Here is a 69245-nt window from a genome sequence, read left to right on the forward strand (position 1 = left end):
AAAGCTTGTGGGTGAAGAGCTGAAATCACTGGGGCTGGGAAAGGGGATTTGTAGGGCGGGTGCTCTAATCACTGCAGGGCTGGGAAAGGGGGCTGCACACTCCATAGGATCCGAAGGGCTGGCACAGGGACTGTGGGGTTCTTGCTGCCACATCCTTTTATGCCTGTGACATGGATGCTGGGGCTGGGCTTGTGACTGAAACTAGAACAGGATGTGTAGTGTGCACGTGGGGGCTCTAATATTGCGCCTGAAAATCCCGGCAATGCAGTGATATGTTCTCGGTCTGCGACGGCACCTGTGGGGCTGGGGGCAAAGTCACTGTGGGGCTGGCAAATGGACTGTGGGGCTGGGATTGTGTCTGAAAATTGTAAAAGAACTCTATTGCTGAGAGCGGGGTTCTGGGCTTTGAATTGAAATAATACAGGCTAGGCACAGTGGCTGGGCATTTTTGGGTAGGAGCTGAAATCACTGCAGGACTGGGATATTGATTCTGGGGTGGGCTTAGACACCCTGGGGCACGAGCTGAAGTGTTGCAGAGCTGCAGCCAAGGCCAAGATCCTGCACGCTGAAGATGGAGAAAGGCACAGCTGGAGCTAACGAAGAGAGCTGGCAGTTAAATAAAGCTTGTGGGTGAAGAGCTGAAATCACTGGGGCTGGGAAAGGGGATTTGTAGGGTGGCTGCTGTAATCACTGCAGGGCTGCGAAAGGGGGCTGCACACTCCATAGGATCCGAAGGGCTGGCACAGGGACTGTGGGGTTCTTGCTGCCACATCCCTTTTATGCCTGTGACATGGATGCTGGGGCTGGGCTTGTGACTGAAACTAGAACAGGATGTGTAGTGTGCACGTGGGGGCTCTAATATTGCGCCTGAAAATCCCGGCAATGCAGTGATATGTTCTCGGTCTGCGACGGCACCTGTGGGGCTGGGGGCAAAGTCACTGTGGGGCTGGCAAATGGACTGTGGGGCTGGGATTGTGTCTGAAAATTGTAAAAGAACTCTATTGCTGAGAGCGGGGTTCTGGGCTTTGAATTGAAATAATACAGGCTAGGCACAGTGGCTGGGCACTTTTGGGTAGGAGCTGAAATCACTGCAGGACTGGGATATTGATGGTGGGGTGGGCTTAGACACCCTGGGGCACGAGCTGAAGTGTTGCAGAGCTGCAGCCAAGGCCAAGATCCTGCACGCTGAAGATGGAGAAAGGCACAGCTGGAGCTAACGAAGAGAGCTGGCAGTTAAATAAAGCTTGTGGGTGAAGAGCTGAAATCACTGGGGCTGGGAAAGGGGATTTGTAGGGTGGCTGCTGTAATCACTGCAGGGCTGGGAAAGGGGGCTGCACACTCCATAGGATCCGAAGGGCTGGCACAGGGACTGTGGGGTTCTTGCTGCCACATCCCTTTTATGCCTCTGACATGGATGCTGGGGCTGGGCTTGTGACTGAAACTAGAACAGGATGTGTAGTGCGCACGTGGGGGCTCTAAGATTGCGCCTGAAAATCCTGGCAATGCAGTGATATGTTCTCGGTCTGCGACGGCACCTGAGGGGCTGGCAAATGGACTGTGGGGCTGGGATTGTGTCTGAAAATTGTAAAAGAACTCTATTGCTGAGAGCGGGGTTCTGGGCTTTGAATTGAAATAATACAGGCTAGGCACAGTGGCTGGGCATTTTTGGGTAGGAGCTGAAATCACTGCAGGACTGGGATATTGATGGTGGGGTGGGCTTAGACACCCTGGGGCACGAGCTGAAGTGTTGCAGAGCTGCAGCCAAGGCCAAGATCCTGCACGCTGAAGATGGAGAAAGGCACAGCTGGAGCTAACGAAGAGAGCTGGCAGTTAAATAAAGCTTGTGGGTGAAGAGCTGAAATCACTGGGGCTGGGAAAGGGGATTTGTAGGGTGGCTGCTGTAATCACTGCAGGGCTGGGAAAGGGGGCTGCACACTCCATAGGATCCGAAGGGCTGGCACAGGGACTGTGGGGTTCTTGCTGCCACATCCCTTTATGCCTGTGACATGGATGCTGGGGCTGGGCTTGTGACTGAAACTAGAACAGGATGTGTAGTGCGCACGTGGGGGCTCTAACATTGCGCCTGAAAATCCCGGCAATGCAGTGATATGTTCTCGGTCTGCGACGGCACCTGTGGGGCTGGGGGCAAAGTCACTGTGGGGCTGGGATTGTGTCTGAAAATGGAAAAAGAATTCTATTGCTGAGAGCGGGGTTCTGGGCTTTGAATTGAAATAATACAGCGTAGGCACAGTGGGTGGGCATTGGTGGGTGGCAGCTGAAATCACTTCAGAACTGGGATATTGATTCTGGGGTGGGCTTAGACACCCTGGGGCACGAGCTGAAGTGTTGCAGAGCTGCAGCCAAGGCCAAGATCCTGCACGCTGAAGATGGAGAAAGGCACAGCTGGAGCTAACGAAGAGAGCTGGCAGTTAAATAAAGCTTGTGGGTGAAGAGCTGAAATCACTGGGGCTGGGAAAGGGGATTTGTAGGGTGGCTGCTGTAATCACTGCAGGGCTGGGAAAGGGGGCTGCACACTCCATAGGATCCGAAGGGCTGGCACAGGGACTGTGGGGTTCTTGCTGCCACATCCCTTTATGCCTGTGACATGGATGCTGGGGCTGGGCTTGTGACTGAAACTAGAAAAGGATGTGTAGTGCGCACGTGGGGGCTCTAAGATTGCGCCTGAAAATCCCGGCAATGCAGTGATATGTTCTCGGTCTGCGACGGCACCTGTGGGGCTGGGGGCAAAGTCACTGTGGGGCTGGGATTGTGTCTGAAAATGGAAAAAGAATTCTATTGCTGAGAGCGGGATTCTGGGCTTTGAATTGAAATAATACAGCGTGGGCACAGTGGCTGGGCATTTTTGGGTAGGAGCTGAAATCACTGCAGGACTGGGATATTGATTCTGGGGTGGGCTTAGACACCCTGGGGCACGAGCTGAAGTGTTGCAGAGCTGCAGCCAAGGCCAAGATCCTGCACGCTGAAGATGGAGAAAGGCACAGCTGGAGCTAACGAAGAGAGCTGGCAGTTAAATAAAGCTTGTGGGTGAAGAGCTGAAATCACTGGGGCTGGGAAAGGGGATTTGTAGGGTGGCTGCTGTAATCACTGCAGGGCTGGGAAAGGGGGCTGCACACTCCATAGGATCCGAAGGGCTGGCACAGGGACTGTGGGGTTCTTGCTGCCACATCCCTTTTATGCCTCTGACATGGATGCTGGGGCTGGGCTTGTGACTGAAACTAGAACAGGATGTGTAGTGCGCACGTGGGGGCTCTAAGATTGCGCCTGAAAATCCTGGCAATGCAGTGATATGTTCTCGGTCTGCGACGGCACCTGAGGGGCTGGCAAATGGACTGTGGGGCTGGGATTGTGTCTGAAAATTGTAAAAGAACTCTATTGCTGAGAGCGGGGTTCTGGGCTTTGAATTGAAATAATACAGGCTAGGCACAGTGGCTGGGCATTTTTGGGTAGGAGCTGAAATCACTGCAGGACTGGGATATTGATGGTGGGGTGGGCTTAGACACCCTGGGGCACGAGCTGAAGTGTTGCAGAGCTGCAGCCAAGGCCAAGATCCTGCACGCTGAAGATGGAGAAAGGCACAGCTGGAGCTAACGAAGAGAGCTGGCAGTTAAATAAAGCTTGTGGGTGAAGAGCTGAAATCACTGGGGCTGGGAAAGGGGATTTGTAGGGTGGCTGCTGTAATCACTGCAGGGCTGGGAAAGGGGGCTGCACACTCCATAGGATCCGAAGGGCTGGCACAGGGACTGTGGGGTTCTTGCTGCCACATCCCTTTATGCCTGTGACATGGATGCTGGGGCTGGGCTTGTGACTGAAACTAGAACAGGATGTGTAGTGCGCACGTGGGGGCTCTAACATTGCGCCTGAAAATCCTGGCAATGCAGTGATATGTTCTCGGTCTGCGACGGCACCTGTGGGGCTGGGGGCAAAGTCACTGTGGGGCTGGGATTGTGTCTGAAAATGGAAAAAGAATTCTATTGCTGAGAGCGGGGTTCTGGGCTTTGAATTGAAATAATACAGCGTAGGCACAGTGGGTGGGCATTGGTGGGTGGCAGCTGAAATCACTTCAGAACTGGGATATTGATTCTGGGGTGGGCTTAGACACCCTGGGGCACGAGCTGAAGTGTTGCAGAGCTGCAGCCAAGGCCAAGATCCTGCACGCTGAAGATGGAGAAAGGCACAGCTGGAGCTAACGAAGAGAGCTGGCAGTTAAATAAAGCTTGTGGGTGAAGAGCTGAAATCACTGGGGCTGGGAAAGGGGATTTGTAGGGTGGCTGCTGTAATCACTGCAGGGCTGGGAAAGGGGGCTGCACACTCCATAGGATCCGAAGGGCTGGCACAGGGACTGTGGGGTTCTTGCTGCCACATCCCTTTATGCCTGTGACATGGATGCTGGGGCTGGGCTTGTGACTGAAACTAGAAAAGGATGTGTAGTGCGCACGTGGGGGCTCTAACATTGCGCCTGAAAATCCCGGCAATGCAGTGATATGTTCTCGGTCTGCGACGGCACCTGTGGGGCTGGGGGCAAAGTCACTGTGGGGCTGGGATTGTGTCTGAAAATGGAAAAAGAACTCTATTGCTGAGAGCGGGGTTCTGGGCTTTGAATTGAAATAATACAGGCTAGGCACAGTGGCTGGGCATTTTTGGGTAGGAGCTGAAATCACTGCAGGACTGGGATATTGATGGTGGGGTGGGCTTAGACACCCTGGGGCACGAGCTGAAGTGTTGCAGAGCTGCAGCCAAGGCCAAGATCCTGCACGCTGAAGATGGAGAAAGGCACAGCTGGAGCTAACGAAGAGAGCTGGCAGTTAAATAAAGCTTGTGGGTGAAGAGCTGAAATCACTGGGGCTGGGAAAGGGGATTTGTAGGGCGGGTGCTCTAATCACTGCAGGGCTGCGAAAGGGGGCTGCACACTCCATAGGATCCGAAGGGCTGGCACAGGGACTGTGGGGTTCTTGCTGCCACATCCCTTTTATGCCTCTGACATGGATGCTGGGGCTGGGCTTGTGACTGAAACTAGAACAGGATGTGTAGTGCGCACGTGGGGGCTCTAACATTGCGCCTGAAAATCCTGGCAATGCAGTGATATGTTCTCGGTCTGCGACGGCACCTATGGGGCTGGGGGCAAAGTCACTGTGGGGCTGGGATTGTGTCTGAAAATGGAAAAAGAATTCTATTGCTGAGAGCGGGGTTCTGGGCTTTGAATTGAAATAATACAGCGTAGGCACAGTGGGTGGGCATTGGTGGGTGGCAGCTGAAATCACTTCAGAACTGGGATATTGATTCTGGGGTGGGCTTAGACACCCTGGGGCACGAGCTGAAGTGTTGCAGAGCTGCAGCCAAGGCCAAGATCCTGCACGCTGAAGATGGAGAAAGGCACAGCTGGAGCTAATGAAGAGAGCTGGCAGTTAAATAAAGCTTGTGGGTGAAGAGCTGAAATCACTGGGGCTGGGAAAGGGGATTTGTAGGGCGGGTGCTCTAATCACTGCAGGGCTGGGAAAGGGGGCTGCACACTCCATAGGATCCGAAGGGCTGGCACAGGGACTGTGGGGTTCTTGCTGCCACATCCTTTTATGCCTGTGACATGGATGCTGGGGCTGGGCTTGTGACTGAAACTAGAACAGGATGTGTAGTGTGCACGTGGGGGCTCTAATATTGCGCCTGAAAATCCCGGCAATGCAGTGATATGTTCTCGGTCTGCGACGGCACCTGTGGGGCTGGGGGCAAAGTCACTGTGGGGCTGGCAAATGGACTGTGGGGCTGGGATTGTGTCTGAAAATTGTAAAAGAACTCTATTGCTGAGAGCGGGGTTCTGGGCTTTGAATTGAAATAATACAGGCTAGGCACAGTGGCTGGGCATTTTTGGGTAGGAGCTGAAATCACTGCAGGACTGGGATATTGATTCTGGGGTGGGCTTAGACACCCTGGGGCACGAGCTGAAGTGTTGCAGAGCTGCAGCCAAGGCCAAGATCCTGCACGCTGAAGATGGAGAAAGGCACAGCTGGAGCTAACGAAGAGAGCTGGCAGTTAAATAAAGCTTGTGGGTGAAGAGCTGAAATCACTGGGGCTGGGAAAGGGGATTTGTAGGGTGGCTGCTGTAATCACTGCAGGGCTGCGAAAGGGGGCTGCACACTCCATAGGATCCGAAGGGCTGGCACAGGGACTGTGGGGTTCTTGCTGCCACATCCCTTTTATGCCTCTGACATGGATGCTGGGGCTGGGCTTGTGACTGAAACTAGAACAGGATGTGTAGTCCGCACGTGGGGGCTCTAAGATTGCGCCTGAAAATCCTGGCAATGCAGTGATATGTTCTCGGTCTGCGACGGCACCTGAGGGGCTGGCAAATGGACTGTGGGGCTGGGATTGTGTCTGAAAATTGTAAAAGAACTCTATTGCTGAGAGCGGGGTTCTGGGCTTTGAATTGAAATAATACAGGCTAGGCACAGTGGCTGGGCATTTTTGGGTAGGAGCTGAAATCACTGCAGGACTGGGATATTGATGGTGGGGTGGGCTTAGACACCCTGGGGCACGAGCTGAAGTGTTGCAGAGCTGCAGCCAAGGCCAAGATCCTGCACGCTGAAGATGGAGAAAGGCACAGCTGGAGCTAACGAAGAGAGCTGGCAGTTAAATAAAGCTTGTGGGTGAAGAGCTGAAATCACTGGGGCTGGGAAAGGGGATTTGTAGGGTGGCTGCTGTAATCACTGCAGGGCTGGGAAAGGGGGCTGCACACTCCATAGGATCCGAAGGGCTGGCACAGGGACTGTGGGGTTCTTGCTGCCACATCCCTTTATGCCTGTGACATGGATGCTGGGGCTGGGCTTGTGACTGAAACTAGAACAGAATGTGTAGTGCGCACGTGGGGGCTCTAACATTGCGCCTGAAAATCCCGGCAATGCAGTGATATGTTCTCGGTCTGCGACGGCACCTGTGGGGCTGGGGGCAAAGTCACTGTGGGGCTGGGATTGTGTCTGAAAATTGTAAAAGAATTCTATTGCTGAGAGCGGGGTTCTGGGCTTTGAATTGAAATAATACAGGGTAGGCACAGTGGGTGGGCATTGGTGGGTAGGAGCTGAAATCACTGCAGGACTGGGATATTGATGGTGGGGTGGGCTTAGACACCCTGGGGCACGAGCTGAAGTGTTGCAGAGCTGCAGCCAAGGCCAAGATCCTGCACGCTGAAGATGGAGAAAGGCACAGCTGGAGCTAACGAAGAGAGCTGGCAGTTAAATAAAGCTTGTGGGTGAAGAGCTGAAATCACTGGGGCTGGGAAAGGGGATTTGTAGGGTGGCTGCTGTAATCACTGCAGGGCTGCGAAAGGGGGCTGCACACTCCATAGGATCCGAAGGGCTGGCACAGGGACTGTGGGGTTCTTGCTGCCACATCCCTTTATGCCTGTGACATGGATGCTGGGGCTGGGCTTGTGACTGAAACTAGAACAGGATGTGTAGTGCGCACGTGGGGGCTCTAAGATTGCGCCTGAAAATCCCGGCAATGCAGTGATATGTTCTCGGTCTGCGACGGCACCTGTGGGGCTGGGGGCAAAGTCACTGTGGGGCTGGGATTGTGTCTGAAAATGGAAAAAGAATTCTATTGCTGAGAGCGGGGTTCTGGGCTTTGAATTGAAATAATACAGCGTAGGCACAGTGGGTGGGCATTGGTGGGTGGCAGCTGAAATCACTTCAGAACTGGGATATTGATTCTGGGGTGGGCTTAGACACCCTGGGGCACGAGCTGAAGTGTTGCAGAGCTGCAGCCAAGGCCAAGATCCTGCACGCTGAAGATGGAGAAAGGCACAGCTGGAGCTAATGAAGAGAGCTGGCAGTTAAATAAAGCTTGTGGGTGAAGAGCTGAAATCACTGGGGCTGGGAAAGGGGATTTGTAGGGCGGGTGCTCTAATCACTGCAGGGCTGGGAAAGGGGGCTGCACACTCCATAGGATCCGAAGGGCTGGCACAGGGACTGTGGGGTTCTTGCTGCCACATCCTTTTATGCCTGTGACATGGATGCTGGGGCTGGGCTTGTGACTGAAACTAGAACAGGATGTGTAGTGTGCACGTGGGGGCTCTAATATTGCGCCTGAAAATCCCGGCAATGCAGTGATATGTTCTCGGTCTGCGACGGCACCTGTGGGGCTGGGGGCAAAGTCACTGTGGGGCTGGCAAATGGACTGTGGGGCTGGGATTGTGTCTGAAAATTGTAAAAGAACTCTATTGCTGAGAGCGGGGTTCTGGGCTTTGAATTGAAATAATACAGGCTAGGCACAGTGGCTGGGCATTTTTGGGTAGGAGCTGAAATCACTGCAGGACTGGGATATTGATTCTGGGGTGGGCTTAGACACCCTGGGGCACGAGCTGAAGTGTTGCAGAGCTGCAGCCAAGGCCAAGATCCTGCACGCTGAAGATGGAGAAAGGCACAGCTGGAGCTAACGAAGAGAGCTGGCAGTTAAATAAAGCTTGTGGGTGAAGAGCTGAAATCACTGGGGCTGGGAAAGGGGATTTGTAGGGTGGCTGCTGTAATCACTGCAGGGCTGCGAAAGGGGGCTGCACACTCCATAGGATCCGAAGGGCTGGCACAGGGACTGTGGGGTTCTTGCTGCCACATCCCTTTTATGCCTCTGACATGGATGCTGGGGCTGGGCTTGTGACTGAAACTAGAACAGGATGTGTAGTCCGCACGTGGGGGCTCTAAGATTGCGCCTGAAAATCCTGGCAATGCAGTGATATGTTCTCGGTCTGCGACGGCACCTGAGGGGCTGGCAAATGGACTGTGGGGCTGGGATTGTGTCTGAAAATTGTAAAAGAACTCTATTGCTGAGAGCGGGGTTCTGGGCTTTGAATTGAAATAATACAGGCTAGGCACAGTGGCTGGGCATTTTTGGGTAGGAGCTGAAATCACTGCAGGACTGGGATATTGATGGTGGGGTGGGCTTAGACACCCTGGGGCACGAGCTGAAGTGTTGCAGAGCTGCAGCCAAGGCCAAGATCCTGCACGCTGAAGATGGAGAAAGGCACAGCTGGAGCTAACGAAGAGAGCTGGCAGTTAAATAAAGCTTGTGGGTGAAGAGCTGAAATCACTGGGGCTGGGAAAGGGGATTTGTAGGGTGGCTGCTGTAATCACTGCAGGGCTGGGAAAGGGGGCTGCACACTCCATAGGATCCGAAGGGCTGGCACAGGGACTGTGGGGTTCTTGCTGCCACATCCCTTTATGCCTGTGACATGGATGCTGGGGCTGGGCTTGTGACTGAAACTAGAACAGGATGTGTAGTGCGCACGTGGGGGCTCTAACATTGCGCCTGAAAATCCCGGCAATGCAGTGATATGTTCTCGGTCTGCGACGGCACCTGTGGGGCTGGGGGCAAAGTCACTGTGGGGCTGGGATTGTGTCTGAAAATTGTAAAAGAATTCTATTGCTGAGAGCGGGGTTCTGGGCTTTGAATTGAAATAATACAGGGTAGGCACAGTGGGTGGGCATTGGTGGGTAGGAGCTGAAATCACTGCAGGACTGGGATATTGATGGTGGGGTGGGCTTAGACACCCTGGGGCACGAGCTGAAGTGTTGCAGAGCTGCAGCCAAGGCCAAGATCCTGCACGCTGAAGATGGAGAAAGGCACAGCTGGAGCTAACGAAGAGAGCTGGCAGTTAAATAAAGCTTGTGGGTGAAGAGCTGAAATCACTGGGGCTGGGAAAGGGGATTTGTAGGGTGGCTGCTGTAATCACTGCAGGGCTGCGAAAGGGGGCTGCACACTCCATAGGATCCGAAGGGCTGGCACAGGGACTGTGGGGTTCTTGCTGCCACATCCCTTTATGCCTGTGACATGGATGCTGGGGCTGGGCTTGTGACTGAAACTAGAACAGGATGTGTAGTGCGCACGTGGGGGCTCTAAGATTGCGCCTGAAAATCCCGGCAATGCAGTGATATGTTCTCGGTCTGCGACGGCACCTGTGGGGCTGGGGGCAAAGTCACTGTGGGGCTGGGATTGTGTCTGAAAATGGAAAAAGAATTCTATTGCTGAGAGCGGGGTTCTGGGCTTTGAATTGAAATAATACAGCGTAGGCACAGTGGGTGGGCATTGGTGGGTGGCAGCTGAAATCACTTCAGAACTGGGATATTGATTCTGGGGTGGGCTTAGACACCCTGGGGCACGAGCTGAAGTGTTGCAGAGCTGCAGCCAAGGCCAAGATCCTGCACGCTGAAGATGGAGAAAGGCACAGCTGGAGCTAACGAAGATAGCTGGCAGTTAAATAAAGCTTGTGGGTGAAGAGCTGAAATCACTGGGGCTGGGAAAGGGGATTTGTAGGGTGGCTGCTCTAATCACTGCAGGGCTGGGAAAGGGGGCTGCACACTCCATAGGATCCGAAGGGCTGGCACAGGGACTGTGGGGTTCTTGCTGCCACATCCCTTTTATGCCTCTGACATGGATGCTGGGGCTGGGCTTGTGACTGAAACTAGAACAGGATGTGTAGTGCGCACGTGGGGGCTCTAACATTGCGCCTGAAAATCCCGGCAATGCAGTGATATGTTCTCGGTCTGCGACGGCACCTGTGGGGCTGGGGGCAAAGTCACTGTGGGGCTGGGATTGTGTCTGAAAATTGTAAAAGAACTCTATTGCTGAGAGCGGGATTCTGGGCTTTGAATTGAAATAATACAGGGTAGGCACAGTGGCTGGGCATTTTTGGGTAGGAGCTGAAATCACTGCAGGACTGGGATATTGATTCTGGGGTGGGCTTAGACACCCTGGGGCACGAGCTGAAGTGTTGCAGAGCTGCAGCCAAGGCCAAGATCCTGCACGCTGAAGATGGAGAAAGGCACAGCTGGAGCTAACGAAGAGAGCTGGCAGTTAAATAAAGCTTGTGGGTGAAGAGCTGAAATCACTGGGGCTGGGAAAGGGGATTTGTAGGGTGGCTGCTGTAATCACTGCAGGGCTGGGAAAGGGGGCTGCACACTCCATAGGATCCGAAGGGCTGGCACAGGGACTGTGGGGTTCTTGCTGCCACATCCCTTTTATGCCTCTGACATGGATGCTGGGGCTGGGCTTGTGACTGAAACTAGAACAGGATGTGTAGTGCGCACGTGGGGGCTCTAACATTGCGCCTGAAAATCCCGGCAATGCAGTGATATGTTCTCGGTCTGCGACGGCACCTGTGGGGCTGGGGGCAAAGTCACTGTGAGGCTGGGATTGTGTCTGAAAATGGAAAAAGAATTCTATTGCTGAGAGCGGGATTCTGGGCTTTGAATTGAAATAATACAGCGTAGGCACAGTGGCTGGGCATTTTTGGGTAGGAGCTGAAATCACTGAAGGACTGGGATATTGATGGTGGGGTGGGCTTAGACACCCTGGGGCACGAGCTGAAGTGTTGCAGAGCTGCAGCCAAGGCCAAGATCCTGCACGCTGAAGATGGAGAAAGGCACAGCTGGAGCTAACGAAGAGAGCTGGCAGTTAAATAAAGCTTGTGGGTGAAGAGCTGAAATCACTGGGGCTGGGAAAGGGGATTTGTAGGGTGGCTGCTGTAATCACTGCAGGGCTGGGAAAGGGGGCTGCACACTCCATAGGATCCGAAGGGCTGGCACAGGGACTGTGGGGTTCTTGCCGCCACATCCCTTTTATGCCTCTGACATGGATGCTGGGGTTGGGCTTGTGACTGAAACTAGAACAGGATGTGTAGTGCGCACGTGGGGGCTCTAACATTGCGCCTGAAAATCCTGGCAATGCAGTGATATGTTCTCGGTCTGTGACGGCACCTATGGGCCTGGGGGCAAAGTCACTGTGAGGCTGGGATTGTGTCTGAAAATGGAAAAAGAATTCTATTGCTGAGAGCGGGGTTCTGGGCTTTGAATTGAAATAATACAGCGTAGGCACAGTGGGTGGGCATTGGTGGGTAGGAGCTGAAATCACTGCAGGACTGGGATATTGATGGTGGGGTGGGCTTAGACACCCTGGGGCACGAGCTGAAGTGTTGCAGAGCTGCAGCCAAGGCCAAGATCCTGCACGCTGAAGATGGAGAAAGGCACAGCTGGAGCTAACGAAGAGAGCTGGCAGTTAAATAAAGCTTGTGGGTGAAGAGCTGAAATCACTGGGGCTGGGAAAGGGGATTTGTAGGGTGGCTGCTGTAATCACTGCAGGGCTGCGAAAGGGGGCTGCACACTCCATAGGATCCGAAGGGCTGGCACAGGGACTGTGGGGTTCTTGCTGCCACATCCCTTTATGCCTGTGACATGGATGCTGGGGCTGGGCTTGTGACTGAAACTAGAACAGGATGTGTAGTGCGCACGTGGGGGCTCTAAGATTGCGCCTGAAAATCCCGGCAATGCAGTGATATGTTCTCGGTCTGCGACGGCACCTGTGGGGCTGGGGGCAAAGTCACTGTGGGGCTGGGATTGTGTCTGAAAATGGAAAAAGAATTCTATTGCTGAGAGCGGGGTTCTGGGCTTTGAATTGAAATAATACAGCGTAGGCACAGTGGGTGGGCATTGGTGGGTGGCAGCTGAAATCACTTCAGAACTGGGATATTGATTCTGGGGTGGGCTTAGACACCCTGGGGCACGAGCTGAAGTGTTGCAGAGCTGCAGCCAAGGCCAAGATCCTGCACGCTGAAGATGGAGAAAGGCACAGCTGGAGCTAACGAAGATAGCTGGCAGTTAAATAAAGCTTGTGGGTGAAGAGCTGAAATCACTGGGGCTGGGAAAGGGGATTTGTAGGGCGGGTGCTCTAATCACTGCAGGGCTGGGAAAGGGGGCTGCACACTCCATAGGATCCGAAGGGCTGGCACAGGGACTCTGGGGTTCTTGCTGCCACATCCCTTTTATGCCTCTGACATGGATGCTGGGGCTGGGCTTGTGACTGAAACTAGAACAGGATGTGTAGTGCGCACGTGGGGGCTCTAGATTGCGCCTGAAAATCCCGGCAATGCAGTGATATGTTCTCGGTCTGCGACGGCACCTGTGGGGCTGGGGGCAAAGTCACTGTGAGGCTGGGATTGTGTCTGAAAATGGAAAAAGAACTCTATTGCTGAGAGCGGGGTTCTGGGCTTTGAATTGAAATAATACAGGGTAGGCACAGTGGGTGGGCATTGGTGGGTGGCAGCTGAAATCACTTCAGAACTGGGATATTGATTCTGGGGTGGGCTTAGACACCCTGGGGCACGAGCTGAAGTGTTGCAGAGCTGCAGCCAAGGCCAAGATCCTGCACGCTGAAGATGGAGAAAGGCACAGCTGGAGCTAACGAAGAGAGCTGGCAGTTAAATAAAGCTTGTGGGTGAAGAGCTGAAATCACTGGGGCTGGGAAAGGGGATTTGTAGGGCGGGTGCTCTAATCACTGCAGGGCTGGGAAAGGGGGCTGCACACTCCATAGGATCCGAAGGGCTGGCACAGGAACTGTGGGGTTCTTGCCGCCACATCCCTTTTATGCCTCTGACATGGATGCTGGGGCTGGGCTTGTGACTGAAACTAGAACAGGATGTGTAGTGCGCACGTGGGGGCTCTAAGATTGCGCCTGAAAATCCCGGCAATGCAGTGATATGTTCTCGGTCTGCGACGGCACCTGTGGGGCTGGGGGCAAAGTCACTGTGGGGCTGGGATTGTGTCTGAAAATGGAAAAAGAATTCTATTGCTGAGAGCGGGGTTCTGGGCTTTGAATTGAAATAATACAGCGTAGGCACAGTGGGTGGGCATTGGTGGGTGGCAGCTGAAATCACTTCAGAACTGGGATATTGATTCTGGGGTGGGCTTAGACACCCTGGGGCACGAGCTGAAGTGTTGCAGAGCTGCAGCCAAGGCCAAGATCCTGCACGCTGAAGATGGAGAAAGGCACAGCTGGAGCTAACGAAGAGAGCTGGCAGTTAAATAAAGCTTGTGGGTGAAGAGCTGAAATCACTGGGGCTGGGAAAGGGGATTTGTAGGGTGGCTGCTGTAATCACTGCAGGGCTGGGAAAGGGGGCTGCACACTCCATAGGATCCGAAGGGCTGGCACAGGGACTGTGGGGTTCTTGCTGCCACATCCCTTTATGCCTGTGACATGGATGCTGGGGCTGGGCTTGTGACTGAAACTAGAAAAGGATGTGTAGTGCGCACGTGGGGGCTCTAACATTGCGCCTGAAAATCCCGGCAATGCAGTGATATGTTCTCGGTCTGCGACGGCACCTGTGGGGCTGGGGGCAAAGTCACTGTGGGGCTGGGATTGTGTCTGAAAATGGAAAAAGAACTCTATTGCTGAGAGCGGGGTTCTGGGCTTTGAATTGAAATAATACAGGCTAGGCACAGTGGCTGGGCATTTTTGGGTAGGAGCTGAAATCACTGCAGGACTGGGATATTGATTCTGGGGTGGGCTTAGACACCCTGGGGCACGAGCTGAAGTGTTGCAGAGCTGCAGCCAAGGCCAAGATCCTGCACGCTGAAGATGGAGAAAGGCACAGCTGGAGCTAACGAAGAGAGCTGGCAGTTAAATAAAGCTTGTGGGTGAAGAGCTGAAATCACTGGGGCTGGGAAAGGGGATTTGTAGGGCGGCTGCTGTAATCACTGCAGGGCTGGGAAAGGGGGCTGCACACTCCATAGGATCCGAAGGGCTGGCACAGGGACTGTGGGGTTCTTGCTGCCACATCCCTTTTATGCCTCTGACATGGATGCTGGGGCTGGGCTTGTGACTGAAACTAGAACAGGATGTGTAGTGCGCACGTGGGGGCTCTAACATTGCGCCTGAAAATCCTGGCAATGCAGTGATATGTTCTCGGTCTGCGACGGCACCTATGGGGCTGGGGGCAAAGTCACTGTGGGGCTGGGATTGTGTCTGAAAATGGAAAAAGAATTCTATTGCTGAGAGCGGGATTCTGGGCTTTGAATTGAAATAATACAGCGTAGGCACAGTGGCTGGGCATTTTTGGGTAGGAGCTGAAATCACTGAAGGACTGGGATATTGATTCTGGGGTGGGCTTAGACACCCTGGGGCACGAGCTGAAGTGTTGCAGAGCTGCAGCCAAGGCCAAGATCCTGCACGCTGAAGATGGAGAAAGGCACAGCTGGAGCTAACGAAGAGAGCTGGCAGTTAAATAAAGCTTGTGGGTGAAGAGCTGAAATCACTGGGGCTGGGAAAGGGGATTTGTAGGGTGGCTGCTGTAATCACTGCAGGGCTGGGAAAGGGGGCTGCACACTCCATAGGATCCGAAGGGCTGGCACAGGGACTGTGGGGTTCTTGCTGCCACATCCCTTTTATGCCTCTGACATGGATGCTGGGGCTGGGCTTGTGACTGAAACTAGAACAGGATGTGTAGTGCGCACGTGGGGGCTCTAACATTGCGCCTGAAAATCCTGGCAATGCAGTGATATGTTCTCGGTCTGCGACGGCACCTGAGGGGCTGGCAAATGGACTGTGGGGCTGGGATTTTGTCTGAAAATTGTAAAAGAACTCTATTGCTGAGAGCGGGGTTCTGGGCTTTGAATTGAAATAATACAGGCTAGGCACAGTGGCTGGGCATTTTTGGGTAGGAGCTGAAATCACTGCAGGACTGGGATATTGATTCTGGGGTGGGCTTAGACACCCTGGGGCACGAGCTGAAGTGTTGCAGAGCTGCAGCCAAGGCCAAGATCCTGCACGCTGAAGATGGAGAAAGGCACAGCTGGAGCTAACGAAGAGAGCTGGCAGTTAAATAAAGCTTGTGGGTGAAGAGCTGAAATCACTGGGGCTGGGAAAGGGGATTTGTAGGGCGGGTGCTCTAATCACTGCAGGGCTGGGAAAGGGGGCTGCACACTCCATAGGATCCGAAGGGCTGGCACAGGGACTGTGGGGTTCTTGCCGCCACATCCCTTTTATGCCTCTGACATGGATGCTGGGGTTGGGCTTGTGACTGAAACTAGAACAGGATGTGTAGTGCGCACGTGGGGGCTCTAACATTGCGCCTGAAAATCCTGGCAATGCAGTGATATGTTCTCGGTCTGTGACGGCACCTATGGGCCTGGGGGCAAAGTCACTGTGAGGCTGGGATTGTGTCTGAAAATGGAAAAAGAATTCTATTGCTGAGAGCGGGGTTCTGGGCTTTGAATTGAAATAATACAGGGTAGGCACAGTGGGTGGGCATTGGTGGGTAGGAGCTGAAATCACTGCAGGACTGGGATATTGATTCTGGGGTGGGCTTAGACACCCTGGGGCACGAGCTGAAGTGTTGCAGAGCTGCAGCCAAGGCCAAGATCCTGCACGCTGAAGATGGAGAAAGGCACAGCTGGAGCTAACGAAGAGAGCTGGCAGTTAAATAAAGCTTGTGGGTGAAGAGCTGAAATCACTGGGGCTGGGAAAGGGGATTTGTAGGGTGGCTGCTGTAATCACTGCAGGGCTGGGAAAGGGGGCTGCACACTCCATAGGATCCGAAGGGCTGGCACAGGGACTGTGGGGTTCTTGCTGCCACATCCCTTTATGCCTGTGACATGGATGCTGGGGCTGGGCTTGTGACTGAAACTAGAACAGGATGTGTAGTGCGCACGTGGGGGCTCTAACATTGCGCCTGAAAATCCCGGCAATGCAGTGATATGTTCTCGGTCTGCGACGGCACCTGTGGGGCTGGGGGCAAAGTCACTGTGGGGCTGGGATTGTGTCTGAAAATGGAAAAAGAATTCTATTGCTGAGAGCGGGGTTCTGGGCTTTGAATTGAAATAATACAGCGTAGGCACAGTGGGTGGGCATTGGTGGGTGGCAGCTGAAATCACTTCAGAACTGGGATATTGATTCTGGGGTGGGCTTAGACACCCTGGGGCACGAGCTGAAGTGTTGCAGAGCTGCAGCCAAGGCCAAGATCCTGCACGCTGAAGATGGAGAAAGGTACAGCTGGAGCTAACGAAGAGAGCTGGCAGTTAAATAAAGCTTGTGGATGAAGAGCTGAAATCACTGGGGCTGGGAAAGGGGATTTGTAGGGCGGGTGCTCTAATCACTGCAGGGCTGGGAAAGGGGGCTGCACACTCCATAGGATCCGAAGGGCTGGCACAGGGACTGTGGGATCCTTGCTGCCATATCCCTTTTATGCCTCTGACATGGATGCTGGGGCTGGGCTTGTGACTGAAACTAGAACAGGATGTGTAGTGCGCACGTGGGGGCTCTAACATTGCGCCTGAAAATCCCGGCAATGCAGTGATATGTTCTCGGTCTGCGACGGCACCTGTGGGGCTGGGGGCAAAGTCACTGTGGGGCTGGGATTGTGTCTGAAAATGGAAAAAGAATTCTATTGCTGAGAGCGGGATTCTGGGCTTTGAATTGAAATAATACAGGGTAGGCACAGTGGCTGAGCATTTTTGGGTAGGAGCTGAAATCACTGCAGGACTGGTATATTGATTCTGGGGTGGGCTTAGACACCCTGGGGCACGAGCTGAAGTGTTGCAGAGCTGCAGCCAAGGCCAAGATCCTGCACGCTGAAGATGGAGAAAGGCACAGCTGGAGCTAACGAAGAGAGCTGGCAGTTAAATAAAGCTTGTGGGTGAAGAGCTGAAATCACTGGGGCTGGGAAAGGGGATTTGTAGGGCGGCTGCTGTAATCACTGCAGGGCTGGGAAAGGGGGCTGCACACTCCATAGGATCCGAAGGGCTGGCACAGGGACTGTGGAGTTCTTGCCGCCACATCCCTTTTATGCCTCTGACATGGATGCTGGGGCTGGGCTTGTGACTGAAACTAGAACAGGATGTGTAGTGCGCACGTGGGGGCTCTAACATTGCGCCTGAAAATCCTGGCAATGCAGTGATATGTTCTCGGTCTGTGACGGCACCTATGGGCCTGGGGGCAAAGTCACTGTGAGGCTGGGATTGTGTCTGAAAATGGAAAAAGAATTCTATTGCTGAGAGCGGGGTTCTGGGCTTTGAATTGAAATAATACAGCGTAGGCACAGTGGGTGGGCATTGGTGGGTGGCAGCTGAAATCACTTCAGAACTGGGATATTGATTCTGGGGTGGGCTTAGACACTCTGGGGCACGAGCTGAAGTGTTGCAGAGCTGGAGCCAAGGCCAAGATCCTGCACGCTGAAGATGGAGAAAGGCACAGCTGGAGCTAACGAAGATAGCTGGCAGTTAAATAAAGCTTGTGGGTGAAGAGCTGAAATCACTGGGGCTGGGAAAGGGGATTTGTAGGGCGGGTGCTCTAATCACTGCAGGGCTGGGAAAGGGGGCTGCACACTCCATAGGATCCGAAGGGCTGGCACAGGGACTGTGGGGTTCTTGCTGCCACATCCCTTTTATGCCTCTGACATGGATGCTGGGGCTGGGCTTGTGACTGAAACTAGAACAGGATGTGTAGTGCGCACGTGGGGGCTCTAAGATTGCGCCTGAAAATCCCGGCAATGCAGTGATATGTTCTCGGTCTGCGACGGCACCTGTGGGGCTGGGGGCAAAGTCACTGTGAGGCTGGGATTGTGTCTGAAAATGGAAAAAGAACTCTATTGCTGAGAGCGGGGTTCTGGGCTTTGAATTGAAATAATACAGGGTAGGCACAGTGGGTGGGCATTGGTGGGTAGGAGCTGAAATCACTGCAGGACTGGGATATTGATTCTGGGGTGGGCTTAGACACCCTGGGGCACGAGCTGAAGTGTTGCAGAGCTGCAGCCAAGGCCAAGATCCTGCACGCTGAAGATGGAGAAAGGCACAGCTGGAGCTAACGAAGAGAGCTGGCAGTTAAATAAAGCTTGTGGGTGAAGAGCTGAAATCACTGGGACTGGGAAAGGGGATTTGTAGGGCGGGTGCTCTAATCACTGCAGGGCTGGGAAAGGGGGCTGCACACTCCATAGGATCCGAAGGGCTGGCACAGGGACTGTGGGGTTCTTGCCGCCACATCCCTTTTATGCCTCTGACATGGATGCTGGGGCTGGGCTTGTGACTGAAACTAGAACAGGATGTGTAGTGCGCACGTGGGGGCTCTAACATTGCGCCTGAAAATCCCGGCAATGCAGTGATATGTTCTCGGTCTGCGACGGCACCTGTGGGGCTGGGGGCAAAGTCACTGTGGGGCTGGGATTGTGTCTGAAAATGGAAAAAGAATTCTATTGCTGAGAGCGGGGTTCTGGGCTTTGAATTGAAATAATACAGCGTAGGCACAGTGGGTGGGCATTGGTGGGTGGCAGCTGAAATCACTTCAGAACTGGGATATTGATTCTGGGGTGGGCTTAGACACCCTGGGGCACGAGCTGAAGTGTTGCAGAGCTGCAGCCAAGGCCAAGATCCTGCACGCTGAAGATGGAGAAAGGCACAGCTGGAGCTAACGAAGAGAGCTGGCAGTTAAATAAAGCTTGTGGGTGAAGAGCTGAAATCACTGGGGCTGGGAAAGGGGATTTGTAGGGTGGCTGCTGTAATCACTGCAGGGCTGGGAAAGGGGGCTGCACACTCCATAGGATCCGAAGGGCTGGCACAGGGACTGTGGGGTTCTTGCTGCCACATCCCTTTATGCCTGTGACATGGATGCTGGGGCTGGGCTTGTGACTGAAACTAGAAAAGGATGTGTAGTGCGCACGTGGGGGCTCTAACATTGCGCCTGAAAATCCCGGCAATGCAGTGATATGTTCTCGGTCTGCGACGGCACCTATGGGGCTGGGGGCAAAGTCACTGTGGGGCTGGGATTGTGTCTGAAAATGGAAAAAGAATTCTATTGCTGAGAGCGGGATTCTGGGCTTTGAATTGAAATAATACAGCGTAGGCACAGTGGCTGGGCATTTTTGGGTAGGAGCTGAAATCACTGAAGGACTGGGATATTGATTCTGGGGTGGGCTTAGACACCCTGGGGCACGAGCTGAAGTGTTGCAGAGCTGCAGCCAAGGCCAAGATCCTGCACGCTGAAGATGGAGAAAGGCACAGCTGGAGCTAACGAAGAGAGCTGGCAGTTAAATAAAGCTTGTGGGTGAAGAGCTGAAATCACTGGGGCTGGGAAAGGGGATTTGTAGGGTGGCTGCTGTAATCACTGCAGGGCTGGGAAAGGGGGCTGCACACTCCATAGGATCCGAAGGGCTGGCACAGGGACTGTGGGGTTCTTGCTGCCACATCCCTTTTATGCCTCTGACATGGATGCTGGGGCTGGGCTTGTGACTGAAACTAGAACAGGATGTGTAGTGCGCACGTGGGGGCTCTAAGATTGCGCCTGAAAATCCTGGCAATGCAGTGATATGTTCTCGGTCTGCGACGGCACCTGAGGGGCTGGCAAATGGACTGTGGGGCTGGGATTGTGTCTGAAAATTGTAAAAGAACTCTATTGCTGAGAGCGGGGTTCTGGGCTTTGAATTGAAATAATACAGGCTAGGCACAGTGGCTGGGCATTTTTGGGTAGGAGCTGAAATCACTGCAGGACTGGGATATTGATGGTGGGGTGGGCTTAGACACCCTGGGGCACGAGCTGAAGTGTTGCAGAGCTGCAGCCAAGGCCAAGATCCTGCACGCTGAAGATGGAGAAAGGCACAGCTGGAGCTAACGAAGAGAGCTGGCAGTTAAATAAAGCTTGTGGGTGAAGAGCTGAAATCACTGGGGCTGGGAAAGGGGATTTGTAGGGCGGCTGCTGTAATCACTGCAGGGCTGGGAAAGGGGGCTGCACACTCCATAGGATCCGAAGGGCTGGCACAGGGACTGTGGAGTTCTTGCCGCCACATCCCTTTTATGCCTCTGACATGGATGCTGGGGCTGGGCTTGTGACTGAAACTAGAACAGGATGTGTAGTGCGCACGTGGGGGCTCTAACATTGCGCCTGAAAATCCTGGCAATGCAGTGATATGTTCTCGGTCTGTGACGGCACCTATGGGCCTGGGGGCAAAGTCACTGTGAGGCTGGGATTGTGTCTGAAAATGGAAAAAGAATTCTATTGCTGAGAGCGGGGTTCTGGGCTTTGAATTGAAATAATACAGCGTAGGCACAGTGGGTGGGCATTGGTGGGTGGCAGCTGAAATCACTTCAGAACTGGGATATTGATTCTGGGGTGGGCTTAGACACTCTGGGGCACGAGCTGAAGTGTTGCAGAGCTGGAGCCAAGGCCAAGATCCTGCACGCTGAAGATGGAGAAAGGCACAGCTGGAGCTAACGAAGATAGCTGGCAGTTAAATAAAGCTTGTGGGTGAAGAGCTGAAATCACTGGGGCTGGGAAAGGGGATTTGTAGGGCGGGTGCTCTAATCACTGCAGGGCTGGGAAAGGGGGCTGCACACTCCATAGGATCCGAAGGGCTGGCACAGGGACTGTGGGGTTCTTGCTGCCACATCCCTTTTATGCCTCTGACATGGATGCTGGGGCTGGGCTTGTGACTGAAACTAGAACAGGATGTGTAGTGCGCACGTGGGGGCTCTAAGATTGCGCCTGAAAATCCCGGCAATGCAGTGATATGTTCTCGGTCTGCGACGGCACCTGTGGGGCTGGGGGCAAAGTCACTGTGAGGCTGGGATTGTGTCTGAAAATGGAAAAAGAACTCTATTGCTGAGAGCGGGGTTCTGGGCTTTGAATTGAAATAATACAGGGTAGGCACAGTGGGTGGGCATTGGTGGGTAGGAGCTGAAATCACTGCAGGACTGGGATATTGATGGTGGGGTGGGCTTAGACACCCTGGGGCACGAGCTGAAGTGTTGCAGAGCTGCAGCCAAGGCCAAGATCCTGCACGCTGAAGATGGAGAAAGGCACAGCTGGAGCTAACGAAGAGAGCTGGCAGTTAAATAAAGCTTGTGGGTGAAGAGCTGAAATCACTGGGGCTGGGAAAGGGGATTTGTAGGGCGGGTGCTCTAATCACTGCAGGGCTGGGAAAGGGGGCTGCACACTCCATAGGATCCGAAGGGCTGGCACAGGGACTGTGGGGTTCTTGCCGCCACATCCCTTTTATGCCTCTGACATGGATGCTGGGGCTGGGCTTGTGACTGAAACTAGAACAGGATGTGTAGTGCGCACGTGGGGGCTCTAACATTGCGCCTGAAAATCCCGGCAATGCAGTGATATGTTCTCGGTCTGCGACGGCACCTGTGGGGCTGGGGGCAAAGTCACTGTGGGGCTGGCAAATGGACTGTGGGGCTGGGATTGTGTCTGAAAATTGTAAAAGAACTCTATTGCTGAGAGTGGGGTTCTGGGCTTTGAATTGAAATAATACAGGCTAGGCACAGTGGCTGGGCATTTTTGGGTAGGAGCTGAAATCACTGCAGGACTGGGATATTGATTCTGGGGTGGGCTTAGACACCCTGGGGCACGAGCTGAAGTGTTGCAGAGCTGCAGCCAAGGCCAAGATCCTGCACGCTGAAGATGGAGAAAGGCACAGCTGGAGCTAACGAAGAGAGCTGGCAGTTAAATAAAGCTTGTGGGTGAAGAGCTGAAATCACTGGGGCTGGGAAAGGGGATTTGTAGGGTGGCTGCTGTAATCACTGCAGGGCTGGGAAAGGGGGCTGCACACTCCATAGGATCCGAAGGGCTGGCACAGGGACTGTGGGGTTCTTGCTGCCACATCCCTTTTATGCCTCTGACATGGATGCTGGGGCTGGGCTTGTGACTGAAACTAGAACAGGATGTGTAGTGCGCACGTGGGGGCTCTAACATTGCGCCTGAAAATCCCGGCAATGCAGTGATATGTTCTCGGTCTGCGACGGCACCTGTGGGGCTGGGGGCAAAGTCACTGTGGGGCTGGGATTGTGTCTGAAAATGGAAAAAGAATTCTATTGCTGAGAGCGAGGTTCTGGGCTTTGAATTGAAATAATACAGCGTAGGCACAGTGGGTGGGCATTGGTGGGTGGCAGCTGAAATCACTTCAGAACTGGGATATTGATTCTGGGGTGGGCTTAGACACCCTGGGGCACGAGCTGAAGTGTTGCAGAGCTGCAGCCAAGGCCAAGATCCTGCACGCTGAAGATGGAGAAAGGCACAGCTGGAGCTAACGAAGAGAGCTGGCAGTTAAATAAAGCTTGTGGGTGAAGAGCTGAAATCACTGGGGCTGGGAAAGGGGATTTGTAGGGCGGCTGCTGTAATCACTGCAGGGCTGGGAAAGGGGGCTGCACACTCCATAGGATCCGAAGGGCTGGCACAGGGACTGTGGGGTTCTTGCTGCCACATCCCTTTTATGCCTCTGACATGGATGCTGGGGCTGGGCTTGTTACTGAAACTGGATCAGGATGTTTGGTGTATATGTTTTTTAATTGTGTAATCAGATGGATTAAGAAAAGCAGACACCCATAGCAGAATTCTGTTGGATCTGTGTTTGTGAGAATTGGGATGCGTGCTGGAGATGGAGAGACGCTGTTGGAGAGTGGCAACAGCGGCAGGTGTGAGCTGTTAGGATGATGAGGGCTCTGAGCAGCCCCAGGTGTGAGCTGTGAGGATGATGAGGAGGGGGCAGCTCCTTCGGTGGCTGATTTAGGGGGTTTTCCTCACATCTCTTTTGCACGGAGCTGCTGGAGGAGAGGGGTTTTTGGGGGTTCCCGTGGCTGTCTCCTGGAAGGACGGTGAGCGCTTCGGACAGGGTCCGGGGGATCACCTGGATCCCCACCTGGATACGTGGAGCATTGCTCAAAGGAGGGGCCGAGGGACAAATCTTTGTGTCGAGAAGCAGCAGCCAAGGAGGTGAGCCGGTGCGCCTTTGTAGCGGGGACTTTTCCCCTTTCCCTTTGAGATTTTGTCATCCTAAGGTTGAATTGGAGGGGGCAGTCCTCTGGTCCCGCCTTTTAAGGTGTTTGGATTGAGGTAAGAAGCCCCCTTTTGCCATCATTTGAGGCAAGCCGCTTCTTTTCTTCTCTTCTAGGGGACGCGATTGAAGGGAAGCCTACATTTCTTTTCCCTTGTTGGGGTGAGGTGAGCGCCGGAGCGTGGCGTCAGAGTCGGGGCTGCAGAGGAAGGGAGCTGCAGCCGTGGCAGCGCTGGCAGGGCGGGGATTGGGCTGTGCCTCTGCATTCGGGGCGCTTCTTCTGCCCCCGGCCCGGCAGCGAAGGGTCCGGCGCGGAGCCCTGCCGGCAGTGCCGGGGCTGGCCGGGGCGGAAGGGGAGCTGGGCGCGGCTGGGCTGCCGCGGGCCCGCCGGAGCCGCGCCGGTGCGAGCCGTGCGGAGCCGAGCGGAGCTTTGGCCGGGCCGGCGGGCGGGGGAGGCGGCGCGGGCGGGGCCGGTGCCGGCCGGTGCCGCCGCTCCGTCCGCTCCGGGCGCGGGGCTCGGGCGCCGCCGGGGCCCCCCGGGCCCGGTGCCGGCCCCGCCGGGCCGGGGGCAGCGGGCGGGGGTCTGCCGGCGCGGCGCCGCCTCTGCCTGCCGGAGGAGCCGCTTTCCTGCCGGAGCCGCGCTGCGCCCGGGGCCGGGAGCGCGGCTCCGCATCTTCCAGCCTCCCTCGCTGCGCTGCTTTTGAGGCGCTCCTGAGGAGCTCCTGGGATCGGTGGCTTTTGATCGGCGTCGCTGTAGGAGAAGGGCCCCGGGCGCTTCTTGGTTGTTACGGTTCTTGCTTCGGGTGCTCGAGACAAGGTTTTTTTTTGGGTTGAGTGTTGTTGGATTTCTTTTTGATCGGTTCTTATGTTTTTAAAGGATGTGTTTCTAAAGGTTTACACTGTTTTTTCTGGGTCGTAGCATGAAGTAGAGGGTCGTTTTTTAATTCGGTTGTGGAGGCTTTTATTAGCGCGAGTGCATAGTGTTTGTTTTGGTGGGCTTGAGGGAGTGTCCTGGAGTTAATCGGTGAGGTTTTTTTTTAATATTGATGAGTGCATTCTTATTTATTATATTATAGGGGTTTCATTCATTTGGCTTATTTGATTGCCGTGTATGTTTCATTGTTGCAGAGAACTTGGGAGATATTGTTTGTGGTTACGTTTCTCTTTTGGCGACGTGTTTTTTTCTAGGTGGTATTTGTGTTTTGATGGTTTTAGGCAATATTTGTTTCTTGAGTTAGGAATACTTATTTTGTTGTTGTTAATATAATTTTTTTTTTTTTTTTTGTAGCTTGATGTATTTGGTTGTTGTTTTTTTATTAGTTTTATTTTTGGGAACATGGGCATTTCCATGGTGGATCTCTTTAGGTATTTATTTTATTTGGGTGGTGATTTTTTTGTTTCTTCGTGGTTCCGATTTTTTAATAGCTGTAATTATTTGGTGGGGCTTTTTAGTTAATTTTATGGAGCACTGTGTTCTCTTTATGAGTTAGTGTAGTGATAGAGTTTTGGTTATTATTTTTTTTAGAAACGTTGGGGGTCTCTTGTATGGGTTGGAGTACGGTAAGTTAGTTGGCTTTTTTTTTTTTTTTTTTTTTTTTTAGTGGTTTTTGTGATTTGCTGTGTGGGTTTCTATCGGTCTTTTTTAAAACGGTTGTTTCGTTTTTGTGACGTGATAAGAGCTGCTAGTGAAAGGAGTGTAGTGCGGGTATTTTTGCTGGTAGTTGGTTGGCTGGTGGAGCCTTTCTGAATTTTTTGGACGGTATTGGTGGGAATTTGATGCTGTTTGTTTTGGCATTTTATTTTTAGGAATTAGATTATAACTGCAGTGTTTTAACTATAACTCTAATGAAACAAAACAAATGCATAAATATGAAAATGGGAATATAAAACTTCAATTTTAAATATAAACGGAAAACAAATTAAACATGTAACATAAATAATGCTATCCATTACTATTAGGTATTATATTGTTTGATGTAGAGTATTTTATATGTTTATATACATATAAATATCGATTATATACATAAATATCCATATAGAAATGTATAATTAATATATGTGGATATATGAATATTATAAAACAATAGGAATTAATACAGTACATAATGCACATTTTACTGTATGTGTCTTATTATAACACATTACATGTCATAAATATTATATATCGAAATATAGTACCTCAATATGTTGTGATAGAATAGATAAATACTTGTAAAAATCAAAAGTAGAAATATAGAAATATTTAAATATAGCTTAAAATAAAGGGGATTTTTCTTTTCTATTTGGTAGTAGGTAGGGATCTTATTATAAAAATTATGAATAGAAATAAAATGAAATTAGAAATCTTTGTATAGAAATATATTCTAAATACGTTAAGATCTATATAAAAATTCAAAGGTAAGTAAATATAAGTATTAGCGGTATGTACGAAATAGATAAATTATTATTAAAATTCTATCTTGCTACCTTATTATATATATGATATATATTTATAAATCAATATAAAGTAAAAATTCAACTGTGACTATAATGATGAAAAAAAAATATAAATATTCAAGCATCTTTTATAGAAAGGGCTTTTTTGTTTTTATTTGTTTAGAGGCAGGGTTTTAATGGAAAAAATATTAATATGCATTTTATTTTGTTATCATTCTAAATATGGAAATATATAATCAATGTATACTGGTGTGTATATAAAAATATAAAATAGAATTAAAAATAAGTATTAGGAAGAGATAGACTATAAATAACACCATACATCAATCTACATTTAAAATATAAATTTGAATATAAATGCGAAAAATAGAGATACATCTAAATGGAGCTTAAATAAAGGGTTTTTAAAAAAGTTTTTTACTTGGATCGAGGCAGGGGTTTATTTTAAGCAATATGAACCTTTTAGATATAGAAATCTAACTATAGAAATATGTAAGCAATGTATAAAAATATAAAATGTAACAAAATGGAACACGAATAAATGTCAGAAATCATAAAAAAAAAATTTCCATCAATATCCATTACAAATCCGAATGTGAATGTAAATATGAAAAATATAAAAATAAAATCGATTGAAATGCAGTTTAAGAGGAAAGGCTTTTTCTTTCGGTTCCTATCGGGTCAGAGGCAGGGTTTTTTTTGTTGGCGTTCTTGTCCACGCGGGATGTTTCGGGGCATTCGCTGCCGAGGCTTTTCCGGAGGGGACGGTGCAGTGCTGCCGCCGTGTGGGCAGAGAGCGGTACTGCAGCCCGCCGCCCGCGGCCGCCATCTTGGGAGTGGCTTGGCGCGGACTCGCTTGACCTTCTCGAGAGGGCGCGAAAAGGAGGACATTGAAATTCGAGGACCCGTGTCTGTTTTCTACACTGCCTGAATTGCCCGCACCGCCGGCGCCCCCCGACGGGATTTTCCGCGGCGGTTCCGATGCCGTGCATATGGGCTGTGGGGTCAGCAGCACCGCGACCGTGCGGGTTTTTGGCGGGAGCCGACAGGCACCGGCAAAACGCCTCTCTCCGTCAAGGTCCCCACGGCCCGGCTTCTTGCGAACGCCTTGGCGCGGGCTCGCTTGACCTTCTCGAGAGGGCGCAAAGAAAAGGATGCGAACATCCGGGAGCCGTGTCTGTCGACTGCTCTGCTTGAACACCACCCTGACGCCGGCGTGGCCCGGCGGGATTTTCCGCGGCCGTTCCACTGCCGTGCACACGGGCTGTGGGCTCAGTGGCTCCGCGGGCGGTCGGATTTCGAGCAGGCGCCGACCGGCATCGGCAGATTCGCCTCTCTCTGCCCGGCTCCTGCAGCGGCCGCCATCCTGGGCGCGGCCCCTGCCTCTGCCATGCCGCGCGGGGCGCCCGTCCCGTCCCCTCCCGTGCTGTCCCACCGCCTCCCTGCCGTAAAGCTAGAAATAAACAAAACCAACGTGGAAATATGTATAGGTTTAAAAGAAAGGGCTTTTGGGGCGGAGGGGGCGTTATTTGGTTCGAGGCAGGGTCTTTTAATTTCTGTGCGGGGTTTTTTGGGCCATTTATTTCTAAGGATTTTTTTTCCAAGGGGCTCGATCGCCGCCGCTCTTTTCCGCCTGCCTCCCCTCCGGGAGAGCGGCGGCCCCCGGGTGTGGCGGGTGGCAGTGCTGCCGCCTTGTGGACAGAGGGCGGTACTGCAGCCCCCCAGCCCGCGCCCTGCCCTTCGCCGCTGGGTGCCGGGGCGGGAAGGGCGAGGGGCGGGAGCGAGCGGCGAGCGGGGCGGTGTCTGTGAGTGAGGGGAGGGCTTTCTGTCCCTCGCCGACCGCCGTCCATACCGCAACACTTTGAGGCTTTTTGTCCCTCTTCGGTCGCCGTCCGTACCAGAATGGTTTGTGCTTTCTGATCCTCGCCGGCCGCCGTCCCCCACGTGACGCGAGCCCGGCGCCGCCGTGATGGCGGCCGGCGGTGGGACCGGGACTGGGTCCGGGCGGGCTCTGGAGGCGCTGCTGGAGATGGGATTCGGGGCTTGGCGTGCGTGAGGGCGGCGGCACCGGTGGGACATCGGGGGAGGGCCGGGGACAGCGGGGGAGGGCGGGCGGGAGCAGCCGGAGGGGACGCGGGCCCCCTAAAATTTCTCCGGGACCCCCAAAAAACCCCCCGGGACCCCCCCAAAAATAACCGGGAGCCCCCCGGTCCCGCAGGGTGCAGGCGCTGGCACTGACCGGGAACCGGGGAGTGGAACCGGCCATGGACTGGTGAGGGGGGGACCCCAAAAACACTCCCGGGACCCCCAAAAAACCCCAGCGGGATGCCCCAAAAACAGCCCCGGGACCCCCAAAAACAGCCTCGGAAACCCAAAAATTCCCTTCAGGAGCCCCAAAAATCCCCCTGGAACCCCCCAAAATTCCCTTCGGAACCCCAAAACCACCCCTGGGGCCCCCAAAATTCTACTCAGAACCCCCAAAGTTTCTCCCAAAAACCCCCTGAGACCCCTAAAATTCTCCCCAGGACTCCAAAAGCCCCCCCCGGGATGCCCAAAATTCCTTTTGGGGCCCCAAAACACCCCCTGGGACCTCCAAATTTCCCTTTAGGATCCCTGAAATTCCTCCTGGGACCCCAAAAACCCCCTGACACCCCAAAATTCCTCCTGGGATGCCCTAAAAACCTTCCAGAATCCCCCAGGAACCCCCCCAATTTTGGGTCCCCCCCCTGATTTGGGGTTCCCCCCGGTTTTTGGGTCCCCAGGCTGGTGGCTCATGAGGACGACCCCGACTCGGACCCCGAACTCCCCCCGGGTTTGGGGGCACCGCCCTCGGGCCTGGGGGGGCCCCATCAGCCGCCGGACACCAAGGACGAGACCCAGAAGTGAATTTTGGGGGTTGGGGGGGAATTTTGGGGTTTGGGGAGGAAATTTTGGGGTATGGGGAGCTCCGAGTGGTTAATTTGGGGTTTCAGGGTGGTTTTGGGCAGGGTTTTCGGGTATTCTTGAGAGGGCTTTGGGGTATTTTTTGGTGGGTTTTAGGGTATTTTTGGGTGGATTTTTTGGGGTATTCTTGGGAGGGTTTTGGGCTGTTTTGGGGCATTTTATGGTGAGTTTTTTGAGTATTTTTAGGAGGGTTTGGGTATTTTTGGGTGGGTTTTTTGTGGGTATTTTTAGGACGATTTTGGGGTATTTTTGGGTGGGTTTTGGGCTGAAGGCGGCTCGGCGGCAGCACCAGAGAAGGATGGCAGCAGCGAGGGGAGCCCGGCAGGGCCCTGGCTTTGCCCGCCCCTCCTGCTGCCCTCCTTGGAATGGTTTGAGGCATTATGGGGTTATTGAGGTAGAAATAATTATTTCGTTGTTGATAATTTAATGTGGTTTTTTTTTTGTTTGTTGTCGTTTCATGTATTTGGTTTGTAGAGCAGGAACTGTAGACAGAATCCTGCAGAAGTAGTATGGAATTTGTCTTCCCAAAACCTACCCGGCTTCCAACCACTTTCAGCATGTGGTCTTCCTTAGCAGCACATGGTTCCCCCACACTTGGGAGCCGGTGCACTCTACTTTTCTCTCCACCTTTGCTGACAGATCCTGCTGAAGGCTGAGGACAAAGCCCTACCCCTACACGGACAAGGCAGCAGACCTGGTTCGGGACGCCAGCGTGCTCCAGGTTGCTACAGGACTCGGATCAAACATCAGCATCCCCGTCTCTCACGCTGATGGTATGTGGTAACCCCTCTAAGAACAGAATTCCAAGACTTGGGGCTACGTTTTCTAACCCTAAGCAGCAAACTGGGGATGGATAACTCTAGAAATCCTGTCCTGTAAGGACCTCCAGGATTCAGCCCTCCATGTGTCCTTGGTATCAGAAGCTGGAATTGCAGAGTTGCCACTTTACCCCCAAACGTAATTTTTGATGTGGTTGTGCCACTTTAACGGTATTTGAAATCTCTCTTCGTGCTCTTGCAACAGCATTTTCGAACCACAATGGAAATCTAGTCCTTCTGCCTGGGGCTGCTCATAGAATCATGGAATCGCAGAAGGGTTTGGATGGGAAGGCTCCTTTTTTTTAAAGCTCGTCCCGTTCCACCCCCTGCCATGGGCAGGGACACCTTCCACCATCCCAGGATGCTCTAAGCCCTGTCCAGCCTGGCCTTGGACACTTCTAGGTATCCGGGGGCAGCCACAGCTTCTCTGGGCAACCTGTGCTGGAAAGCAGCATTGAAAGCCAGAGTGAAGTACAGCTGTGATTTTTGTGCTGCCCCTAACATTGTATTGCCTGACAAATGTGCCTTTGGGTTTTTTGATTGGGTTTTTTTTGTTGGTTTTATTTATTTTTTTGAGGGCTTTTTGTGTTTGTTTTGTTCGGTTTTGGTTTGGTTTTTTTTTTTTTTGAGAACTAGAAAGATACCTTGTGTTGCTGGAATGTTGCATTCTACGTCTGTTATTTTCCCAGTAAGTCTGGATCCTCTGCTTACATTTTTTCCTTCACTTATTAGATGTCGTGGATGTGCTGGCTGTTCTGATGGAGGGCAGTGATGGCTTAGATGAAGAAATTGGGTTCTCTTAAAATGAAGATATGATTATCCAAACATTTCACTTCAGTGCTGTTGTCCCTGCTGCATTAGCAGCCAGGAATATACTGTTGCTTTAGTCTGAAAATGGAACAGGTACAGGGGGTTTTTTAATGTTTTATGTGTCATTTCCAGCAGTGGAGTGAAAGTGGCATCATTTCTGCCCTCTTGCAATAATTTTTTACCATTTATCATTTTTTACCTTGAGGCATTTTATTATCTTCCCTGCAAGCAGAAGGAGGTGCAGATTCACAGTGTTTTGTGCTCAAGAGGGGCATTGAAGCTCTGTAGGTGCGTCTGCCCTTTTTCCCTGACCCTAAAGAGAAGGGACACTGTCCCTGCATGGACAGTCTTGGTCTGGAAGTAGTTGGCCTCAGTAACACAGCGTTTTAAGGGCAGAGCGTGGCGATCAGGAGAGGAAGGTGATTCTCGTGCCTGTGGGCAGCTCTTCCCGAGATCAGGGAGAGGGGACTGCATTGTTAAGTAGGAAGTGGATGCATTTCCCAAGGGAAACTTCAGAAATTAAGCTCCAAGGGCAAATACTGCGAGGTTCTACCACCTCCTTGAGGACAGCGTTAAAACCACAGGAGCATCAGCAGAGCTTGGAGCAGGACTGGCCAACCCCAGAGCGCCTCACGAAGCCCTCTGTGTGTATGTGGCAGTCGAGTAGCACCTGGGGGGTGCTGAAAGTCCCAGTTCTGACAGAAAATTCTGCTTAACTTGTACACGTTGGCTGGGTGTGTGCCCCCAGTACAGCTCGGTTCTTCTCTGAGGCGGTGCCTGGCAGGGTCCGTCCCTGTTAAGAGACGGCTGTGTTTTTGGCACAACACAGCAAAGGTGGATTATTTGCTTCAGCAAGAGCTGATGATATCTGGAGGGTTTTTCAGGCACCTCAGCAGCCAGGAGCACGTGTATAGTTCACTAGGAACACTTTTTGATCTTGTTCAGTTCTTTTCTCCATGAGGCTCTGTGGGCTGCTGGCAAGGCCCAAAGTAAGGAAGGTTGTCCCAGTGTCCGTGCTCATGTTAATAGTTTAATTTATTTGGCTTTTCTAGGAGCAGATGTCGTGGAGGACCTTGGTGCTGTTTTCACTGACCTCCTGCACTCTCTGAGAGAACCCCTTGCTCCCTGCTTGACGCTCCAGCTCTGTGACAAAGATCCCGAGTCCCTGAAAGCTGCTAAGTATCCTCAGCTCTACCAGTTTAACCAATACTATAGACTCTGGATGCCCAAGCAGTCCCAGGAACCTGTGGTATGGAGTCCCTGAAGTCGCTGAATTCTTGAGCCAGTATTCCTATAAAATCCTCGCAGTCGACAGAGGTTACATTTCCATCAGAAACAGCGTTTTTATTGAGGAGGTAATTCTGCATCTCTTGTTGATCCTGCTGGGGACACATGTTTGCTCCAGGGCTTTTCTCTGATGGCACAAGAGGTCTCTGTGGTGTTTGGGAGGCGATACCAGGGCTCAGGGCTCATACAGAGACTCCTCACCGGGCACAGCAGAGCCTGGTGTGCGCTGTGGCCTCTGTTTACAGCACCTGGAGTTCCCCCAGGTGGGTGGAGGATCACAGGCCCCTGGGCTGGGTTTGGTGAGTTTTTCTAAGCTCAGCAGTGTGAACACTCCAGACGCCCCTGGGGAACCTGCTGGGCAGCTCTGTTCTAGCAGGACTGCATGCCAGTGTTTCCAGAGATTCAGTTCAGGGCTCATCTCAAAACAAAGGTGGCTGAAGAGATTTTTGTTTCATACTTATCACTGTTTTTCTCTTATGCTTTTTGTTTCGCTTTAAACAGTTTGAAAACCACAAGGAGGTCAGCCAAGAGCCTCCTGTGGCACCGGATTCTGTATTTGCCACTTTGTTGAAGGGAGCCTGGGAGAGAAGAAGCAGTACCTTCCTAGAAGATGGTGTTCAGACAAAGTAGAGAGACTTGGCTTCCTGGCTCCCCCAACCTGAGCAGCTTTTGCTGGGAGTAAAGCACGTGCTGCTGTACCCGAAACCCACAGTGGAGAACTTCTGCAGATAATAATGTAGTTATCGTTGGTTTACTTTATGGCACAAGTTACAGATGACTTGGCTGCTAAAACTTAGGTTCCAGTGCTGTAGCTCTTTTTCCTCGACTCGGCTCCGAGGGTACGCAGCACCGTACAAAATTATACCTAATTTGTAAACAAATGTCAGTTGTTCTGATTATTGAAGCTGGGCTTTATTGAGTTGAATCCGGAGTGTGTGCTGCACCCAGGTCCTTTGTACAAATAGGGTACTGAGGGTGGGGGAACCAGAACTGCACATTCCTTGTGATATGGATGGGATTTTGGGGGGGGGGGTTAAATTAAAAGGAGATGCAAAATGAGGGAATTGCTTTTAGATGTAACTATTCTTGTCCTAAAGGGGCCATCAGCTCTGTCCCGAGAGCTGAGTTACAAGTGTGTGTGTTGAAAGAGCTGCAAGCCTTTTAGGGGCTGCAGTTTGTGTGCCGTGGAATGAGGTGCCCTGAGGAAATGTGTGAGCCGGAGGGAGCCGGGGCCGGGCGGAGGGAGCCGAGCTGTGGGAATGGGCGAATGGAGGCGGGCGCGGGCGGGACTAGGCGAGCGTGGGCGAAAGCGGCCGAAAGGGGCCGAGGAGGCGAGCGGAGCCGAGCTCTGCCGAGTTCAGCCGAGGCGAGCCGAGCTTTGCCGAAGAGGCGAATGGAGGCGAATGCGGCCGGAAATAGCCGAGCGTGGCCGAAAGTAGCCGAAGCTGGCCGAGGAGCCGAGTCCAGCCGAACGGAGCCGAGCTCTGCCGAGCGCAGCAGCCCGGGCAGGGCGGGGCGCCGGGGCGGAGCCGGGGCGCTGGGAGGGATCCCACTCCTGTCCCTCTCCCTCCTTCTCCGTGCTCCTGCCCGTATTCCCCTCGGTTATCTCTCTTTCCCCCGTTTCCTTGTCCCCCCCAAACCCGGATCCTTCCTGTCCTGTCCCTGCCCCGCTGCTCCGTTCCTTTCCTCCTCTCTCCCTCCTCTGTCCACCGTCCCTCTTCCCTCCCCTGTCAGCCTTTAAATCCGAATTATAAATATGAATGTGTATATAAATATTAAAAATATAAAAACAAAATACATTGAAATGCAGTTTAAAAGAAAAGGTTTTTTCTTTTGGTTCTTGTTGGGTTAGAGGCAGGGTTTTTTTTGTTTGCGTTCTTTTCCGCGCGGGATGTTTCGGGGCATTTGCTACCGAGGACGTTCCGCAGGGGACGGCGCCCGTTCTTTTTTGCCGCCGGCCCCGCCCCGCGGCCCCGAGGCGAGCGGCGGCCCCCGACGGTGGCGGGCGGCAGTGCTGCCGCCTTGTGGACACAGGGCGGTACTGCAGGCCCCCAGCCAGCGCCCGGCAAAACCACCGAGACGGGGCGGGAGGAGCCAGAGCGGCCCCAAAACCACCGAGACGGGGCGGGAAGGGCGAGGGGCGGCAGCGAGCGGCGAGCGGGGCGGTGTCTGTGAGTGAGGGGAGAGCTGAAGGCGGCTCCGCGGCGGCGCCGGAGAAGGATGGCAGCGGCGAGGGCAGCTTTCTGTCCCGCGCCTGCCGCCGTCCATGCCACCAAGCGTTGCGGATTTCTGTCCCGCACCGGTCGCCGTCCGTATGAAATCGCGTTGTGGCTTGTTGTCCCGCGCCGGCTGCCGTCCGTACGACAACGGTTCATCTCTATTGTTTTTGAGGACTTCTTGTTCGTCTCAATGGTGTTGTAGAATTTCCGGTTAATCTCCATGGTTTCTGGAAAACTTCCGCTTAGTCTCTATCGTTTCTTGGAACTTCCGGCTCATCTCTATGGGTTTTGGAGGACTTCATGTTCGTCTCTATGATCTTATGGAACTTCCGGTTCATCTCTATGGTTTCTGGAGGACTTTCTGTTCGTCTCTATGGTTTCATGGAACTTCCGGCTCGTCTCTATGCTCCTGGAGGACCTCCCATTCATCTCTATGGACCGTCCCTGTGGTCGCTCCTGCGCGTGCGCGGCCGCCATGAGGGACCGGACGCGGGAAATATGACATGCGAGAGTCCAGAAAAAGGGGGAAAAAAGGTAAAACACGGGAAAAAAAAGCCAAAAAGCGGGACAAGGAGCCCGGAATCGGGATGGGGGAACGCGGAAACGGGGGGGGAAGTGACCAAAAATGGGTAAAGAGCCCAAAAATTAGGGAAGAATGGGCGAAAATGGGATCGGGGAGCTCGGAAATTGGGGGGGAGTGACCAAAGTCGGCGAAAGAGCCGAAAAGTGGGAAAAAGATCAGAAAATGTGGGAAAATCGCACAAAGAAACGGTTTAGGAGCCCAAAAATGCGGGAAAGGCAAAAAATGGGGAAAAAGCAAAAAAAAAAAAAAAAAAAAAAAGGGAAAAGTGCCCAAAAATTCGGATCGATGTGTGGAGAGTTTTGTGGATGAGTGGCTTCGGGAGAGAGGCCATGACTACTTGCAGTTAGTGAAGCGGTAGCTGAAAATTGCAGAGTGCAGCAATAGCGGATGTAGCAACAATATCACACGTCCTTGGGTGAGCTGGTTCCCAGCAGCAGAACGGTCAGCAAAGAGATAAGTGTAAGGGAAAACAAAGCAAGCAGAGAAAGCCCCAAAGGCGAGCTTGACCTGTTCTAGAGACACCAATGAGGAGCCTAAGTTTTGCAATATGCATGAGCTTCATTATAACGGGTATAACTGTACATGCGTACTTAGAATAAACTGAAACTTGTTGGCATTATAGAATGGGCTTTTCTCCCGTTATTTTTCCCCAAAAATGGTGACCTCGACGTGATAGGCGCCACGGTGGAGTGATGAAAAAGAGTTCAGGTCCTGATGCAGCCAGGACGGCAAAAGTGCTGAATTGAAATAGAGTGCACCGTGCCCCAGGTGACTGCAGAGGCAAGCCTGGCCGATACGTGCTGCCGACGACCTCGGAGGGCTGCAACAGCGCTGACAATAGAGGTATGGAGAGGCAAGCAGCATATGATTTATTTACTGCATTCTTGCAGAAAAGGCAGATTAAAAACATTGATTTACATAAAGATCTGCCAAGGTTATTAACATATAGGTATGCTAAGGGGTTCTTTATAAATCCTCATACAGTACATAAGTTGTCTAAGTGGCGTAAGTTTAAAGATAAACTATAAGAAGACATTTTAGATGATGATAAGGCAGCCAAAAAGCTAAAAAAGTTGTAAAAGGTAGTTCACAATGAGTTATTACAACATCAGGCAGAAAAAAAAGCTGCTGCACAAGCAACGTCACACTAGAGAAGAATAAAAGTTATAGCAGAGAAAATTAATTACCTAGTATTTCCATGCCACCTGCTGTGTCTACAGTGGAGTTACCTCCATTGCGACCCGTGCCTGAGGACACGGAAACAGAGTCGCGTTGTGAGCCCACGGCTCCTCCAGCCCCCCCAAACAGAGATCACCGGTTTGTCAGAGTTTGTCTGTCAGTAAATCACCCCCTAAGGCAAAGTCTGACCTAACAAAGGCTCTGGCCAGAGAGCAAAAAGAAGTTTAGGCAACTCTAACAAAAGAAAAACTAAACAAAGAGAATAAGCAAACTTTAGAACTAGCAGCCGACTTAGCTTATCCTATAATTTTTCAGCAGCAAGCGAGCAAAAGGTTACCAGCTCAAATTACACCGTTAGATTAAAAAATTGTTGTCACAGTTGCAAGCTACAGTGAGTCAATTTAGAGTAACTAATAAACCAACTCAGCAAATACTAAATTATATTTAGAGTACTAATATATTGTTGCCAAAAAATTCTAAAAGTCTTGCTAAACTTATTTTCTCACCGCATCAGAAACTTTTATTTAGTGCACACTAGCAAGCAGAAGTTAATAAAGCTGTAGCTATGCAAAAGCAGCCTAAAGATCCTCTTCACAAAGTAACTATAGATAAATTGATAAGCTTAAGACCATGTTTTCGCACTAAGGCACAAGCTATGCTAAAACCTAAAAAATGTCAAAAGGCAATGCAACTAACTCAACAAGCTATAGATAAAGTAAAAGACCCAAGAAATTTACCAGCATATATAAAAATTAAGCAAAAAAAAAAACCAAAAAACTTTTAAAGCATTTATTAATAAAGCAACAACAGCAGTAAAAAAAAACTAGAGTGCCTAAGTTTATACATAATATATTTATATATTTATACGTTAAATATATATTTATACGTTTATACGTAAATCATTAAATTATTAATTAATTATTAAAGCAGTATGCTTTACAAAATTGTAATACTTCTACAAGAAGTATACTAAATACATTAAAAACTAATTAAACTATAAAAAATACACTAAAACAGATAACTACTATACCAACAAAGCCACAAACATTTTTAGTTAAAACTATTAAAATACTAAAGGAAAAGTTACAAAAGCAAGCAAAAGCATCACAAACACAAGTGTTAACTGCCCTTACACCCCTCCAAACATCAGTAACAACCCAAGAAAGTCCTCAAGGGGGCCGTATAAAATGTTTCCATTTTGGTGGGGTTTTTTGTTTGTTTGGTTTGGTTTTGGTTTTTTTGGGGGAAACTAAAAAGATACTTTGTGTTCCTGGAATGTTGCATTTTACCTCTGTTGTTTTCCCAGTTAGTCTGGATCCTCTGCTTACATTTTTTCCTTCACTTATTAGATGTCGTGGATGTGCTGGCTGTTCTGATGGAGGGCAGTGATGGCTTAGATGAAGAAATTGGGTTCTCTTTGAATGAAGATGTGATTATCCAAACATTTCCCTTCAGTGCTGTTGTCCCTGCTGCATTAGAAGCCAGGAATATGCTGTTGTTTCAGTCTGAAAATGGAACAGGTACAGGGGTTTTTTTAATGTTTTATGTGTCGTTTCTAGCAGTGGAGTGAAAGTGGCATCATTTCTGCCCTCTTGCAATAATTTTTTACCATTTATCATTTTTTACCTTGAGGCATTTTATTATCTTCCCTGCAAGCAGAAGGAGGTGCAGATTCACGGTGCTTTGTGCTCAAGAGGGGCATTGAAGCTCTGTAGGTGCTTCTGCCCTTTTTCCCTGACCCTAAAGAGAAGGGACACTGTCCCTGCATAGTCTTGGTCCTGGAAGTAGTTGGCTTCAGTAACACAGCGTTTTAAGGGCAGAGCGTGGTTCAGCAGTAACTGCAACATAGCCCATGCTTCTGCAGCACAGACCTCAAAAGTTCTACACTCCTGTGGACCCTCTTTGTAACTAAGGACAGTGGAAGTCAATTGCCACCTAAAAAGAGAATTTATTTTCAGATCGAGTACTCTCCAAAACTAGCTCTCAACATATTTGACAACACATTGTGTTGCCAGTTTTGTAAACCTAAGCAGTGGAAAAACAGGAAAGCAACATAAAATGATGTAGTTTTCCTTTGATATATGTGACCCTGTCTCATTCACACCGTGTCATAGTAATTTAAATGTGCATCTTGTCCCTCATCTTTAGCAGAAGAATGGTTTTTCAGAACACAACCATAACTTTCTCCATACCAATTAAACACAATTATTCTTGAAGGCATTTTGCAGTGTGTAGATTCCTTTTGGGTATTACAGCAATTTAAGAGTACCTCACTTTAGGTAAGTCAGTTCTGTGAAGGATACTGGTTACTTAACCAAAGGTATGTCTTCAGGTAGAGTTAGTTAAATTAAAATAAATGTCTCCTGGAATTTGCCTCTAGTGATGAAAAAAGTTTATTAAAATCAGTACAAGCACATTGCTAGGCAAATCCTTAATACTTATCAAACTACAGTGAAGTCACTAGAATCATTCTTAACTTGAATTAGCATGTTGTTGCAGGCCCTATAACTCTGTTGAGTAGGAGAAGGAGAAGATTTTAACTAATTGCATTCATCCATACAGATGTCTTTTGTGGACCCATTTAGGCTAGTTGACTAAATCTGGCATAAAAGATAGCACAGAGATTTTAACTGTTGAAAAACTCTGAGCAGGAAGTGTTCCCACAGTGCAAGAATCCTTTGAGTCAGGGTGCTTTAATAGTGTAATTCATAAGTTGTCTAGAGGAGGAATAGAAGGAAGTTAAACTAAGCTACCTTTAAGGAAGATGAATTAAACCTCATTAGAAGTCTGTATGGACACTCATTCTGCAAATTAAAGGAGCAGGAAGGAAGGCAATTGATGGTGCTTCAATTCTCCATCAGAGGCCTAAGAATAATGTATCTTAACAGTTTTCTCTTCTTAATTCAGTTAGTGTATTTTCATTTCCCTGAATGACTCCAGGTAGACAAAGGCACAAGGGAATAGTGGGTTTTGAATTGCCCAGGATACTACAGGTGGAGGTCCTCAGGAAGTGGCATGTGCTTTTTGGCTGTTGCCACAAACCATGGAGCTTTGAGCCATCCCAGGTGCCAGCAGCACCCTGAGCAGTGCTTACCAGCACCTGGCACTGGTAAATATTCCTGGCACAAAAGATTTTCTCTCCGTGGCCAAGCTGTGTCCGTGCAGGTAGCAGGGACAGCCACGCCATGGTCAGGGTTGCTGCTGCAGCACATCCCATTCTGTCCCGGTAGGATTCACTGAGCGCTAGTCACAAGAAGAGTGTCTAAAGTGATTTCTAAGAGAAAAGCTGCATGGGGTCAAACATGATCTTTCCTGTGGTTTTTGTAGCCAGCTCACCGTCAGTTCCCAGCACTGAACCAGGGCAGGGTGTGCCGTAGCTTGGCTCGTCCCTGAACGGGTGCCACCGTGCCTCTCCCTTCTTACTGCCCAAAGCTTTGTGTCCAGGCACAAGGGGAGTAGAGAAGCTTCCTGCCAGGAGATTGAGAGGCAGCCCGTGTGCTCATTCTTCTGCTCCATGAGCCTTTCCTGGCAGAGACGGGGCTGCATGGCGCTCCCTGCATTTGGAGCACTGGTACTTGCTGATAGCACAGCTTCTTCTCCCATCCTCTTGCTGGCTGCGAGGTCCTGTTACCTTCCCTCATGTTACCTTCTAAAGAAAAGGGGCACTGTCCCTGCATGGACAGTCTTGGTCTGGAAGTAGTTGGCCTCAGTAACACAGCGTTTTAAGGGCAGAGCGTGGCGATCAGGAGAGGAAGGTGATTCTCGTGCCTGTGGGCAGCTCTTCCCGAGAGCAGGGAGAGAGGACTGCATTGTTAAGTAGGAAGTGGATGCGTTTCCCAAGGAAAACTTCAGAAATTAAGCTCCAAGGGCAAATATTGCGAGGTTCTACCACCTCCTTGAGGACAGCGTTAAAATCACAGGGGCATCAGCAGGGCTTGGAGCAGGATTGGCCAACCCCAGAGCACCTCACAAAGCCCTCTGTGTGTATGTGGCAGTCGAGTAGCACCTGGGGGGTGCTGAAAGTCCCAGTTCTGACAGAAAATTCTGCTTAATTTGTACATGTTGGCTGGGTGTTAGCTTGGTTCTTCTCTGAGGCGGTGCCTGGCAGGGTCTCTCCCTGTTAAGGGCCGGGCGTGTTTTTGGCACAACACAGCGAATGTGGATTATTTGCTTCAGCAAGAGCTGATGATGTCTGGAGGGTTTTTCAGGTACCTCAGCGGCCAGGAGCACGTGTATAGTTCACTAGGAACACTTTTTGATCTTGTTCAGTTCTTTTCTCCATGAGGCTCTGTGGGCTGCTGGCAAGGCCCAAAGTAAGGAAGGTTGTCCCAGTGTCCGTGCTCATGTCAATAGTTTAATTTATTTGGCTTTTCTAGGAGCAGATGTCGTGGAGGACCTTGGTGCTGTTTTCACTGACCTCCTGCACTCTCCGAGAGAACCCCTTGCTCCCTGCTTGACGCTCCAGCTCTGTGACAAAGATCCCGAGTCCCTGAAAGCTGCTAAGTATCCTCAGCTCTACCAGTTTAACCGATACTATAGACTCTGGATGCCCAAGCAGTCCCAGGAACCTGTGGTATGGAGTCCCTGAAGTCGCTGAATTCTTGAGCCAGTATTCCTATAAAATCCTCGCAGTCGACAGAGGTTACATTTCCATCAGAAACAGCATTTTTATTGAGGAGGTAATTCTGCATCTCTTGTTGATCCTGCTGGGGACACATGTTTGCTCCAGGGCTTTTCTCTGATGGCACAAGAGGTCTCTGTGGTGTTTGGGAGGCGATACCAGGGCTCAGGGCTCATACAGAGACTCCTCACCAGGCACAGCAGAGCCTGGTGTGCGCTGTGGCCTCTGTTTACAGCGCCCGGAGTTCCCCCAGGTGGGTGGAGGATCACAGGCCCCTGGGCTGGGTTTGGTGAGTTTTTCTCAGCTCAGCAGTGTGAACACTCCTGATGCCCCTGGGGAACCTGCTGGACAGCTCTGTTCTAGCAGGACTGCACGCCAGTGTTTCCAGAGCTTCAGTTCAGAGCTCATCTCAAAACAAAGGTGGCTGAAGAGATTTTTGTTTCATACTTATCACTGTTTTTCTCTTATGCTTTTTGTTTCGCTTTAAACAGTTTGAAAACAACAAGGAGGTCAGCCAAGAGCCTCCTGTGGCACCGGATTCTGTATTTGCCACTTTGCTGAAAGGAGCCTGGGAGAGAGGAAGCAGTACCTTCCTGGAAGATGGTGTTCAGACAAAGTAGAGAGACTTGGCTTCCTGGCTCCCCCAACCTGAGCAGCTTTTGCTGGGAGTAAAGCACGTGCTGCTGTACCCGAAACCCACAGTGGAGAACTTCAGCAGATAATACTGTAGTTATCCTTGGTTTACTTTATGGCACAAGTTATAGATGACTTGGCTACTAAAACTTAGGTTCCAGTGCTGTAGCTCTTTTTCCTCGACTCGGCTCCGAGGGTACGCAGCACCGTACAAAACTGCACCTAATTTGCAAACAAATGTCAGTTGTTCTTATTATTGAAGCTGGGCTTTATTCAGTTGAATCCGGAGTGTGTGCTGCACCCAGGTCCTTTGTACAAATAGGGTACTGAGGGTGGGGGAACCAGAACTGCACATTCCTTGTGATATGGATGGGATTTTGGGGGGGGGGGTTAAATTAAAAGGAGATGCAAAATGAGGGAATTGCTTTTAGATGTAACTATTCTTGTCCTAAAGGGGCCATCAGCTCTGTCCCGAGAGCTGAGTTACAAGTGTGTGTGTTGAAAGAGCTGCAAGCCTTTTAGGGGCTGCAGTTTGTGTGCCGTGGAATGAGGTGCCCTGAGGAAATGTGTGAGCCGGAGGGAGCCGGGGCCGGGCGGAGGGAGCCGAGCTGTGGGAATGGGCGAATGGAGGCGGGCGCGGGCGGGACTAGGCGAGCGTGGGCGAAAGCGGCCGAAAGGGGCCGAGGAGGCGAGCGGAGCCGAGCTCTGCCGAGTTCAGCCGAGGCGAGCCGAGCTTTGCCGAAGAGGCGAATGGAGGCGAATGCGGCCGGAAATAGCCGAGCGTGGCCGAAAGTAGCCGAAGCTGGCCGAGGAGCCGAGTCCAGCCGAACGGAGCCGAGCTCTGCCGAGCGCAGCAGCCCGGGCGGGGCGGGGCGGGGCGCCGGGGCGGAGCCGGGGCGCTGGGAGGATCCCCTCCTGTCCCTCTCTCTCCCGCTCCATGCTCCTGCCCGTATTCCCCTCAGTCACCTCTCTTTCCCCCGTTTCCTTGTCCCCCCCAAACCCGGATCCTTCCTGTCCTGTCCCTGCCCCGCTGCTCCGTTCCATTCCCCCTCTCTCCCTCCTCTGTGCCCCGTCCCTCTTCCTCATCTGCCGGCCTTTCCCTTCCCCGCCCGCTTTCCTCCGCAGCCCGACCTCCCTCCCCGCCCTTTCGCATGTCCCGCTCTCCCTCCTCTCTTCCCGTCGCCCCTTCGCTTCTTTCCCCCGCAGCCGCGGGGCTCGGGGCGCCGGAGAATAAAGCCCCGAGGGCCGGAGCCCGGCGCCCCCCGGGCCTTGCGGGAGTCCCCGCACGGGGCCGGGGCTCTCGGCGGATCCCCCGCGCCGCTCGGACCCCGCCCCGGCGCTGCCGGACCTGCGGCTCCGCCGGCATCGCGCTGCGAGCGGCCCCCGCTCTGTGCCGTGCCGGCCGTGCCGCGTCCCCGCCGCCTCTGCCGCTCCCTCTTTCTGCCCCTGGCCCGCGACAGCGAGGCGGGGCGGGAGCTTCGAGCCTTCTGGGGGCTGCCCCCCCTTCCTTGTTGCGGCGGAGTCCCTTTCTGGGGGGATGGAGGTGTGGGAAGGGCTGGAAGGGAGTGCTGGGCTGCTGTCCGGGGCAGTTGGACTCGTCCTGTGCCTTCTTCGGGGGTCAGGGTTAGGGGCTGAAGACTCGGGGCTCTGATGGCATTTGGGGCACCCCAAGGTCCCCAGGAGAGGGACGCACACTGCGGTGGAGGAGCGGGTGGGTGGCGAATGAGGGGGGCGGGTCACGCTGGGTGCCGTCCCGCAGAGGGACCCAAAGCTGCCCCAAAATTCCCTGGGAGGGGTGTGTGTAGAATACTAAAACCTGGCAAGTGTTTCGTTTTCACAGCTATTGGTAAAGAATAGGAAGCTATGGCTAAACTCATTTGGAAAGAAGCCCTCTCTCGATCCACTCATTTGTATGCAGGAATGTAGGAAACTCTGACTGGGGACGGGCAGTAGTTTTGAAAATCATGCCCTATCGTTTTTCTCTAGGAACGAACCAAGCGAGTGCCCTGAAACCAGCGGAGCAAGGGGCTGAAGGGAACAGAAGGTCTCCCCGGCACCTTTTGCCTCCGTTCTCTGCCATTCCCCAAAACGTGTCGCAGTCCCGGAAGAGGCGTTTGCCATGCAGCCTGCCAAAATAAAGACCTGTCAAATCCTAGCTCTGCCTTTTGTTTAACGTCTTCTTACTTCCTATTTATGTCATCACAGAAACCAAGGAAGGAAGAAATGTGACTGGTTCCCACTATTGCTCCGTGCAGGCATTTTTAAAGGCTGCTGTACTTCTATCCTCTTTTTCCACTCCAAGCTTGACTTTTCCCCTCCTTTTTCGAGGTCTGCTGCTTTGGGTGTCCCAGGCAGGGCTGGGTTCCTCGGCAGGGGTCTTAGGAGTTGGTGCTGATTCTGCTTTTCACGAAGGTGTATCAAAGTGTGCCAGCAAAAGGACTGTTTTCTCCAGGGGAAAGCTTTCTCTCAATAACCATCAATGCATATATGTGTTTTAATCGTGTAACCAGATGGATTAAGAAAAGGCAACACCCATAGCAGATTTCCAATGAATCTGTGTCTGTGAGAAGTGGGCTGTGTGCTGGAGACGGAGAGACGCTGTTGGAGTGCGGCAACAGCGGCAGGTGTGAGCTGTGAGGATGATGAGGGCTCAGAGCAGCCCCAGGTGTGAGCTGTGAGGATGATGAGGGCTCAGAGCAGCCCCAGGTGTGAGCTGTGAGGATGATGAGGAGGGGCGGCTCCTGCCGGGGAGGAGGGGGGAGGGAGGAGGGAGGTTATTTTAGGGCGAGGGTTTGCCTTCGCTGGCTTTTGCACGGAGCTGCTGGAGGAGAGGAGTTTATGGGGGGCTCCCGGGGCTGTCTCCTGGAAGGACGGTGAGCGCTTTGGACAGGGTCCGGGGGATCCCCTGGATACACACTTGGGTACGTGGAGCATTGCTTAAAGGAGGAGCCGAGGGACAAACCTTTGTGCCGAGAAGCAGCAGCCAAGCAGGTGAGCCGGTGCGTCTTTGTAGTGGGGACTTTTCTTCTTTCCCTTTGAAATTTCGTCATCCTGAGTTTGAAATTTGTGGTGCTGCCCTGTGGTCCCGCCTTTTAAGAGGTCTGGATTGAGGTAAAAACCCCCTTTTGCTATCATTCGAGGCAAGCCGCTTCTTTTCTGCTCTTCTAGGGGACGCAGTTGAAGGGGAGCCCACGTTTCTGTGCCCTTGTTGGGGTGAGGTGAGCGCCGCAGCGTGGCGTCAGTGTCGGGGCTTCAGAGGAAGGGAGCTGCAGCCGTGGCAGCGCTGGCAGGGCGGGGATCGGGCTGTGCCGCTGCATTCGGGGCGCTTCTTCTGCCCCCGGCCCGGCAGCGAAGGGTCCGGCGCGGAGCCCTGCCGGCAGTGCCGGGGCTGGCCGGGGCGGAAGGGGAGCTGGGCGCGGCTGGGCTGCCGCGGGCCCGCCGGAGCCGCGCCGGTGCGAGCCGTGCGGAGCCGAGCGGAGCTTTGGCCGGGCCGGCGGGCGGGGGAGGCGGCGCGGGCGCCGCGCCGGTGCCGGCCGGTGCCGCCGCTCCGTCCGCTCCGGGCGCGGGGCTCGGGCGCCGCCGGGGCCCCCCGGGCCCGGTGCCGGCCCCGCCGGGCCGGGGGCAGCGGGCGGGGGTCTGCCGGCGCGGCGCCGCCTCTGCCTGCCGGAGGAGCCGCTTTCCTGCCGGAGCCGCGCTGCGCCCGGGGCCGGGAGCGCGGCTCCGCATCTTCCAGCCTCCCTCGCTGCGCTGCTTTTGAGGCGCTCCTGAGGAGCTCCTGGGATCGCTGGCTTTTGATCGGCGTCGCTGTAGGAGAAGGGCCCCGGGCGCTTCTTGGTTGTTACGGTTCTTGCTTCAGGTGCTCGAGACAAGGTTTTTTTTTGGGTTGAGTGTTGTTGGATTTCTTTTTGATCGGTTCTTATGTTTTTAAAGGATGTGTTTCTAAAGGTTTACACTGTTTTTTCTGGGTCGTAGCATGAAGTAGAGGGTCGTTTTTTAATTCGGTTGTGGAGGCTTTTATTAGCGCGAGTGCATAGTGTTTGTTTTGGTGGGCTTGAGGGAGTGTCCTGGAGTTAATCGGTGAGTTTTTTTTTTAATATTGATGAGTGCATTCTTATTTATTATATTATAGGGGTTTCATTCATTTGGCTTATTTGATTGCCGTGTATGTTTCATTGTTGCAGAGAACTTGGGAGATATTGTTTGTGGTTACGTTTCTCTTTTGGCGACGTGTTTTTTTCTAGGTGGTATTTGTGTTTTGATGGTTTTAGGCAATATTTGTTTCTTGAGTTAGGAATACTTATTTTGTTGTTGTTAATATAATTTTTTTTTTTTTTTTGTAGCTTGATGTATTTGGTTGTTGTTTTTTTATTAGTTTTATTTTTGGGAACATGGGCATTTCCATGGTGGATCTCTTTAGGTATTTATTTTATTTGGGTGGTGATTTTTTTGTTTCTTCGTGGTTCCGATTTTTTAATAGCTGTAATTATTTGGTGGGGCTTTTTAGTTAATTTTATGGAGCACTGTGTTCTCTTTATGAGTTAGTGTAGTGATAGAGTTTTGGTTATTATTTTTTTTAGAAACGTTGGGGGTCTCTTGTATGGGTTGGAGTACGGTAAGTTAGTTGGCTTTTTTTTTTTTTTTTTTCCTTTTTAGTGGTTTTTGTGATTTGCTGTGTGGGTTTCTATCGGTCTTTTTTAAAACGGTTGTTTCGTTTTTGTGACGTGATAAGAGCTGCTAGTGAAAGGAGTGTAGTGCGGGTATTTTTGCTGGTAGTTGGTTGGCTGGTGGAGCCTTTCTGAATTTTTTGGACGGTATTGGTGGGAATTTGATGCTGTTTGTTTTGGCATTTTATTTTTAGGAATTAGATTATAACTGCAGTGTTTTAACTATAACTCTAATGAAACAAAACAAATGCATAAATATGAAAATGGGAATATAAAACTTCAATTTTAAATATAAACGGAAAACAAATTAAACATGTAACATAAATAATGCTATCCATTACTATTAGGTATTATATTGTTTGATGTAGAGTATTTTATATGTTTATATACATATAAATATCGATTATATACATAAATATCCATATAGAAATGTATAATTAATATATGTGGATATATGAATATTATAAAACAATAGGAATTAATACAGTACATAATGCACATTTTACTGTATGTGTCTTATTATAACACATTACATGTCATAAATATTATATATCGAAATATAGTACCTCAATATGTTGTGATAGAATAGATAAATACTTGTAAAAATCAAAAGTAGAAATATAGAAATATTTAAATATAGCTTAAAATAAAGGGGATTTTTCTTTTCTATTTGGTAGTAGGTAGGGATCTTATTATAAAAATTATGAATAGAAATAAAATGAAATTAGAAATCTTTGTATAGAAATATATTCTAAATACGTTAAGATCTATATAAAAATTCAAAGGTAAGTAAATATAAGTATTAGCGGTATGTACGAAATAGATAAATTATTATTAAAATTCTATCTTGCTACCTTATTATATATATGATATATATTTATAAATCAATATAAAGTAAAAATTCAACTGTGACTATAATGATGAAAAAAAAATATAAATATTCAAGCATCTTTTATAGAAAGGGCTTTTTTGTTTTTATTTGTTTAGAGGCAGGGTTTTAATGGAAAAAATATTAATATGCATTTTATTTTGTTATCATTCTAAATATGGAAATATATAATCAATGTATACTGGTGTGTATATAAAAATATAAAATAGAATTAAAAATAAGTATTAGGAAGAGATAGACTATAAATAACACCATACATCAATCTACATTTAAAATATAAATTTGAATATAAATGCGAAAAATAGAGATACATCTAAATGGAGCTTAAATAAAGGGTTTTTAAAAAAGTTTTTTACTTGGATCGAGGCAGGGGTTTATTTTAAGCAATATGAACCTTTTAGATATAGAAATCTAACTATAGAAATATGTAAGCAATGTATAAAAATATAAAATGTAACAAAATGGAACACGAATAAATGTCAGAAATCATAAAAAAAAATTTCCATCAATATCCATTACAAATCCGAATGTGAATGTAAATATGAAAAATATAAAAATAAAATCGATTGAAATGCAGTTTAAGAGGAAAGGCTTTTTCTTTCGGTTCCTATCGGGTCAGAGGCAGGGTTTTTTTTGTTGGCGTTCTTGTCCACGCGGGATGTTTCGGGGCATTCGCTGCCGAGGCTTTTCCGGAGGGGACGGTGCAGTGCTGCCGCCGTGTGGGCAGAGAGCGGTACTGCAGCCCGCCGCCCGCGGCCGCCATCTTGGGAGTGGCTTGGCGCGGACTCGCTTGACCTTCTCGAGAGGGCGCGAAAAGGAGGACATTGAAATTCGAGGACCCGTGTCTGTTTTCTACACTGCCTGAATTGCCCGCACCGCCGGCGCCCCCCGACGGGATTTTCCGCGGCGGTTCCGATGCCGTGCATATGGGCTGTGGGGTCAGCAGCACCGCGACCGTGCGGGTTTTTGGCGGGAGCCGACAGGCACCGGCAAAACGCCTCTCTCCGTCAAGGTCCCCACGGCCCGGCTTCTTGCGAACGCCTTGGCGCGGGCTCGCTTGACCTTCTCGAGAGGGCGCAAAGAAAAGGATGCGAACATCCGGGAGCCGTGTCTGTCGACTGCTCTGCTTGAACACCACCCTGACGCCGGCGTGGCCCGGCGGGATTTTCCGCGGCCGTTCCACTGCCGTGCACACGGGCTGTGGGCTCAGTGGCTCCGCGGGCGGTCGGATTTCGAGCAGGCGCCGACCGGCATCGGCAGATTCGCCTCTCTCTGCCCGGCTCCTGCAGCGGCCGCCATCCTGGGCGCGGCCCCTGCCTCTGCCATGCCGCGCGGGGCGCCCGTCCCGTCCCCTCCCGTGCTGTCCCACCGCCTCCCTGCCGTAAAGCTAGAAATAAACAAAACCAACGTGGAAATATGTATAGGTTTAAAAGAAAGGGCTTTTGGGGCGGAGGGGGCGTTATTTGGTTCGAGGCAGGGTCTTTTAATTTCTGTGCGGGGTTTTTTGGGCCATTTATTTCTAAGGATTTTTTTTCCAAGGGGCTCGATCGCCGCCGCTCTTTTCCGCCTGCCTCCCCTCCGGGAGAGCGGCGGCCCCCGGGTGTGGCGGGTGGCAGTGCTGCCGCCTTGTGGACAGAGGGCGGTACTGCAGCCCCCCAGCCCGCGCCCTGCCCTTCGCCGCTGGGTGCCGGGGCGGGAAGGGCGAGGGGCGGGAGCGAGCGGCGAGCGGGGCGGTGTCTGTGAGTGAGGGGAGGGCTTTCTGTCCCTCGCCGACCGCCGTCCATACCGCAACACTTTGAGGCTTTTTGTCCCTCTTCGGTCGCCGTCCGTACCAGAATGGTTTGTGCTTTCTGATCCTCGCCGGCCGCCGTCCCCCACGTGACGCGAGCCCGGCGCCGCCGTGATGGCGGCCGGCGGTGGGACCGGGACTGGGTCCGGGCGGGCTCTGGAGGCGCTGCTGGAGATGGGATTCGGGGCTTGGCGTGCGTGAGGGCGGCGGCACCGGTGGGACATCGGGGGAGGGCCGGGGACAGCGGGGGAGGGCGGGCGGGAGCAGCCGGAGGGGACGCGGGCCCCCTAAAATTTCTCCGGGACCCCCAAAAAACCCCCCGGGACCCCCCCAAAAATAACCGGGAGCCCCCCGGTCCCGCAGGGTGCAGGCGCTGGCACTGACCGGGAACCGGGGAGTGGAACCGGCCATGGACTGGTGAGGGGGGGACCCCAAAAACACTCCCGGGACCCCCAAAAAACCCCAGCGGGATGCCCCAAAAACAGCCCCGGGACCCCCAAAAACAGCCTCGGAAACCCAAAAATTCCCTTCAGGAGCCCCAAAAATCCCCCTGGAACCCCCCAAAATTCCCTTCGGAACCCCAAAACCACCCCTGGGGCCCCCAAAATTCTACTCAGAACCCCCAAAGTTTCTCCCAAAAACCCCCTGAGACCCCTAAAATTCTCCCCAGGACTCCAAAAGCCCCCCCCGGGATGCCCAAAATTCCTTTTGGGGCCCCAAAACACCCCCTGGGACCTCCAAATTTCCCTTTAGGATCCCTGAAATTCCTCCTGGGACCCCAAAAACCCCCTGACACCCCAAAATTCCTCCTGGGATGCCCTAAAAACCTTCCAGAATCCCCCAGGAACCCCCCCAATTTTGGGTCCCCCCCCTGATTTGGGGTTCCCCCCGGTTTTTGGGTCCCCAGGCTGGTGGCTCATGAGGACGACCCCGACTCGGACCCCGAACTCCCCCCGGGTTTGGGGGCACCGCCCTCGGGCCTGGGGGGGCCCCATCAGCCGCCGGACACCAAGGACGAGACCCAGAAGTGAATTTTGGGGGTTGGGGGGGAATTTTGGGGTTTGGGGAGGAAATTTTGGGGTATGGGGAGCTCAGAGTGGTTAATTTGGGGTTTCGGGGTGGTTTTGGGCAGGGTTTTCGGGTATTCTTGAGAGGGCTTTGGGGTATTTTTTGGTGGGTTTTAGGGTATTTTTGGGTGGATTTTTTGGGGTATTCTTGGGAGGGTTTTGGGCTGTTTTGGGGCATTTTATGGTGAGTTTTTTGAGTATTTTTAGGAGGGTTTGGGTATTTTTGGGTGGGTTTTTTGTGGGTATTTTTAGGACGATTTTGGGGTATTTTTGGGTGGGTTTTGGGCTGAAGGCGGCTCGGCGGCAGCACCAGAGAAGGATGGCAGCAGCGAGGGGAGCCCGGCAGGGCCCTGGCTTTGCCCGCCCCTCCTGCTGCCCTCCTTGGAATGGTTTGAGGCATTATGGGGTTATTGAGGTAGAAATAATTATTTCGTTGTTGATAATTTAATGTGTTTTTTTTTTGTTTGTTGTCGTTTCATGTATTTGGTTTGTAGAGCAGGAACTGTAGACAGAATCCTGCAGAAGTAGTATGGAATTTGTCTTCCCAAAACCTACCCGGCTTCCAACCACTTTCAGCATGTGGTCTTCCTTAGCAGCACATGGTTCCCCCACACTTGGGAGCCGGTGCACTCTACTTTTCTCTCCACCTTTGCTGACAGATCCTGCTGAAGGCTGAGGACAAAGCCCTACCCCTACACGGACAAGGCAGCAGACCTGGTTCGGGACGCCAGCGTGCTCCAGGTTGCTACAGGACTCGGATCAAACATCAGCATCCCCGTCTCTCACGCTGATGGTATGTGGTAACCCCTCTAAGAACAGAATTCCAAGACTTGGGGCTACGTTTTCTAACCCTAAGCAGCAAACTGGGGATGGATAACTCTAGAAATCCTGTCCTGTAAGGACCTCCAGGATTCAGCCCTCCATGTGTCCTTGGTATCAGAAGCTGGAATTGCAGAGTTGCCACTTTACCCCCAAACGTAATTTTTGATGTGGTTGTGCCACTTTAACGGTATTTGAAATCTCTCTTCGTGCTCTTGCAACAGCATTTTCGAACCACAATGGAAATCTAGTCCTTCTGCCTGGGGCTGCTCATAGAATCATGGAATCGCAGAAGGGTTTGGATGGGAAGGCTCCTTTTTTTAAAGCTCGTCCCGTTCCACCCCCTGCCATGGGCAGGGACACCTTCCACCATCCCAGGATGCTCTAAGCCCTGTCCAGCCTGGCCTTGGACACTTCTAGGTATCCGGGGGCAGCCACAGCTTCTCTGGGCAACCTGTGCTGGAAAGCAGCATTGAAAGCCAGAGTGAAGTACAGCTGTGATTTTTGTGCTGCCCCTAACATTGTATTGCCTGACAAATGTGCCTTTGGGTTTTTTGATTGGTTTTTTTTTGTTGGTTTTATTTATTTTTTTGAGGGCTTTTTGTGTTTGTTTTGTTCGGTTTTGGTTTGGTTTTTTTTTTTTTGAGAACTAGAAAGATACCTTGTGTTCCTGGAATGTTGCATTCTACGTCTGTTATTTTCCCAGTAAGTCTGGATCCTCTGCTTACATTTTTTCCTTCACTTACTAGATGTCGTGGATGTGCTGGCTGTTCTGATGGAGGGCAGTGATGGCTTAGATGAAGAAATTGGGTTCTCTTAAAATGAAGATATGATTATCCAAACATTTCACTTCAGTGCTGTTGTCCCTGCTGCATTAGCAGCCAGGAATATACTGTTGCTTTAGTCTGAAAATGGAACAGGTACAGGGGTTTTTTTAATGTTTTATGTGTCATTTCCAGCAGTGGAGTGAAAGTGGCATCATTTCTGCCCTCTTGCAATAATTTTTTACCATTTATCATTTTTTACCTTGAGGCATTTTATTATCTTCCCTGCAAGCAGAAGGAGGTGCAGATTCACAGTGTTTTGTGCTCAAGAGGGGCATTGAAGCTCTGTAGGTGCGTCTGCCCTTTTTCCCTGACCCTAAAGAGAAGGGACACTGTCCCTGCATGGACAGTCTTGGTCTGGAAGTAGTTGGCCTCAGTAACACAGCGTTTTAAGGGCAGAGCGTGGCGATCAGGAGAGGAAGGTGATTCTCGTGCCTGTGGGCAGCTCTTCCCGAGATCAGGGAGAGGGGACTGCATTGTTAAGTAGGAAGTGGATGCATTTCCCAAGGGAAACTTCAGAAATTAAGCTCCAAGGGCAAATACTGCGAGGTTCTACCACCTCCTTGAGGACAGCGTTAAAACCACAGGGGCATCAGCAGAGCTTGGAGCAGGACTGGCCAACCCCAGAGCGCCTCACGAAGCCCTCTGTGTGTATGTGGCAGTCGAGTAGCACCTGGGGGGTGCTGAAAGTCCCAGTTCTGACAGAAAATTCTGCTTAACTTGTACACGTTGGCTGGGTGTGTGCCCCCAGTACAGCTCGGTTCTTCTCTGAGGCGGTGCCTGGCAGGGTCCGTCCCTGTTAAGAGACGGCTGTGTTTTTGGCACAACACAGCAAAGGTGGATTATTTGCTTCAGCAAGAGCTGATGATGTCTGGAGGGTTTTTCAGGCACCTCAGCAGCCAGGAGCACGTGTATAGTTCACTAGGAACACTTTTTGATCTTGTTCAGTTCTTTTCTCCATGAGGCTCTGTGGGCTGCTGGCAAGGCCCAAAGTAAGGAAGGTTGTCCCAGTGTCCGTGCTCATGTTAATAGTTTAATTTATTTGGCTTTTCTAGGAGCAGATGTCGTGGAGGACCTTGGTGCTGTTTTCACTGACCTCCTGCACTCTCTGAGAGAACCCCTTGCTCCCTGCTTGACGCTCCAGCTCTGTGACAAAGATCCCGAGTCCCTGAAAGCTGCTAAGTATCCTCAGCTCTACCAGTTTAACCGATACTATAGACTCTGGATGCCCAAGCAGTCCCAGGAACCTGTGGTATGGAGTCCCTGAAGTCGCTGAATTCTTGAGCCAGTATTCCTATAAAATCCTCGCAGTCGACAGAGGTTACATTTCCATCAGAAACAGCGTTTTTATTGAGGAGGTAATTCTGCATCTCTTGTTGATCCTGCTGGGGACACATGTTTGCTCCAGGGCTTTTCTCTGATGGCACAAGAGGTCTCTGTGGTGTTTGGGAGGCGATACCAGGGCTCAGGGCTCATACAGAGACTCCTCACCGGGCACAGCAGAGCCTGGTGTGCGCTGTGGCCTCTGTTTACAGCGCCCGGAGTTCCCCCAGGTGGGTGGAGGATCACAGGCCCCTGGGCTGGGTTTGGTGAGTTTTTCTAAGCTCAGCAGTGTGAACACTCCAGACGCCCCTGGGGAACCTGCTGGGCAGCTCTGTTCTAGCAGGACTGCATGCCAGTGTTTCCAGAGATTCAGTTCAGGGCTCATCTCAAAACAAAGGTGGCTAAAGAGATTTTTGTTTCATACTCATCGCTGTTTTTCTCTTATGCTTTTTGTTTCGCTTTAAACAGTTTGAAAACCACAAGGAGGTCAGCCAAGAGCCTCCTGTGGCACCGGATTCTGTATTTGCCACTTTGTTGAAGGGAGCCTGGGAGAGAAGAAGCAGTACCTTCCTGGAAGATGGTGTTCAGACAAAGTGGAGAGACTTGGCTTCCTGGCTCCCCCAACCTGAGCAGCTTTTGCTGGGAGTAAAGCACGTGCTGCTGTACCCGAAACCCACAGTGGAGAACTTCTGCAGATAATAATGTAGTTATCGTTGGTTTACTTTATGGCACAAGTTACAGATGACTTGGCTGCTAAAACTTAGGTTCCAGTGCTGTAGCTCTTTTTCCTCGACTCGGCTCCGAGGGTACGCAGCACCGTACAAAATTATACCTAATTTGTAAACAAATGTCAGTTGTTCTGATTATTGAAGCTGGGCTTTATTGAGTTGAATCCGGAGTGTGTGCTGCACCCAGGTCCTTTGTACAAATAGGGTACTGAGGGTGGGGGAACCAGAACTGCACATTCCTTGTGATATGGATGGGATTTTGGGGGGGGGGGTTAAATTAAAAGGAGATGCAAAATGAGGGAATTGCTTTTAGATGTAACTATTCTTGTCCTAAAGGGGCCATCAGCTCTGTTCCGAGAGCTGAGTTACAAGTGTGTGTGTTGAAAGAGCTGCAAGCCTTTTAGGGGCTGCAGTTTGTGTGCCGTGGAATGAGGTGCCCTGAGGAAATGTGTGAGCCGGAGGGAGCCGGGGCCGGGCGGAGGGAGCCGAGCTGTGGGAATGGGCGAATGGAGGCGGGTGCGGGCGGGACTAGGCGAGCGTGGGCGAAAGCGGCCGAAAGGGGCCGAGGAGGCGAGCGGAGCCGAGCTCTGCCGAGTTCAGCCGAGGCGAGCCGAGCTTTGCCGAAGAGGCGAATGGAGGCGAATGCGGCCGGAAATAGCCGAGCGTGGCCGAAAGTAGCCGAAGCTGGCCGAGGAGCCGAGTCCAGCCGAACGGAGCCGAGCTCTGCCGAGCGCAGCAGCCCGGGCAGGGCGGGGCGCCGGGGCGGAGCCGGGGCGCTGGGAGGGATCCCACTCCTGTCCCTCTCCCTCCTTCTCCGTGCTCCTGCCCGTATTCCCCTCGGTTATCTCTCTTTCCCCCGTTTCCTTGTCCCCCCCAAACCCGGATCCTTCCTGTCCTGTCCCTGCCCCGCTGCTCCGTTCCTTTCCTCCTCTCTCCCTCCTCTGTCCACCGTCCCTCTTCCCTCCCCTGTCAGCCTTTCAATCCGAATTATAAATATGAATGTGTATATAAATATTAAAAATATAAAAACAAAATACATTGAAATGCAGTTTAAAAGAAAAGGTTTTTTCTTTTGGTTCTTGTTGGGTTAGAGGCAGGGTTTTTTTTGTTTGCGTTCTTTTCCGCGCGGGATGTTTCGGGGCATTTGCTACCGAGGACGTTCCGCAGGGGACGGCGCCCGTTCTTTTTTGCCGCCGGCCCCGCCCCGCGGCCCCGAGGCGAGCGGCGGCCCCCGACGGTGGCGGGCGGCAGTGCTGCCGCCTTGTGGACACAGGGCGGTACTGCAGGCCCCCAGCCAGCGCCCGGCAAAACCACCGAGACGGGGCGGGAGGAGCCAGAGCGGCCCCAAAACCACCGAGACGGGGCGGGAAGGGCGAGGGGCGGCAGCGAGCGGCGAGCGGGGCGGTGTCTGTGAGTGAGGGGAGAGCTGAAGGCGGCTCCGCGGCGGCGCCGGAGAAGGATGGCAGCGGCGAGGGCGGCTTTCTGTCCCGCGCCTGCCGCCGTCCATGCCACCAAGCGTTGCGGATTTCTGTCCCGCACCGGTCGCCGTCCGTATGAAATCGCGTTGTGGCTTGTTGTCCCGCGCCGGCTGCCGTCCGTACGACAACGGTTCATCTCTATTGTTTTTGAGGACTTCTTGTTCGTCTCAATGGTGTTGTAGAATTTCCGGTTAATCTCCATGGTTTCTGGAAAACTTCCGCTTAGTCTCTATCGTTTCTTGGAACTTCCGGCTCATCTCTATGGGTTTTGGAGGACTTCATGTTCGTCTCTATGATCTTATGGAACTTCCGGTTCATCTCTATGGTTTCTGGAGGACTTTCTGTTCGTCTCTATGGTTTCATGGAACTTCCGGCTCGTCTCTATGCTCCTGGAGGACCTCCCATTCATCTCTATGGACCGTCCCTGTGGTCGCTCCTGCGCGTGCGCGGCCGCCATGAGGGACCGGACGCGGGAAATATGACATGCGAGAGTCCAGAAAAAGGGGGAAAAAAGGTAAAACACGGGAAAAAAAAGCCAAAAAGCGGGACAAGGAGCCCGGAATCGGGATGGGGGAACGCGGAAACGGGGGGGGAAGTGACCAAAAATGGGTAAAGAGCCCAAAAATTAGGGAAGAATGGGCGAAAATGGGATCGGGGAGCTCGGAAATTGGGGGGGAGTGACCAAAGTCGGCGAAAGAGCCGAAAAGTGGGAAAAAGATCAGAAAATGTGGGAAAATCGCACAAAGAAACGGTTTAGGAGCCCAAAAATGCGGGAAAGGCAAAAAATGGGGAAAAAGCAAAAAAAAAAAAAAAAAAAAAAGGGAAAAGTGCCCAAAAATTCGGATCGATGTGTGGAGAGTTTTGTGGATGAGTGGCTTCGGGAGAGAGGCCATGACTACTTGCAGTTAGTGAAGCGGTAGCTGAAAATTGCAGAGTGCAGCAATAGCGGATGTAGCAACAATATCACACGTCCTTGGGTGAGCTGGTTCCCAGCAGCAGAACGGTCAGCAAAGAGATAAGTGTAAGGGAAAACAAAGCAAGCAGAGAAAGCCCCAAAGGCGAGCTTGACCTGTTCTAGAGACACCAATGAGGAGCCTAAGTTTTGCAATATGCATGAGCTTCATTATAACGGGTATAACTGTACATGCGTACTTAGAATAAACTGAAACTTGTTGGCATTATAGAATGGGCTTTTCTCCCGTTATTTTTCCCCAAAAATGGTGACCTCGACGTGATAGGCGCCACGGTGGAGTGATGAAAAAGAGTTCAGGTCCTGATGCAGCCAGGACGGCAAAAGTGCTGAATTGAAATAGAGTGCACCGTGCCCCAGGTGACTGCAGAGGCAAGCCTGGCCGATACGTGCTGCCGACGACCTCGGAGGGCTGCAACAGCGCTGACAATAGAGGTATGGAGAGGCAAGCAGCATATGATTTATTTACTGCATTCTTGCAGAAAAGGCAGATTAAAAACATTGATTTACATAAAGATCTGCCAAGGTTATTAACATATAGGTATGCTAAGGGGTTCTTTATAAATCCTCATACAGTACATAAGTTGTCTAAGTGGCGTAAGTTTAAAGATAAACTATAAGAAGACATTTTAGATGATGATAAGGCAGCCAAAAAGCTAAAAAAGTTGTAAAAGGTAGTTCACAATGAGTTATTACAACATCAGGCAGAAAAAAAAGCTGCTGCACAAGCAACGTCACACTAGAGAAGAATAAAAGTTATAGCAGAGAAAATTAATTACCTAGTATTTCCATGCCACCTGCTGTGTCTACAGTGGAGTTACCTCCATTGCGACCCGTGCCTGAGGACACGGAAACAGAGTCGCGTTGTGAGCCCACGGCTCCTCCAGCCCCCCCAAACAGAGATCACCGGTTTGTCAGAGTTTGTCTGTCAGTAAATCACCCCCTAAGGCAAAGTCTGACCTAACAAAGGCTCTGGCCAGAGAGCAAAAAGAAGTTTAGGCAACTCTAACAAAAGAAAAACTAAACAAAGAGAATAAGCAAACTTTAGAACTAGCAGCCGACTTAGCTTATCCTATAATTTTTCAGCAGCAAGCGAGCAAAAGGTTACCAGCTCAAATTACACCGTTAGATTAAAAAATTGTTGTCACAGTTGCAAGCTACAGTGAGTCAATTTAGAGTAACTAATAAACCAACTCAGCAAATACTAAATTATATTTAGAGTACTAATATATTGTTGCCAAAAAATTCTAAAAGTCTTGCTAAACTTATTTTCTCACCGCATCAGAAACTTTTATTTAGTGCACACTAGCAAGCAGAAGTTAATAAAGCTGTAGCTATGCAAAAGCAGCCTAAAGATCCTCTTCACAAAGTAACTATAGATAAATTGATAAGCTTAAGACCATGTTTTCGCACTAAGGCACAAGCTATGCTAAAACCTAAAAAATGTCAAAAGGCAATGCAACTAACTCAACAAGCTATAGATAAAGTAAAAGACCCAAGAAATTTACCAGCATATATAAAAATTAAGCAAAAAAAAAAACCAAAAAACTTTTAAAGCATTTATTAATAAAGCAACAACAGCAGTAAAAAAAAACTAGAGTGCCTAAGTTTATACATAATATATTTATATATTTATACGTTAAATATATATTTATACGTTTATACGTAAATCATTAAATTATTAATTAATTATTAAAGCAGTATGCTTTACAAAATTGTAATACTTCTACAAGAAGTATACTAAATACATTAAAAACTAATTAAACTATAAAAAATACACTAAAACAGATAACTACTATACCAACAAAGCCACAAACATTTTTAGTTAAAACTATTAAAATACTAAAGGAAAAGTTACAAAAGCAAGCAAAAGCATCACAAACACAAGTGTTAACTGCCCTTACACCCCTCCAAACATCAGTAACAACCCAAGAAAGTCCTCAAGGGGGCCGTATAAAATGTTTCCATTTTGGTGGGGTTTTTTGTTTGTTTGGTTTGGTTTTGGTTTTTTTGGGGGAAACTAAAAAGATACTTTGTGTTCCTGGAATGTTGCATTTTACCTCTGTTGTTTTCCCAGTTAGTCTGGATCCTCTGCTTACATTTTTTCCTTCACTTATTAGATGTCGTGGATGTGCTGGCTGTTCTGATGGAGGGCAGTGATGGCTTAGATGAAGAAATTGGGTTCTCTTTGAATGAAGATGTGATTATCCAAACATTTCCCTTCAGTGCTGTTGTCCCTGCTGCATTAGAAGCCAGGAATATGCTGTTGCTTTAGTCTGAAAATGGAACAGGTACAGGGGTTTTTTTAATGTTTTATGTGTCATTTCCAGCAGTGGAGTGAAAGTGGCATCATTTCTGCCCTCTTGCAATAATTTTTTACCATTTATCATTTTTTACCTTGAGGCATTTTATTATCTTCCCTGCAAGCAGAAGGAGGTGCAGATTCACAGTGTTTTGTGCTCAAGAGGGGCATTGAAGCTCTGTAGGTGCGTCTGCCCTTTTTCCCTGACCCTAAAGAGAAGGGACACTGTCCCTGCATGGACAGTCTTGGTCTGGAAGTAGTTGGCCTCAATAACACAGCGTTTTAAGGGCAGAGCGTGGCGATCAGGAGAGGAAGGTGATTCTCGTGCCTGTGGGCAGCTCTTCCCGAGATCAGGGAGAGGGGACTGCATTGTTAAGTAGGAAGTGGATGCATTTCCCAAGGGAAACTTCAGAAATTAAGCTCCAAGGGCAAATACTGCGAGGTTCTACCACCTCCTTGAGGACAGCGTTAAAACCACAGGGGCATCAGCAGAGCTTGGAGCAGGACTGGCCAACCCCAGAGCGCCTCACGAAGCCCTCTGTGTGTATGTGGCAGTCGAGTAGCACCTGGGGGGTGCTGAAAGTCCCAGTTCTGACAGAAAATTCTGCTTAACTTGTACACGTTGGCTGGGTGTGTGCCCCCAGTACAGCTCGGTTCTTCTCTGAGGCGGTGCCTGGCAGGGTCCGTCCCTGTTAAGAGACGGCTGTGTTTTTGGCACAACACAGCAAAGGTGGATTATTTGCTTCAGCAAGAGCTGATGATGTCTGGAGGGTTTTTCAGGCACCTCAGCAGCCAGGAGCACGTGTATAGTTCACTAGGAACACTTTTTGATCTTGTTCAGTTCTTTTCTCCATGAGGCTCTGTGGGCTGCTGGCAAGGCCCAAAGTAAGGAAGGTTGTCCCAGTGTCCGTGCTCATGTTAATAGTTTAATTTATTTGGCTTTTCTAGGAGCAGATGTCGTGGAGGACCTTGGTGCTGTTTTCACTGACCTCCTGCACTCTCTGAGAGAACCCCTTGCTCCCTGCTTGACGCTCCAGCTCTGTGACAAAGATCCCGAGTCCCTGAAAGCTGCTAAGTATCCTCAGCTCTACCAGTTTAACCGATACTATAGACTCTGGATGCCCAAGCAGTCCCAGGAACCTGTGGTATGGAGTCCCTGAAGTCGCTGAATTCTTGAGCCAGTATTCCTATAAAATCCTCGCAGTCGACAGGGGTTACATTTCCATCAGAAACAGCGTTTTTATTGAGGAGGTAATTCTGCATCTCTTGTTGATCCTGCTGGGGACACATGTTTGCTCCAGGGCTTTTCTCTGATGGCACAAGAGGTCTCTGTGGTGTTTGGGAGGCGATACCAGGGCTCAGGGCTCATACAGAGACTCCTCACCGGGCACAGCAGAGCCTGGTGTGCGCTGTGGCCTCTGTTTACAGCGCCCGGAGTTCCCCCAGGTGGGTGGAGGATCACAGGCCCCTGGGCTGGGTTTGGTGAGTTTTTCTAAGCTCAGCAGTGTGAACACTCCAGACGCCCCTGGGGAACCTGCTGGGCAGCTCTGTTCTAGCAGGACTGCATGCCAGTGTTTCCAGAGATTCAGTTCAGGGCTCATCTCAAAACAAAGGTGGCTAAAGAGATTTTTGTTTCATACTCATCGCTGTTTTTCTCTTATGCTTTTTGTTTCGCTTTAAACAGTTTGAAAACCACAAGGAGGTCAGCCAAGAGCCTCCTGTGGCACCGGATTCTGTATTTGCCACTTTGTTGAAGGGAGCCTGGGAGAGAAGAAGCAGTACCTTCCTGGAAGATGGTGTTCAGACAAAGTGGAGAGACTTGGCTTCCTGGCTCCCCCAACCTGAGCAGCTTTTGCTGGGAGTAAAGCACGTGCTGCTGTACCCGAAACCCACAGTGGAGAACTTCTGCAGATAATAATGTAGTTATCCTTGGTTTACTTTATGGCACAAGTTATAGATGACTTGGCTGCTAAAACTTAGGTTCCAGTGCTGTAGCTCTTTTTCCTCGACTCGGCTCCGAGGGTACGCAGCACCGTACAAAATTATACCTAATTTGTAAACAAATGTCAGTTGTTCTGATTATTGAAGCTGGGCTTTATTGAGTTGAATCCGGAGTGTGTGCTGCACCCAGGTCCTTTGTACAAATAGGGTACTGAGGGTGGGGGAACCAGAACTGCACATTCCTTGTGATATGGATGGGATTTTGGGGGGGTTCAATAAAAAGGAGATGCAAAATGAGGGAATTGCTTTTAGATGTAACTATTCTTGTCCTAAAGGGGCCATCAGCTCTGTCCCCAGAGCTGAGTTAGGAGTGTGTGTGTTGGAAGAGCCGCAAGCCTTTAGGGGCTGCAGTTTGTGTGCCCTGGAATGAGGTGCCCTGAGGAAATGTGTGAGCCGGAGGGAGCCGGGGCCGGGCGGAGGGAGCCGAGCTGTGGGAATGGGCGAATGGAGGCGGGCGCGGGCGGGACTAGGCGAGCGTGGGCGAAAGCGGCCGAAAGGGGCCGAGGAGGCGAGCGGAGCCGAGCTCTGCCGAGTTCAGCCGAGGCGAGCCGAGCTTTGCCGAAGAGGCGAATGGAGGCGAATGCGGCCGGAAATAGCCGAGCGTGGCCGAAAGTAGCCGAAGCTGGCCGAGGAGCCGAGTCCAGCCGAACGGAGCCGAGCTCTGCCGAGCGCAGCAGCCCGGGCGGGGCGGGGCGCCGGGGCGGAGCCGGGGCGCTGGGAGGGATCCCACTCCTGTCCCTCTCCCTCCTTCTCCGTGCTCCTGCCCGTATTCCCCTCGGTTATCTCTCTTTCCTCCGTTTCCTTGTCCCCCCCCAAACCCGGATCCTTCCTGTCCTGTCCCTGCCCCGCTGCTCCGTTCCATTCCCCCTCTCTCCCTCCTCTGTGCCCCGTCCCTCTTCCTCATCTGCCGGCCTTTCCCTTCCCCGCCCGCTTTCCTCCGCAGCCCGACCTCCCTCCCCGCCCTTTCGCATGTCCCGCTCTCCCTCCTCTCTTCCCGTCGCCCCTTCGCTTCTTTCCCCCGCAGCCGCGGGGCTCGGGGCGCCGGAGAATAAAGCCCCGAGGGCCGGAGCCCGGCGCCCCCCGGGCCTTGCGGGAGTCCCCGCACGGGGCCGGGGCTCTCGGCGGATCCCCCGCGCCGCTCGGACCCCGCCCCGGCGCTGCCGGACCTGCGGCTCCGCCGGCATCGCGCTGCGAGCGGCCCCCGCTCTGTGCCGTGCCGGCCGTGCCGCGTCCCCGCCGCCTCTGCCGCTCCCTCTTTCTGCCCCTGGCCCGCGACAGCGAGGCGGGGCGGGAGCTTCGAGCCTTCTGGGGGCTGCCCCCCCTTCCTTGTTGCGGCGGAGTCCCTTTCTGGGGGGATGGAGGTGTGGGAAGGGCTGGAAGGGAGTGCTGGGCTGCTGTTCGGGGCAGTTGGACTCGTCCTGTGCCTTCTTCGGGGGTCAGGGTTAGGGGCTGAAGCCTCGGGGCTCTGATGTCATTTGGGGCACCCCAAGGTCCCCAGGAGAGGGACGCACACTGCGGTGGAGGAGCGGGTGGGTGGCGAATGAGGGGGGCGGGTCACGCTGGGTGCCGTCCCGCAGAGGGACCCAAAGCTGCCCCAAAATTCCCTGGGAGGGGTGTGTGTAGAATACTAAAACCTGGCAAGTGTTTCGTTTTCACAGCTATTGGTAAAGAATAGGAAGCTATGGCTAAACTCATTTGGAAAGAAGCCCTCTCTCGATCCACTCATTTGTATGCAGGAATGTAGGAAACTCCGACTGGGGATGAGCAGTAGTTCTGAAAATCATGCCCTATCGTTTTTCTCTAGGAACGAACCAAGCGAGTGCCCTGAAACCAGCGGAGCAGCTGCAGGGGCTGAAGGGAACAGAAAGGGCTCCCGGCACCTTTTGCCTCCGTTCTCTGCCATTCCCCAAAACGTGTCGCAGTCCCGGAAGAGGCGTTTGTCATGCAGCCTGCCAAAATAAAGACCTCTAAAATCCTAGCTCTGCCTTTTGTTTAACGTGTTTTTACTTCCTATTTATGTCATCACAGAAAGCAAGGAAAGAATAAATGTGTCTGGTTCCCACTATTGCTCCGTGCAGGCATTTTTAAAGGCTGCTGTACTTCTATCCTCTTTTTCCACTCCAAGCTTGACTTTTCCCCTCCTTTTTCGAGGTCTGCAGCTTTGGGTGTCCCAGGCAGGGCTGGGTTCCTCGGCAGGGGTCTTAGGAGTTGGTGCTGATTCTGCTTTTTCCGAAGGTGTAGCAAAGTGTGCCAGCAAAAGGACTGTTTTCTCCAGGGGAAAGCTTTCTTTCAATCACCATCAGTGCATGTATGTGTTTTAATTGTTTAACCAGGTGGATTAAGAAAAGCCGACAGCCGTAGCAGATTTCTGTTGAATCTGTATCTGTGAGAAGTGGGCTGTGTGTTGGAGGCGGAGAGACGCTGTTGGAGAGTGGAAACAGCGGCAGGTGTGAGCTGTTAGGATGATGAGGGCTCAGAGCAGGCCCCAGGTGTGAGCTGTGAGGATGATGAGGGCTCAGAGCAGCCCCAGGTGTGAGCTGTGAGGATGATGAGGAGGGGGCGGCTCCTCTGGCGGCTGATTTAGGGGGTTTTCCTCCCATCGGTTTTGCACGAAGCTGCTGGAGAAGAGGAGTTTATGGGGGGTTCCCGGGGCTGTCTCCTGGAAGGACGGTGAGCGCTTCGGACAGGGTCCGGGGGATCACCTGGATACGTGGAGCATTGCTCAAAGGAGGAGCCGAGGGACAAACCTTTGTGCCGAGAAGCAGCAGCCGAGCAGGTGAGCCGGTGCGCCTTTTTAGCCGGGACTTTTCTCCTTTCCCTTGAAATTTCGTCATCCTGAGGTTGAATTGGAGGGGGCAGTCCTGTGGTCCCGCCTTTTAAGGGGTTTGGATTGAGGTAAGAAGCCCCTTTTTGCCATCATTTGAGGCAAGCCGCTTCTTTCCTGCTCTTCTAGGGGACGCAGTTGAAGGGGATCCCACATTTCTTTTCCCTTGTTGGGGTGAGGTGAGCGCCGGAGCGTGGCGTCAGTGTCGGGGTTTCAGAGGAAGGGAGCTGCAGCCGTGGCAGTGCTGGCAGGGCGGGGATTGGGCTGTGCCTCTGCATTCGGGGCGCTTCTTCTACCCCCCGGCCCGGCAGCGAAGGGTCCGGCGCGGAGCCCTGCCGGCAGTGCCGGGGCTGGCCGGGGCGGAAGGGGAGCTGGGCGCGGCTGGGCTGCCGCGGGCCCGCCGGAGCCGCGCCGGTGCGAGCCGTGCGAAGCCGAGCGGAGCTTTGGCCGGGCCGGCGGGCGGGGGAGGCGGCGCGGGCGCCGCGCCGGTGCCGGCCGGTGCCGCCGCTCCGTCCGCTCCGGGCGCGGGGCTCGGGCGCCGCCGGGGCCCCCCGGGCCCGGTGGCGGCCCCGCCGGGCCGGGGGCAGCAGGCGGGGGTCTCCCGGCATGGCGCCGCCTCTGCCTGCCGGAGGAGCCGCTTTCCTGCCGGAGCCGCGCTGCGCCCGGGGCCGGGAGCGCGGCTTCGCATCTTCCAGCCTCCCTCGCTGCGCTGGTTTTGAGGCGCTCCTGAGGAGTTTATTGGGTCGTTTTCTTTTGTTCGTCTTTGGTGTATGAGAAAGGTCACGGTGTACTTGTTGGTTGTTACGGTTCTTGGTTCAGGTGCTGTGATAAGGGTTTTTTTGGATTGAGTTTGTTGTTGGATTTTTTTTTTTTTGTGCGATATATTGGATTTTTTTTTGTTTGCTTTTATATTATAAAAATATAATTGCTGTTATCTTCTTAAAGGATATGTTTTTTTAAGGCTTACAATGGTTTTTATGGGTCGTAGCATGAAGTACAGGGTTGGTTTTTAATTAGGTTGTGGTGGCTTTTTTTAGCGTGAGTATGTAGTGTTAGTTTTGGTGGGTTTGAGGTAGTGTCCTGTAGTTAATTAGTGAGTTTTTTTTAATATTGAGAATTGCATTTTTGTTAATTCTCTTACCAAGGTTTTATTCATTTGGTTTGTTTAATTGTTGTGGATGTTTTATTGTTACCGGTAATTTGGGAGATATCGTTTATGGTTACATTTATGTTTAGGTGACGTGTTTATTTCTAGGTGGTATTTGTATTTTGGTGGATTGAGGCATTATGGGTTTATTGAGCTAGGAATAATTTTTTTTGTTGTTAATTTCAGTTTATTTATTTGAGTTTTTGCTTTAGTTTGATGTAGTTGTTGGTTGCTTTTTATTAGTGTTTTTTTTAGGAACTTGTGTATTTATACGGTGGATTTTTTTAGGTAGTTTTTTATTTGGGTGCTTTTTATTGTCTAGTGGTTTAGATTTTTTAATATCGTTTATTACTTTGGTTTTTAAAGCTAACTTAGCAGAGTACTGGTTACTCTTTGAGTTAGTGTAGAGATATGGTTTTCATTTTTAGCAGCTTTCAGGGTCTGTTGTATGGTTTGAAGTTTAGTAAGTTGGTTGGACTTCTTTTTCTAGTGGGTTTTGTGATTTGTTTTGTAGGGTTCTATAAGGCTATTTTTTATTTTTGTTTCATTTTTGTGATGTGCCTCACTAACAGCTGTTAGAGAAAAGCGTGTAGTGTGGGGTTTTTTTTGCTGGTAGTTGGTTCTATGGTGGTGTATTTTTAGTTTCTGTTGTTTGTTTTTGGGTTTCTTTTGTTAGAGATTAAAGTTTTTATTTTGGGGTTAATTTGTAATTATTTTTAAGGTTTTAGAACGATTGAGATTTTTTATATGGATGCCCTGTATGATAACAGTTAATTTCTTATAGGTTGGGGTTTTTTTGTTAACTCGTGGAGCCATTCTGACTTTTTTTGATGAGATTGGTGGGAATTTGATGTTTCTTTTGCTATTTTATTTTTAGTAAGCTTTTCAGTAGGCTTTTTGATTTTGCTTTTTTTATTTTTTGTGGTGTAATAATCTTTTAGAAGAATTTGGATGATTTTAAAAAATATTTTTGTTATACTTTTCATCTAATGTTGTTGGATTATTACAGTTGTTTTGGAGTTTTATTTTTTTTAAGTTTCATTTGGATGAATTTATGCTAGATGGTAGGATTGTGTTTTTATTTTTGGAGTAGTTGGTTGTAGGTGTATTGTATGTTCTTCAAATGAAGGTAAATCGAGGTTTGTATTCAGTTGTTAGAGGAATGGAGAAAAATATTGGTAATGTTAACAGTGGTGTGTTATTTTGTGGTTTTTGATTTTAGTTTGTATTGGAGTTTTGATAAGTCTAGTACAGTAGTGTTTAATGGTGGAGTTATTTAAGGTATGATAGTTTATAGTTAATTCTTATTGGTTTTAGATTTGTGTGTAGGTTAGAGGAGGTTGTTGAAGGGTGAGTGGGTTTTTTAGATGAGTTTTAGTGTTTCAGTTTATAGAGCATTTTTTGGATGGGAGTTATGGTATTTTGAGTTGTTTGGTGTTGCTGGTGATGTATTGTTGAGGTGGTAAGGAGGATTTGTTGGGTTTTTTAAAAGAAGGTTTATTGTAGGTAGTTTTAGATAGTTGTGGTGGGTTGCTTAATTGTTTTATGTTTCTTGGCTTTTTAGTAGTTATTTGAAATATGTTAGAGTTTTTTGGGTTTATTGAAATACTTGATTTTGAGGAAGTTCCTGTTTAGAATGTATGATTTTTTTTTTTTTTGGCTTAAAAGAAAAATTTTATATTTTATTTTTAGTGAGGTTTATTTTTTTTTCCTTTTCTTACTGCTATATTTTGTGATATTTGTGTTAGGTTAGTAATAGGAATAGCTTTACTTTTATACATTGAAATGAGGGTAGTGTGTACTGGTGTTCATAAAAGTTTAATATTTTTATGGTTCTGATGTGTTAGGTTAATGAATTTATAACGTTTACAAGACTTTTATTTTGGTTTTATTTCGATACAAGCAGGGTTTTCTTAGTTTTAAGGATTTGTTTGGCATAGATTAAGAGGTCTTATTGAGGGGATAGGACAGGGTGTCTCTGTTAATCTATTTGGATATTGGGTAAACAAAATTAATATTTTGGTAGATTTTTTTTATTTTGTTAGTTTGTTTATTTATGAATTTGTGTGCCTGCAGCTGTAGTGTCTCTGCTGCAACTCTCAGTATCCATTCATGTTTGTGTGTGTTAGGCAGTCCACTCGTGTACCAGCGAGTCCCCCCTGCAAGCGGCCGCAGAGCCGCTCCTTCACTCTCCTGGGAATTCGGGGAGCGGCACACGGCTCTGCGACGAAGCCTTGATCTTTGTCACTTGAAGGTGGCACCAGGGAGCCTCAGGAGCGGCCGAGGAGTTGCTGTAAGTCGGGGAACTACTAGTGAGGGGGACCAGGGTCCACTCGAGTTTTGGGAACGCCACCTCACCTCGCCTGCTCTTCAGGCAGGCAGACCCTGCCAGGAGGGCGTGGGCGAAGCGTGCGGCCTGAGGAGCCTGGCGTTCTCAGGAGAATAATGGTGAGCAGCAGAATTGCTGAGTTGTGGCTGCTGTGCGGTTGAGATCGTGCAGTGATGTTTGGTGTTCTCGATTGTAGCTGAGCATGGGACCACAGCCCGGTGACCATAGGACATTCCCCACAGGCGAGGCTGCCTCCATTGCCACGCGACGTGGATTCTCATGCCCAGATGCCTGAGAGATAAGTGGAGGGCTAAGACCCACAGAGGGGGTGAAAGCGGGGTGCTGGGAGGGCCTTTTGAATCAGCTTTGGGAGCGGGGATGTGCAAGAAGCGTCTCCTTAGGCCACCTAAAGGAAAAGTGTCTGTTTTGATCACAGTGCTGAGGTGCTCAGGGCAGAGCAGTTCCGGTGTGTGTCCTGTCACTTGTCTCTGGTGCACTCTGTGTTCTTTGGGTCTCTCAGTCCTTTCTTCTCCTCAAAAGCTTTCTCTCCCTGTCCTGTGTCATGGGTGGCTGCAGGTATTTGTCCTGCAGCTGCTCTGCCCTGCTGCTTAGCCTGTAATAGGCACAAGTCCTGGGGACTTGAAATTTGTAATGCAGGGTGTAGTTGTGCTCTAGATTGTATGGGGAGATAGACATAACATGTTTGGTGATGCTAAGTTGTCCTCCCTCCACCAGCCCCTGAGGGACTCCCCCTTCCCCCCCAGATCTTAATTGGGAAATCCCCCTGACCCCTGGGACCCTTCAAAACTCTCTGGGACCCCCCAGAAAGATCCCCCAGGGACCTACCTTGAACCCTCTGGGACTCGCTGAATGATCCCCAGGAATCCTAAGGGATCTCTGGTACCCCCCAGTGGTCCCCAGGACCCCCTGGGATGCCCCTGGGACCCCTCCCCCATGTGACCATTGAGAGACCCCCTTGAACACTCCATGCCCCCCTCCCAGAATCCATCTGGGACCTCCAGACCCCAGAGTGACACCCCTGGGACCCCCGCATTCCTCCCCACCATCCCCGAGAACCCTCAGAGCCTTCCCGTGGTGGCAGTAAGGGCTACAAGCAGTGACAGAACTGCTTCTACTGCGTCCTGTACTTGCTATGGGAGCACTGGGAGGGACACTGGGGAAATCAAGAGGGAAGCGGGAATGTTGGGTGGCACACTGGGAGGGAACTGGGGCAGCTGGGAGGACTCAGGGGCACCTGGGAGAGATCTGCCGTGGAAAAGGAGAGAAAGGGAGCCAAAGTCATCCCAGAGCCACGGGATATTCCAGACTGAGACCCCGGGGCCACCCAGGACCATGGCAAGAGCAGTCAGGCCATGAGCCGGGGGCAGCTTTGGTGTGGGAGGCATCTGGCATCCCATTTGGAATTTCAGGAGGTCCAGTGGTGGCCACAGGGCCATAAGCACAAACAGCAGTCCTTTTCCCTGGGAAAGAAAACTCACCAGTCCAGGTTCCTGATGTCAGTTTGTAGGACTCCCCTGGGACTATCAGGGCAGCACAAGTTTGAGGTGGGGACAGCTTCGGTCTGGGATACATCCTTTGATGATTGGAGTTTTTGTAGTCAGGCACCAGCTCAGGGCCAGGGGCCCCTGGGCATATTCTCCAGCCTTTACCCTGGGAAAGAAATCTCACCAGTCGAGGTTCCTGGTGTCAGTTTGTAGGACTCCCATGGGACTATCAGGGCAGCACAAGTTTGAGGTCGTGGCAGCTGGGGTCTGGTAGATAACCTTCGGTGTTCGTATTTGTTGCAGTCAGCTGCCCACCGAGGGCCAGGGGGTCTTGTGCGCTAATTCCAGCCATTTTTCCTGGGAAAGAAAACTCACCAGTCCAGGTTCCTGATGTCAGTTTGTAGGGCTCTATTGGGACTATCAGGGCAGCACAAGTTTGAGGTGGGGGCAGCTGGGGTCTGGGAGATATTCTTCAGTGTTCGTATTTGATGCAGTCAGCTGCCCACCCAGGCCCAGGGAGTCCTGTGCGCTAAATCCAGCCTTTTTGCCTGGGAAAGAAAACTCACCAGTCCAGCTTCCTCATGTCAGTTTGTAGGTCTCCCTTGGCACTGTCAGGGCAGCAGCAGTTTGAAGTTGGGGGAGATGGTGTCTGGGTGATATCCTTCGATATTCGTTTTTGTTGCAGTCAGGGGCCTGCCCAAGGCCAGGGAGTCCTGTGCTCTAATTCCAGCTCTTTTCCCTGGGAAAGAAAACTCACCAGTCCAGGTTGTTGATGTCAGTTTGTAGGGCTCCATTGGGACTATCAGGGCAGCACAAGTTAGAGGTGGGGGCAGCTGGGGTCTGGGAGATATTCTTCAGTGTTCGTATTTGATGCAGTCAGCTGCCCACAAAGGCCCAGGGGGTCCTGTGCGCTAAATCCAGCCTTTTTGCCTGGGAAAGAAAACTTACCAGTCCAGCTTCCTCATGTCAGTTTGTAGGTCTCCCTTGGCACTGTCAGGGCAGCAGCAGTTTGAAGTTGGGGGAGATGGTGTCTGGGTGATATCCTTCGATATTCGTTTTTGTTGCAGTCAGGGGCCTGCCCAAGGCCAGGGAGTCCTGTGCTCTAATTCCAGCTCTTTTCCCTGGGAAAGAAAACTCACCAGTCCAGGTTGTTGATGTCAGTTTGTAGGGCTCCATTGGGACTATCAGGGCAGCACAAGTTAGAGGTGGGGGCAGCTGGGGTCTGGGAGATATTCTTCAGTGTTCGTATTTGATGCAGTCAGGTGCCCACCCAGGGCCAGGGGCACCTGTGTGCAAATTCCAGCCTTTTTCCCTGGGAAAGAAAACTCACCAGTTGTCATGGTTTGACACTGGCACAATGCCAGTGCCCCCATGAAAATGTGATCCCTCCCCTGAATGCTGTGAAGTGGAATCTAGAACAGAGCAAAGCAGGCCCAAGCTTAAGAGCAGAAAAAAAAAAAAAAACTTTAT

At 51.1% G+C, this 69245-nt stretch overlaps 5 long non-coding RNA genes across 19 annotated transcripts; all 5 read left to right on the top strand.

The window, feature by feature from the left end:
• Positions 1 to 27801: 27801 nt before the first annotated feature.
• Positions 27802 to 33703, top strand: LOC144246350 (uncharacterized). 6 transcript variants are annotated; one of them, XR_013340062.1, is made up of 6 exons: positions 27802 to 27928; positions 28242 to 28295; positions 28786 to 28905; positions 29606 to 29739; positions 31647 to 31949; positions 32383 to 32762. It is a non-coding gene; the product is annotated as an uncharacterized LOC144246350 (long non-coding RNA). The 6 variants fall into 6 exon arrangements; XR_013340061.1 differs by lacking the exon at positions 27802 to 27928 and adding an exon at positions 27950 to 28071; XR_013340064.1 differs by lacking the exons at positions 27802 to 27928; positions 28242 to 28295 and adding exons at positions 27955 to 28093; positions 30517 to 30687 and having other exon boundaries at positions 32383 to 33703.
• Positions 33704 to 34467: 764 nt separating this feature from the next.
• LOC144246351 (uncharacterized) lies at positions 34468 to 41537 on the top strand. 2 transcript variants are annotated; one of them, XR_013340066.1, is made up of 5 exons: positions 34468 to 34634; positions 35360 to 35526; positions 37212 to 37382; positions 40239 to 40541; positions 40975 to 41537. It is a non-coding gene; the product is annotated as an uncharacterized LOC144246351 (long non-coding RNA). The 2 variants fall into 2 exon arrangements; XR_013340065.1 differs by lacking the exon at positions 34468 to 34634 and having other exon boundaries at positions 34683 to 35526.
• Positions 41538 to 42841: 1304 nt separating this feature from the next.
• LOC144246354 (uncharacterized) lies at positions 42842 to 43271 on the top strand. Its single transcript, XR_013340077.1, has 2 exons — positions 42842 to 43026; positions 43103 to 43271. It is a non-coding gene; the product is annotated as an uncharacterized LOC144246354 (long non-coding RNA).
• Positions 43272 to 43882: 611 nt separating this feature from the next.
• Positions 43883 to 53339, top strand: LOC144246353 (uncharacterized). 8 transcript variants are annotated; one of them, XR_013340073.1, is made up of 6 exons: positions 43883 to 44107; positions 48822 to 48875; positions 49366 to 49485; positions 50185 to 50318; positions 52224 to 52526; positions 52960 to 53339. It is a non-coding gene; the product is annotated as an uncharacterized LOC144246353 (long non-coding RNA). The 8 variants fall into 8 exon arrangements; XR_013340074.1 differs by lacking the exon at positions 43883 to 44107 and adding an exon at positions 44320 to 44334; XR_013340072.1 differs by lacking the exon at positions 43883 to 44107 and adding an exon at positions 48393 to 48508.
• Positions 53340 to 55042: 1703 nt separating this feature from the next.
• On the top strand, positions 55043 to 60207 carry LOC144246352 (uncharacterized). 2 transcript variants are annotated; one of them, XR_013340068.1, is made up of 5 exons: positions 55043 to 55211; positions 55936 to 56102; positions 57788 to 57958; positions 58918 to 59220; positions 59654 to 60207. It is a non-coding gene; the product is annotated as an uncharacterized LOC144246352 (long non-coding RNA). The 2 variants fall into 2 exon arrangements; XR_013340067.1 differs by lacking the exon at positions 55043 to 55211 and having other exon boundaries at positions 55258 to 56102.
• Positions 60208 to 69245: the final 9038 nt, after the last annotated feature.

The sequence above is a fragment of the Lonchura striata genome, chromosome 5, assembly GCF_046129695.1.
Source record: "Lonchura striata isolate bLonStr1 chromosome 5, bLonStr1.mat, whole genome shotgun sequence".
NCBI lineage: Eukaryota > Metazoa > Chordata > Aves > Passeriformes > Estrildidae > Lonchura > Lonchura striata.